This window comes from Gossypium hirsutum, chromosome D08 (genome assembly GCF_007990345.1).
Source record: "Gossypium hirsutum isolate 1008001.06 chromosome D08, Gossypium_hirsutum_v2.1, whole genome shotgun sequence".
In the NCBI taxonomy this organism is placed as follows: Eukaryota; Viridiplantae; Streptophyta; class Magnoliopsida; order Malvales; family Malvaceae; genus Gossypium; species Gossypium hirsutum.
The window spans coordinates 32,051,930-32,124,018 of NC_053444.1; the positions used below are offsets into that span (position 1 = coordinate 32,051,930).

General features: G+C 31.8%; 2 protein-coding genes and 1 long non-coding RNA gene across 19 annotated transcripts; all 3 read right to left on the reverse strand.

The window, feature by feature from the left end:
- Positions 1-5,129: 5,129 nt before the first annotated feature.
- On the reverse strand, positions 5,130-10,307 carry LOC107908990 (spermine synthase). 5 transcript variants are annotated; one of them, XM_016836329.2, is made up of 11 exons: positions 9,978-10,307; positions 8,797-9,017; positions 8,665-8,709; positions 8,267-8,343; positions 8,004-8,126; positions 7,484-7,588; positions 7,316-7,388; positions 7,135-7,206; positions 6,627-6,822; positions 6,344-6,473; positions 5,130-5,439 (listed from the first exon to the last, which is right to left on the reverse strand). In XM_016836329.2, the coding sequence occupies exons 2-11, from the start codon at positions 8,984-8,986 to the stop codon at positions 5,374-5,376; spliced, it is 1,077 nt and encodes a 358-aa protein (XP_016691818.1). In that variant the 5' UTR covers positions 8,987-9,017; positions 9,978-10,307; the 3' UTR covers positions 5,130-5,373. The 5 variants fall into 5 exon arrangements, with proteins under 5 accessions (XP_016691818.1, XP_016691828.1, XP_016691845.1 ...); XM_016836339.2 differs by lacking the exon at positions 9,978-10,307 and adding an exon at positions 9,613-9,832; XM_016836356.2 differs by lacking the exon at positions 8,004-8,126.
- A 1,993-nt stretch (positions 10,308-12,300) lies between these two features.
- Positions 12,301-16,186, reverse strand: LOC107908974 (uridine nucleosidase 1). Of its 13 annotated transcripts, none has more exons than XR_005917203.1 (8): positions 15,693-16,186; positions 15,384-15,486; positions 14,858-14,973; positions 14,743-14,788; positions 14,133-14,226; positions 13,839-13,908; positions 12,832-13,284; positions 12,301-12,437 (listed from the first exon to the last, which is right to left on the reverse strand). XR_005917203.1 is itself a non-coding variant. In XM_041099169.1 (5 exons), exons 1-4 carry the CDS (start codon positions 15,502-15,504, stop codon positions 14,181-14,183), a joined length of 309 nt encoding a protein of 102 aa, XP_040955103.1. In that variant the 5' UTR covers positions 15,505-15,635; the 3' UTR covers positions 12,301-13,908; positions 14,133-14,180. The 13 variants fall into 13 exon arrangements, 2 of the variants coding, with proteins under 2 accessions (XP_040955103.1, XP_040955104.1); XR_005917199.1 differs by having other exon boundaries at positions 14,743-14,768; positions 15,693-16,109; XR_005917204.1 differs by having other exon boundaries at positions 12,301-13,128; positions 13,227-13,284; positions 15,693-16,109.
- A 4,246-nt stretch (positions 16,187-20,432) lies between these two features.
- Positions 20,433-21,877, reverse strand: LOC121220047 (uncharacterized). The gene is made up of 2 exons (XR_005917207.1): positions 21,788-21,877; positions 20,433-20,507 (listed from the first exon to the last, which is right to left on the reverse strand). It is a non-coding gene; the product is annotated as an uncharacterized lncRNA (long non-coding RNA).
- Between the last annotated feature and the right edge of the window lie 50,212 nt (positions 21,878-72,089).

Genomic DNA, 72,089 nt, shown 5'->3' on the forward strand with positions numbered 1-72,089 from the left:
GGATAAGTATTAGTATTGTTTTATTACTTCCTATTAGTTATGGTTAATTGTTTTAGGTCTTTTGTTAGTACCAATTTAGGTGAATGCTTATAGATTGTTATGTTGGTTAATGAGTTTTTAGAAACAGTGGAATTGAGACGTTTTGATCGTTCGTTGGTGCTTGGAATCGCAATTTTAGGTGTGTTTCTGAAATTAAAATGGTTATGGGGTTGATTTGATGGTGAAATTCACGATTTTCATTAATTTCGGTGTGGTTTTGTGACCACACGAGTATCCACACGGGCGTGTGCCGCACACGAGCAGTCCACACGACCGTGTACCGCTGTGGAATTAGGGTATTCTTAAGTCACACAGCCTAGGGTATGCCACACGGGTTGGCCACACGGCCGCGTGATCACTATTTGGGGATTTTGTCATTTTTCACACGAGCATGTGCCTTAGACACACGATCGTGTTTCTCAACCACACGAGTGTGTGAGTTTGCCACATGGCCGTGTCTACTCTGCTTCTTTATTTTGCTAATTTTTGAACATTTGCACAGTGAGTTACACGAGCTACTCACACGGCCATGTAACTCTATCACACGGGCATGTGTCTCCGCCACACGGTCGTGTGCCTCTTTCACATAGGCGTGCCCCTCTTTCACACGGTCATGTAGACTCTTCACATGGCCTAGACTCTCCCACACAGCCGTGTGGGCTCTGTTTCGCAGATTTTTTGTTCTGTGCTGTAAACTAACTCGTTTTAATTCCTGTGTAGTCCAACATTCGTTGAGGCCTCTATAAATGTGTTTGGGACTCTGTTTTAGCCTAGACTCGTATGTGTATTTGCAATTATAGGATTAAAGCTAATTGTTTGTTTAAGCGTTTATGTGATGTGATAAATGAATTTGTGATATTACCTAGTAATGTAGTACAAGTAAAATTGGTTCTAAAATTGACCGACTGAATATGAGTTATTGTTTCTATGAGCCTGTTAGTGAACGGTGTGCATTCATACATTTGCATAAAATCGGGGTTTTTAGTTGCAAAGAGAAAGAAGACTAGTTTGGTAGTTTAACTGCAATATTTCTGTACAGCGGATTACCGTATAATTTAAACATATGACAACTCAACTGCATATTATTATTCGAGTGGCTTAGTTCCACATTTGTGGTGTGTAGGGTGGATGGACTACAGCCCAATTGTGGTGTGTAGAGTGGTCGGAGTGGCGTTTGGTTGGTTGGGCGGGATTTTAACTTGTTGCATTCGGTTTACATTAATGATTATGTGTTTGATTAAGTAATTTTCAAATTGGTTGTGAATTGAACAATATTTTGGTGTGTAAGTGCTTCTGTGTATGGAATGATGTATGTGTTACTTTGAATGGCTTATGGTAACGTATTCGTACTTTTGATTGTTGGTTCAAGATTTTCTTGCATTAATTGTGTACTCTTATTTGGGATATTTTCTTTGAAACCTCATCATTTGATATCATTTTTTATTTCGGACTCACATTGAGCTCGCGTAGCTCGCCCCCTCTTAGTTTCTTTTCTTTCAGGTAATGGTCATGGTTAAGCTCTGGATTCGGCACATCGGAAGTCTCAGGAAGTTTTGATGATAGTCGGTTTAATTAAAATTTTCATAAGTTTAATATGGTTGGTTTAAAAATTATTTGTAAGGCGATTATACAAATTGTGGTATGGGTTTGGGTTTGGACTTTTTGTTAAACTACGTGTTTCTGATTTTAAACAAGTTTTCTAAAAAATTTCGTGCATTGTTTTTACTAGTCTTTTTGTAACTATTCTAAAGTTCACACGATTTTTGAGAAATGACATGTAGTCTTATATTAAAAGGTAAACAACATATTTTTTGTTGTATTACTAGTTTTGAATTTTGGGTTAAACTATTCAAACAACACCAAATTGGTTTATTCTTGACTTAATTATTAACGTCAATCAAACATTTTTACAAAGCATAGGTTTAGTTTTGTTAAACAAACAAAGAGGTTGACTTTTGAAGAGAAATTTGGAATTCAATGATGTGACCTCTGAAATTCGGTCAAGACTTCTGGGTCGGGTTTTGGGGTGTTAAATAAACACCACACTTTATATATATAATTACATTATATTAACCCTCTGTGCACGTACACCTGGGCGTGGTCACCATTATAGGATATCCTTAATCTCTTTGGGATAAATTCGTTCTCCCAGTATGATCCTATTAATCTCATGGTAACCATTACATCTTCCTTTATAAAAAGTCAATTACTATCAAATAGTAATCAAGTCATTTATCACAAAGTCAAACGACCCCTGACCACGTTTACTTTTCATCTATCATGTAATGTCGATGAGAGGATATTATTTACCCTTTAGTCGAGCAATGAATTCCACTATTGTGAATAATGCTACATATTGTAGAAGTTGTATACCCAATGCACCAGCTTACGGTTCCTTATTCATTTGAACTCAGGTTTTTACTTACATCAAAGTATACAAGTCATGCATACATAGTCCATCATCTACTCAGGATTTAGGTATGCCACACTATGAACATCAAAAGTGAATAAATTCATAAACGAATCTAGGATATATTCTAATTGGGTCTTGTCTGATGTACTGTCAGTCCAGTCAGTCACATTTATGTCTCTATCTTCTGGGAGTCATCCGCTCCAATGCTCAAGCATCTTCCCAATTAGACTTGATAGACGGCATATTAGTCTTTCAATCGATTTGCTCATTTCCAATTACACTAAGGACATGTTTAAGTTCATCTACTAATACAAGTTGTGTTTCTATATTACAATCTAACCACGTAATACCACTTAGTATTAGTTAAACGTTAGATAACCAGTGAACAAATATTTGCTTCCATTTTGCTTTGTGTGCAAAAACATTAAGGAAAATATACAAAGGATATTAATGTAATTAATGGATGTTTTATTAAACAAATTTGTTCGAAAAATATAAATATACAAAACAAATATATTACACTTAGGGCACCAAATCCAACAGTTCAAAGTTCAAACCAAGGTGGGTCTTATGAGTGAGCAACCCTTACCCACCAGGCCAATCAAATAAGTTCAACCTTTAACAATTAAAACTATGCTTTAACCATCAAGGATAGTCTTCAACTTTAATTAAAGTTTACATAAACTAATAAATAACATATAAATATCAATATTTTTTCTAAAATTAAATATTTTAATTAATGTTAAAATTAATTATAATATATTTAAATATATTTTTAAAATTATCATAAAATATATCTTATTTAACATCTTATTCTCTTAAATCTCTTGTAGCGTCTCTTAGACATTATTCTTTTGTATCTGTAAACCTAACTGAAAAATGAAATGAAATCTTCAGAATTTCTAGATGTGTGATTATCCCTTTTATTATTTGATCTGGTCAACTATATTTATATAGTTAAAATAAATATTATAATATAAATTTATTTTATAATGTGACATAATTATCTTTAGTACATATTATATTATAAAAAATTGTATACATACACGTTTAAGGACATATAATATATCAATTGTTATATAATTAATTGTGAATGTATAATAACTATTATAATATTATTATATTAAATGTGCATTCTTCCATTAATGATGTGCAACCTAAACCTTGAACATGTAACTAGTTTTATCATATACTATAATATATATACAATTAGTACATATTATAATAACATAATTATATATAGGGTTACATATCAAATTTCATTTGGCATGTTGGTTGGAAATAACATCGTCATATGTTGAATTTTACCGGATTGGCCAAAAAGCTTTTTCGAGGATCCACTTCACTAATAAAGAAGGCAATAAAAGAGAAACAAACGAGGAAGAGTGATTTGTTTGACATTAAGATTGGTTGGTAAAAGAGCTCTTTTCTTTGAGAGTGAGTCTAGTTAATGTAACAGAGGAGCCTAACCTATATACAATTAATTACATATTTAATATTTAGGTTGCATATCATTAATATATTAATTATATAACAATTAATATATTGTGCCATTAAACATGTATGTATACTATTTTATTTAATATAATACAATATGCACTAAATATAATTATGTCACATTATAAATTAAATTGATATTGTTAAGATATCACAACCAAAACATATCTATACTGAATTAATCTTTCATTCATCAAAAACTTATCAGTACAATCTTCTATTTACTTATTTATAGAATCAAATAAGTAAATTGATCTAACAGCTTTCAACTAACACATTAAATTGCTTTCAACTGATACGTTTAACAGTTAGCTAACCAGCTAAATAACTAACTGCCTATCAATTACTTTAACCCATATCATAATATTTATTTTAATTATATAAATATTAACTAGTTTTTGGTTTAAAAAATTAACTAGTTGATTTATCAAATCTGTCTAGAAATCAGCTGCCATTCCTAATTAAGAGTAAGGGAAATTAAGCCTAAGTCCTCTCCAAAATCGCTTGTTCCAACCCAAATGCGTAAATTAACAACCATAAGCCTAAGCAAACAGAGGAGAAAATTAATTTTTGAAAACTGAATATCAACCATCTTTGAATGATTTTACTTAAATATTTTCTATTATTTGACCATTTTTAAAATCATTGTTTAAAACTATTTTTAATGAAATAAACACATAATAATCAATGCCTAATTAAATCAAAAATAAAAAAAATACAACACATTATATATTGTTTTCGATGACAAATTAGGGCCAAAATGAAGCTAGATAGAATTTAAACTCGTACTATTACTGATAAAAAATATTTATATTATTATAATATTCATATTTGTATTATAACTTTTATTATTAAATATTTACAAAAAATAATATATTTATTAAAATATTTTTAATAAAATATTATGAATACTATTTAATGTTAATATTTTAATTAGATCAATATTGTAATATTTTAAAAATAACAAAGTATTATTAATATAATAATATTTAACTCAATTCAAATTAATTTTTTTTACAAAAATCATGTAAGTCATTTTTCCCAAAATTATCTCAATAACTATGGCAAGGGAAAACAATTTCCAAAAGTAAAATATTTTGGCTGCTCAATAAATCATTTTACATAAAACAAAACACAATAAAATACTAAAAAGCATTTCCCATAAACAAACAAAACTACATCAAGAAAACAAACAACACTGTAATATCATTTTTATGCTACCAATAATATGAGCTGAAGACATGAAACACATGTATGTCATCAAGCAAACACACTGCAGCATATCAATAACAGAATACAACAAAGCCCTGCACTAAGTTTTCATTGTAATAAAACAAATCGCAGGCAAAACATTTTATTTACTCTACTGCCAAATGGGAGTTATCACTACATATTTTCTTAGGACTAGGAGACGCAGATTCCTGCTAGTCGCAAAGTAGCCTCACCTCCCTCTTCAGGAATGAAGGCAACGAAAAAGCAGCCTTATGCATCTGTCAGTACAACACAATAATTACATTTCTACATCATAATTCATAACGCTATCACACTACTAAAGTACTAATACATATCTCCATCTCACAACATAACTGCATCATGTGCATTTATAGAAGAAACATTCACGCATTACCCTACATCTGTTCTAACTTGTTAATAAATGAAAAACAATACATGAAGCTTCAATAAAAAGGCCTACTCTAAACCAGCAGAAGTAGGAATAGTAGTTGCAACTTTGGTTTTCAGAGAAAAGAATCATTGAAAAAACAATCCAGCAGACCAAGATGTTAATTCATCAAGAAATGAAGCAACGCCTAATCAGTATACCTGTCAATTGCATGGATCGAATTGGTTTTGGATCAAATAAATTCAGATCATGTTCGGGTTTTAAAATTTTTGAATTATTTCAGGTTCAAATCATTTGAGTTTTCATCTGTTGCAGGATTAGGCTGTTTTGGGTTCGGGCCATTTCAGGTTCAAGTCATTTTGGGTTCAAATAATTCGAGTTTTCCAGTCGGGTTTTTCGAATTTGATCATCTCAAGTTCAGATCACCCCGGGTTGCTTGTTCAATTTATTTTGAGTTCAAGTCATTTCGGGTTCAAGTCTGCCAGGTTTGGACAATTTCAAGTTTGAGTGATTTTGGGTCTGGGTCATTTCCGGTTTGGATCATTTTCAGGTTTGGGCTTGTTGCCTTTTTATGATCATATCAGATTTGGATTTGAGTTAATCAGGTTTGCATTTTCGGGTTCAGGTCAAAATTGACAGTCTACTCATTAGTTTAGGTTCATTTCAGCACAACGAGCAGATTATATTGTTTAAGGATTTAATGTCCCAGAGCAAACATAACTTAGCACCCTGCTAAAATGAATGAAAATGGGAACTTTAAGATGAGTTCTCACCTGAGAGTTGTAATATCTAAGTTCTCTCTTATGCTGATGAGCTCCTTCTAACTTTTCAATAGGGTTAATGGGATTCAGAAAATCAACTGCTGGCCCCTCTGTCGAGCATATCAGAAAACCAATCACACCACTGCATTAAAAAAAGAAACCAGAAGTCAGAAATGAGATTCATTTGACGCCTTACCAATTGGTAAATCATAACAGATAAATTTGCCACCAAAAAATGCATCATATAATTATCTAAAAGAGAAATAAGGTGAAAAACATAGCATAATTAAAATACCTTGGATATGTTGGAACACTCGCCCATGCATAATGAACAGAACCTTTGAATATTTCGCGGCAAATAGAGATCATATCATCAATTAGATGTGTATGAAGCCACATACTCTCTGCCATGTTACATAGGACACCACCAGGCCTTAAAGCTCTAGCTAACGTATCAAAAAATGGTTTCTCTACAAGCTCTTGAGCAGGACCTACATTGCAGGAAAAAAAGAAAATTTAAAGCTCGAATATTGTCCAGCCTTGAAACAAAAATCAATTTGCAAATACCATTGTTGTAAAATCCCCTAGAGCCCTTGAAAACTAAAAGAGATCCATAACAAAGCATCTAAGCAAAGATCACCACATATATTCTTTAAGACACGGTGAAAGCATTTTCAAACTTCTAACTCTAATGTTCCATTTTTTTTTCTCATGTTGGAAGAAACGATAGATTTTTCTACTGGTATATGCAGACCTCGTCAAATTAGAAAATAAAATTATAATGGACCAAAATTACAACATACCTACAGGATCTGATGAATCAACAATGATTACATCATACTTCCCTTCTGGAACATTACGAAGAAACTCAACAGCTGTTAAGATTATGCAAGAAAAATTATCAGCTCGGGAATTATAGCTATGCTGACCACCCACAGTAAAAAATTAATATAAATAAAATGAATAAATATTGTTTTAGCCTACCATCACCAACATGAAGACAAACACGGGGGTCTTCAAATCCAGCAGCCAGTTCTGGAAAGAACTTCTTAGAAACCTAGAATAAGAGAATGTGGTAAATGTCTACTAAGTTGCATTTTTAGATATAAATTAAAATGAAAATAAAACAAGAAGAGATGCTAAATAAAATACCTCTATAACCATCCTATCTATTTCACATATATCAATGAGCTCAACAGAGCTGTGCCGAGAAATCTCTGCAAGAACCCCACCATCACCACCTCCCACAACCAGAACCTGTATTCAGTATCTAGGTAAAGTTAACACAAAACCACTTTGAAGCTAAAGTAAAATCTTTCTAGAAGTTTGGAACTAAGGTCAGATAAATAAGGTTTTTGATAAAAGCGGAAATTTGTCGCCTAATCAGGGTTCAAGCACTTTAAATGAGCCAAATAGCTTAGGGGATGTATCTCATGATTTTCTTGACAGAAAAGACTATAACCATCTAACTGCCTTTCTAGCACAAAACTTCATACAGATTGCATGATTATGCAGTACTAAAGAAAAAAATTCAAATCGCAACTTAGAAATTGAAGAAAAGAAAAGTTCGAAAAGTCCAACAATATAAATGGTATTAGCAAAGATAAAAGGGAAACTACCGACTTCCACATGGAGTGAAAAAAAAATCTATGCTTAGATAAGATGAGATTACAGTTTTGGGAGATGGAATTGAGCAAAGGGGAAGATGAGTTATCATCTCCTGATATGCACATTCATCCTTCTCAGTCAGCTGAACTATACCATCAAGAACAAGCACTTTCCCGTAGCTTGATGACTGCAGAGGAAGTATCATCATTGGCAAGAATGTGCATAACAAGCAGTCAGGCAAAAAATAAATAAAGCAAAGGGAACAGAAAGACAGGAACTAGAGGTAAAAAATTACGGAAATCATAAAGTAGAGTTAAAATAACAAACCTCAAAAACAAGAACCTCTTGATAGTCTGAACTTGCTTTGTACAAAATGCTTTCAACTTTCAGAGAATGTGCTTCTCCTGCAACAAAAATTTGGAAGATTGTCAGTATCAGTAAAGGATATGATATGATCTAATGAATGAAAGGCTGCCCCTAGTTCAACTCGAGGCTGCTAACTAAGCTCTCATTTCAAAGAATAAGTTAACTTGATAAAGTTATCAAAAGTCCAGTGGAACTCTAGCATTGTGAGAAAGTTAAGAATTGTCACTAATTACCTTTTATCAGAGTTCTTCTGTTATGATTTAATATATATTAAATCAATTATTACATGGCATCGAGAAGATAAAAGACATTTTTAAAATCAAAACATAAATAAATTAAAGAGGAACCTTAAAGCTCACCGGGCCACATAGGATTGTTGAAGTAAACCATTTTACCGGCCTTATCTACAAGTGAGGATAAATGAATCAAACCATGAAATTCTGGCAAATAGTGAAAAAGAACAGGAAAGAAAAGAATTCAAAGATGATGACCAGAAGAAGACTGAGATTCTGAGAACCACCCAGAAACAACGGTAGAATGGCATTTAGCCTCAAGCTCAGGGGCTGAAGCCCTAGCCTTCAAGCAACAAGAAGGGATAGCCTTCTGTGAACTATTCCCATTATTCCCCTTCCCATCCATAATCTTCTGGCATTCCAAACCTCTTCCTGCGTCTTCCCCCATAGATTATCTTTTTCCTCTTCGGCTCCAGCCTCTACATGTCAAAACCAATTCATAAGTTCCCTACTTATAGAAACAGAACTAACATATGCATGCATGAGCAGATTAAATCTTGTTTTCAAAAAAAAAAAAACATTTAAAAAGTTTTTTTTTCACTGAAAGAAAGTTTGTTGTAGAATGTTCAAGATGAAAAAAGCACCAGCTTTCTTGTACATCTAGCAGTAGGTTCATACATTATTTATCATTTTTTAAAAATATAACAAGCCTCAAAGAGGAAAAAGATTAATAAAAGAAAAAGCAGAGGAAAGGAGTGTGAAATAGCAGAAGACTTTTGAAGTAGAATTTCCTGGCCAATAACGCTTTTTATTATAACAATTCAAAGCTATCATCAACATTGAAAGCTGTATAAAAATTTATCACAGAGGATTTTTATATTGATTATGATGAGAAAATTATATTATACAATTCAAAGCTATGATCAATATTGAAAGCTGTATAAATAAAAGGAATATGAACAAACATAAATGCCGCTTCTAGAAGATCAAAGTAAGAAGAAGAAAAAAAACAAGCTAATTTCCACTAAGTTAGGTAATAGAACTGAAAATTTCAAATCCAACTTAGAAACTTACAGTTAGCAATAAACTTTCTTTAAATAACAATTACAGCAACTTTAACCTCAGGTTTTTCGCTTTTATTACAGAAATAAACGGATTTTTTGAAATATATATAAAGGGAAAAACCAACGCAAAGCTCCAATTCTTTCCCGTGAAATTTTCTGAGTAGAAGAATTAGGGTTTAGAAAAGCGAATTCAAAAGCAACGACTCTCCTAAAACCGATAATAAACGTCTGCTTTTTGAATGAAATGAAATAAATAAACAAAAAATAAAAAGCAAAATGACAGAACTAACACAACGGCAGTGATAATAGTAAACAATAAAAAAGCAAGCCAATGAAAAATAAAGAAGAATATTAAAAGGAAGAAGAAAATCATGCCTGGTGTTAATGTAACTCTGAACAATCTGGAAAGTCTCAAATATCGAGCGTGAATGGGAAAGAAGAAGAAGGGAAAAAAAGATATATTGAAAATCTATTTCTGGCAGCTTTGTTTTGATGAAAATGGCATTTCCGAGCCCTTGTTTATATAACCACGCGCAGCGCAAGATTAACGAAATCTTTGAACTTGCCTACTTTATTCAAAAACAGTATTACTTTTTTCTTCAATTACTGCTACACCCTTATATAGAATATTAGAACGGGTCGAAAATAAATAAAAAAATAGGAAAGCAATTGCCATAAATAAGATTCTTTTTCTAAAGGAGGCACAGCGTGGAGTAGGAAAAGAATATTGCATATCTTATATTCCAACTTCGTATACCAAAAATTTTGGTATACCACTAATGGTATAAATTAAGTAAACTAAATTAGAAGTTCGTATATCAAGATTTGTTTGGTTAGTGAATAGAGTTTTGGTCTACCATGTTTGGATAGTGAATAGAGTTTTGGTCTACCATTTATATGCTATGGATTTAAACTTTGTAAACCAATATTATATTTGATAAAATTAAAACAAATAAATAGCAAGTTCAAAATAATTTTGATTAATAAAACTAAAATTATAATAACAACCACAAAATAAAATGGTTTATTTATATTATATATAAAGTTTATGGCTGAATTTGATATCCATTAGATTGCAGGTTCAATTAATTAAAAAGTTGGGAAAAATAAAATTATTATAAAAATTTCAACTAGACAAATTCAATTTTTGATGATACTATTTTTAAAACCTTACGTCTGATTTGGAAGACAATTGAATGCACGATGCTACATTAATAACAAGACAATTCGACTAAACTCACTTGCATACAATGCAATTAAATCACGTTTACAAAAATGTCATGTGTCATTAATAATTAAACAAAGTCCCAATAAAAATAGTCTTTAGAACAAAATTCGAGCTCAAAACATCAAAAACAAAGGATAAGTGCTGAAACCTAATTTTTATGTATCGATACATGTATCAGAAATTCAAAACAATTTTGGTTCCAGAGTCCATGTATTGATACAAAGACACAATGTACCAATATATGCATACATGGATCAATACTTAAAGCCATGTACTGAATTTAGGTATAAAGTCCCGATACCTAAACTTATAAGCCTAAAAATATGTAGAAATTTGACAATTTAAGGCTCCGTTTGTTTGCCAGTAAAATGTTTTCTGGAAAATGATTTCTAGAAAATGATTTACTTTTCTCGTGTTTGGATGAATCTGTGTAAAATATTTTCTGTTGTTTGGCAGATTTCCTGAAAATATTTTCCAGAAAAGCTGTTTTTAAATATATTAATAAATTTATATTTTAAATTGTTTTTACATATATTGCAATGATTTATTTATAAATAAATAGATAAAATTAAATATATAATAATACTCAATTATTAAGCTAGAATATTAACCGTCATAAATTGAAAACAGCCAAAGTCAAATAAATTATTTGTAATTGTGTTATAAAAAAATAAAAAACAGGGATTGAATAATTATAAATTAGCTTCCAAACCACAATTAATACTAAAAATTAATAATATTATCCAAATGCATAATTAGTAGTACACCACATAATAACAACAACATTCACTACACCAAAATAGGCTTTTAGCGACGCTTTTTTAGGCCTTTAGTGGCGTTTTTTAGCGCTGCTAAAAGCATTGAAGCGCCGCAAAAAATGCCGCTAATGACAACGTCGCTAACTTTAACAGCGTTTTTGGAAAGCGACGCTAAAGACCATGACCTATAGCGGGGCTTCTCTAACAAACGCCACTAAAGACATTGACCTTTAGCGGCGCTTTCCCAAAAACGCCGCTATATCTCAAGACCTTTAACGGCACTTTTCCCACAAACGCCACTATAGCTCAAGACATTTAGCGGCGCTTTTCTCACAAACGCCGCTATAGCTCACGACCTTTAGCGGTGCTTTTCCACAAACGCCGCTATAACTCGATACCTTTAGCGGTGCTTCTCACAAAAACGCTGCTAAAAATATAACATTTAAAAAGATTATTTTAATCAAATAATATTTATTTTTATGATAAATATTATATTATGTTTTATTTTTTAAATTTGAACTTTAAATATACTTTAAGGATAAAAAAATATTATTTAAATTAAATTTTCTATGAAAATTTTAACTTTAAAACTAAATATAAAAATTAATGAATTTAGTTTTAGAATTTAAAATAATAAGTTAATAACACAATTAAAATCCAAAAGTTAGAAAAGTTGTCGTAAATATTAAAGTAAAAATAAAAATTTAGAATCAAAACTAAAATAAATAATACATATGAGAAATAGACTGACTAGTTGAACTTGCCTATGACTATACACATTGCAAGGTAATAAAAAATACAATGCAAACTACATCTGCTACATTCCTGGTTATCCAATCTTCATGTACCCTGCAGAATTGGGAAGATAATTATAGTGCATTAAAACAAAAAATGATATTGACAAGTTAAATATGAATGGGAAATAACATGAATGCAAAAATTAATACTCGAGGAAATTGACAACTTAGCTATCTCAACCATGGAAATGAATTAGATACTGAATAAGAGAGATTACAGCAATGAAACCAATGAATTCCTAGTTTACATTTGCATGTGCCACTGGACTTGTTAAGTGAAGAATGAGAACCAAATTTTTTTCAATGACTACAGGACATAAGACCAAGAGCATCAAGAGTTTCCAAACATGAAACAACTAATCTATTAAGCAAGTCAGAAAATCAACGAGCTTATTGTTTTAGCTAATAGTGGAACAAGGAGACAATTGAGATCAATTGAGACTAACCTCGGCTGAGATGCAGAAGTTTCACGACAATCAGAAAAGATCACCTTGATATACTTATAATCTTCGCACCATAAATAATCAAAGTAATAATCATCGATATTATTCACCTTGTTGCCTAACCTCACATGATAATCAAAATAAATTTTGAAACCACTCAGAAATTTTAAATAGATTACATCAACATATATTGAGCATAGCAACCTTCTAAAGAGAAAATCGAACAAATCAACTAAACGAACATAGAAAAATTGATGCTTCAAACCAAACCACCAGAATTTAATAGACATTAGCATTAGTCTGCAAATCCATCAAGTAAAGACATTAGCACAATTTAATAGAACTTTAATCTAAAAAGCAAGTACATTAAGATTCTCTAGTCTTATTTCATAATATACCCAAATATAACAGCATTTCAAAGCATAATGTTGTTATCTTGAGGTGCACCACTAATTCCTGCACAAAATAAATGATAAAAAAGGCCACAGTTCTTTAGCATAAACAACAAACAAATTAGATGAAATACAAGAATGCTTAGATGGCAAATTACAGAGACTATAGCACATTTATTTATTTAATCTCACAAATAATTTTATTTAATTGACGGATTTGAAAGGTAATTTTTTCGGGGGAAATAGTTAAGTACAATTTTAAACTTGAAATTAGTACAATTTTAAACTAGGGGAAATACAAGAATGCTTAGACGTAACATAAAGAATAGTTAGTATAATTTTAAACTTGAAATTAGAAAGATGAATAAAAACTCCAGTAAAAAATAAGACCTCTTCAAAATAAGCAAATATTTTTCCTTCTCTTTGCTAAAATAAGTCATGGGCATGGTTAAATATTACCAATTGAATTAGTTTATTGCTAATTTATATACTAAAACATGCATAAAAAATAATACTCCCACCAAATGTAGCATAAATATTTTAATTTTATCTTCATAACTTCCTTGATAAAATAATTCCATTTCCAAATTATTTGAGTTTGATGATTTAAATTCTTACCAGTAGCGCCAAATGCCTCGTGAATCTCCAAGTGCAAGAAATGAACGATATCTACAAGCTTCTCCATGACCTATGAATACAAGGCATAAAACTTCCACTGATATATATCAACTAACTTCAAAATCAAGCAGCAAAAGACACTTGTAACATTACGTACAAAAGCTCGCATACCTTTAGACTTGGAGTTCACCGCAAAAGATAAAAAGAACACCACTTTTTTTTTTTTGGAGTTCATCATAAGTATATGAAAAATGATTTAACAAAAAAGAAAATTTCATAGAGCTTTACTAGTACCTCTTCCAAAATTCTAGACCAAAGAGATTTTTTCTTCAAATTTTTCACTTATTTTGACTCTTTAACTCTGCTCTCAATATTGCAAGGCTGTCTCCTACATGACAAAATCAAAACAATCTCAATAGGAAGGGCTTAGATGACATCAACTATATTACATATATTTTCAAAGGAAACAACAATGGGATACACAGAAAACTTCACAGCAACTTTGCAAACAAAATGTCATCAGAATGAGCACTAACATGCCTAAGAAGGGCCATGATAAAGCTTACAAGTTCCTTATAACCAAAATGGAATTGGCCACAGAGGGTTTTGACTAGAAACACATAAAAACTAGCTATTACTTCTACATATCAGCAGGTTTGGAGGAGATAGGAATATATTCCCCAGTCCATCAGAGCCATGAACAAAGTCGGCAACAATCCGCCTCCCACCCTTTTCCATACAAATCAACTACAATTAGGCTATGGTAAATAAAAGATATAGTAACCCCCCCCAAAAAAAGAAGAATATCAAGGCACAATAAAGCAAGTTAAAAATTGCAGCGAGGTCCATTAGTATTCCCATGGGATTACATTGTAATTTAGGAAAGGGAAAACTGAAGATTTACCGTAAGCGGCTCGGGGCTGCCTTGTGCTACAGGAACATCAGGACACCTTGAAAAGAGGATTAAATCATGAACGTATTCCAAATGCATATGAAAACCAGAAATGAGAAGCACGTACCAGAAGTAAGGCATTACGAGTGGCATCTTCGGTTTGGACATTGCCAAATATGGTGGTCAAACCTAAGATCTCATATTCTGGATTTTGAAATGCCATAAAGATCGCCATGCTATTATCTGTTAATAAAATCACAAACGCATTCATACATTGCTCAGGGTCAAACTCAAACAAAATCTCTACATATCTAATCCTGCCAATCAATCAATCCACTCCATATTGTTTTCACATCCTTGTATAATTTAATAAAAATTTTCTGGTTTCATTATATACATATCAAAACCCGAAACTTTCCTATATAGATCTCATCACACGCCCCTAGAATAAAACTTTTCTATATAGACAGAGAGAGTCAACGTAGCTTTTTAAATCAAACTTTATGGCTTATCCCAAAATAAAACTCCCAGGACAAATATAAATTGAAAAGGTAAAATTGTTTCCTATTTCATTATAATTCTAATTTATGCAACTAAATTGGTAGCCAACCAGAGAAAAAGTAAATAAATAAATAAAAAGGAGCGAAACTGACCAATCCCGAGATCGGTATCGATAATGAGCTTGTTGCTGTTGGCATGTGAGAGTAAAAGGCCATCACTTCCGCCATTAACGACAATTCCATCGTGACAATCTTTCTTTAATTCACAATCCATATTCAACGCAATTAGAAAAACACAAAGTGGTAATAATCTAATCTAAGATTTTAATGAATATGGATGTGAATAAAAAAACAAATATACATTTTGAGTAAGATGTAGCCTATTATCTATTCAAATTGCCAAACATTAGTTTGGCCTGCAATGAAATATTGTATTCATCAAAAGGAAAAATTATATACTACCTGCTGTTGAAGATCTGGAACAAAATCCGACTTAGCATCTCTTGTTAGACATTTTCAAAGAGGGTACAGACTACTGACATTTTCAATCTTGCTTGATGTTATCAAAGTCCCAGTGAGCGGGAAGACCAGAGGATTGATACCCGGAAGACAAAACCAGGATATCAACAAACCCTTCTATCAGTTTCATCATTTCTTCTAGCGATATGTCTAGGTGATTCCATCCCATCTTCTGGTTTTCTTCCTTGAAGTCTGTTGTTGGAAATGGGAAATTTGGGGGATTTCAGCTGAAGAAAAACAAACTTTTATTTGGGGGATTTAGGGCGCACGACGGAGATGAGAAGGAGGAGTAATGAGCGGGTAACCAAAAATTTTTTTTGGGAGTGAGCGGGATTTTGATTACCTTTTATTTGCTTCCATATTTGCGTCGTTTAAAAGAAAAATGCCACTACTTAAGTTGAAATAACACCGTATTGAGAAATTGCAACCCTTGCGGCGTTTTTCCTGAAAACGCCATCAAGAAATTTAAATTTTTCTATTGAAACAGCGCCGTTTTGGGAAATTTTAATATATATAGTAGTGGCGTTTTTTGCTAAAAAAGTCGCTAAACCTCGCATATTTTTTTATATTCAATTATTGTATCTTTCATATAAATTTTACATAAAGAATTATTAAAATTTTAAGTAAATTAGAAAAATTATAAATTTTAGTTTTTTTATTTCATTTTTATTTTTGTATTTTATTTTTTTCTTATAATTTGGTCCTATCCAAATTAAATAATTACCTATATATCCATATCAAATATATCAAATGGTTTAGATTAAATATTTTTAAATATAAAAGCATTAATTAATTGCATAAATTTGTATCATTTAATAAATCTCAAATAAACCTTAAACCCTAAATTAACCATTCAATATACATAAAGTTTATCTATTATATATCTCTTAAATAATATAAACTATACTCATAATTTCAATATATTAAATTTATTATTATATCATTTACAATTATATAAGAATATATTTAATATATAAATTAAAAAAACTAATTAATCTAAACCCTAAACCTTAACCCGACCCTTGAAACCTTAAATCCCTAACTCTTAACACTTAACCCCTAACTCCTAACCCCTAAACCTTAAATCCCAACCCTTAAACCATAATTCCTAATCCATAATCCCTAAATCCATATATAATCCCCAAACCTTAAAATAGTAACTCCTAAATTGGCCTTAAATCTTGAATTAACCATATACCGTAAACCATATAAACCTAAACTATAATGATAATTAATTAAATATTTTAAAATTAATACTATCTTATCTTTTTCAATTATATATGAAATTATTTAATATATAAATTAAAAACATATTTAAAATATAAATTAAAAAAATAATTAATCTAAACCCAAAACCCTAACTCGACCTATGAATCCTTAAACCCTAAATCTCTAACTCTTAACCTCTGAACCCCTAAACCCCTAACCCTAACCCCTAAACCTTAAATCCCAACCCTTAAACCATAATCCCTAATTCATAATCCCTAAATCCATACTCCCTAAACCTTAAAATAGTAACCCCTAAACCGGTCTTAAATCTTAAATAAATCATATACCTTAAACCAAAAATCATAAACTATAGTGATAATTAATTCAATATTTTAAAATTAATACTATCTCTTTTACGAGTATATAAAAAAAATTTTAATATATAAATTAAAAAATAATCAGTAATCATGTACCCAAAAAACTTTAAAATTATTTTAAATAATAGTATTTTAATTTTTCCATGTGTTTTATTTCAAATTATTTCCACATGTTATTATTTTTTTCTGAAGATTTTAAATATTCAATTAGAAATAAATTGAATTTTATTTAATTAATATAAATAAACCAATTAATATAAAATGTTTTTAGCGGCGCTTTTTCAAAAACGCCGCTAAAGCCCCTAACATTAGCGGTGCTTTCCCAAAAACGCCGCTAAAACCCATAGCATTAGCAGCGCTTTCCCAAAAACGCCGCTAAAGCCCCCAGCATTAATGACGCTTTTTCAAAAACGCCGCTAAAGCACCGAGCATTAGTAGTGCTTTTTCAAAAACGCCGCTAAAGCACCGAGCATTAGCGGCGTTTTTTCAGAAATGCCGCTAAAGCATCGAGTATTAGCTGCGTTTTTTCAAAAACGCCGCTAAAGCCCCAAATTTGTTAGAAAACGACGCAGTTGGGCTTTGGTTTTTTGTGGCATTTTTTGAAAAACGCCGCTAATGCTAGATCTTTAGTGGCGATTTCCATAAAGCGCCGCTAATGCTCGATTTTTACCGACGTTTTTTGTCCAAACGCCACTAAAAGTGCCGCTAAAAGCCTATTTTAGTGTAGTGATTGTCCAAGTGCATAACTAATATTACACCACATTAAAAGTATCAATATTTTCAACCCTGAGAAAATTTTTGAAGCTAAATTTTTTTATGCTTCTTACTTTAAACTAAAAAAGCTTTGGCCTTGGATTCATGACTCACTAGATAATCAAACATAGAACACAGGAAGTCATCACCAAATCCTTCTCCCTCCATCGATTTCACTTCTTTGTAAAGATGTGGTGTCTTATCCGCAGTAAATTGTTCCAAAGCATTAGCAATGTTGCCAAGTTGTTCACCCACAAATTTAATTTGTTCATCAACGACACTTTCTTGAACATTTTTCTTTTACGTTTGGATGTGCCAGATGAAGATACTTTTGTTCTTACCTCTTCAGTCTCTTCATTGTCGCAGTCTATAGGCACTGAATCTTGGTTACCATCATCCAAATCTATGTCAGCAAATGTTCTGGCAAAACTCCCTGTTGCCATATCTTTGGCAACAACCAAAGTCATTTCATCATAATGATCAATGCTTTTATTCAAAAATAGTTCATACTTCTTGTGTGCTTGTTGGATATTATACACAATTAGAATAACAAGTAAAAAACAATTGAAATATACTTAACATATATATACATATATTACCATCGTGCTGCATCATATGTCGCTCTATCACATGTGATCATTTTCATGTTATCATCCCATCCAAAACCACTTTCACCCCGAATTGTGCATATAACCTGCCACTAGTTTTTTACAATTCTCAAATGATTTTCCACATGCTTCGCATCGCATTGGACTTGAAATCTTTCAGAAATAGCTTTAGCAACTCAATTAATAGAAACTGCTTTAAAAGTATTAGAAGGCTTATTTCCTCTCTAGGCCTCCTCTGCTAGAATTTCAAGAAAAAGATGTTCCATCGGTTTTGTCCACCTAAATTACTTGGAGGTCCCTTCTTTGTTGCCCTTACCCATTCTACATTAATAATTGTCATTATCAATCATTTCAATATCCAACAAGCTTAAAACATAATAAATTCAATATCTAACAAGCTTAAAACATAATCAATATCTAACAAATTCAAGACATAATAATTTCAAAATCCAACAAACTAAAATTTCAATATCATTATCCAACCAACATTAAAAAAAAACAATTTTAATACTAAAACATATATAACATAGAAACAATTACCCTAAGCCTTAAACCTACCTAATATTTCTAACCATATAATTAGTCCACAAAGTTTGTGCAATTTCGTCTCTCTTAGCAGACCATTCTCTTGCTTCTTCTCTTTTTTCTCGCTCCGTAAGAGTTGGTATTATCAAATCAAACTCAGGCTCCTTGTATAATCTTTGACTAAGTAAATCACCAGGATCAACTCCTATTATATGATTATGAATGATACAACAAGCCAAAACTATATCTACTTGAGTTTGAAAATTCCAAAATGGTTCAGCATCTAATACATGAAACCGTTTCTTCAAAATCCCAAAAACACGTTCAATAGTGATTCGTAATGATGAATGACGAAGATTAAAGAGTTCCTTTGCATTTTCAGGCCCTCTGAGCACTAAACTCTTTTAAATGATATCGGACACCACGATATGGGTTAATATATCCATTTCGGATGCCATATCCAGCATCAGTAAGATAATATTTACCTACAATTTTACAAAATACAATTAATATTAATAAATTATGAGCTTACTAGAACTATTTTGTATTTAATGATAATTATTACCTTCCGAAATTCTTAATCCTCCTGGGCGTGAAAGTGCATCACTTAAAATACGAGAATCATGTGCACTACTTTCCCAACCAACTAGAACATAGGAAAATTTCAAATCAAATGTAATGGCAGCCAATACATTTTGTGTCGTCCCCCCTTTACGGCTACGAAATCTTCCTTGAATGCTAAGTGGAACGGATGCACGAACATGAGTTCTATCTAATGCTCCAATACAATCTTTAAAATAAGGATAAAACCTTGGATTGTTTCTGGTTTCACTAGGAGTTGACTCATCAAGTAATCTAATAACTAGTTTATACAATTTCAAAATAGCTCTCAATACAACTCTAAAGTAACGGTGAACTGTCTCAGTTGATCTATAATATCTAGATCCAATCACTCGAAACGTTACATTATGACCAATTATATGTAAAAATATAACTACTTGCTCCCTAATATTCACAGATTTAGTTGATTGTAACAAATTACTCCTACTAAGAATATCACACAAATTAAAAAATGTGATCGATCTCATCCTTATCACATCAATACAATGCAGGTCACCACTATATAAAATACTATTAATATAATTTCCTCTTTCATAATCTCAATTCACAAGAGGGTGAGAAGCAATTTCCTTCCTAGTTTTTAATTTTTGAATCCAAAGAGCCCCAAAAGCTAAAATTGAAGCCACGACTCCGACAATTGCATTTTGATCTTGATTACGATCCATCTACACAAAATAATGCCACACAAACATTTGATCACTACAAAAAAGATGTAATATTTTCATAAGATCACATATATGACTAAAAGTTACCATGACTAAAGTGCATACATACATGTCAAGCTAATTATAATTGCATTAATAATTTTTTGAGAAATTAAGCTACTTTCTTTGTACCAATACTTCAATAAATATTAATATATACAATACTTTAGATCGATTTAAAATTTTACATGCATGACAAGTACAAGTATATTGATGAATTCAATGGTTAGTTCGTTAAAATATTAATCATATCAGTATTAGTTTTTAAATATATTATTTTAATTATTTTTTGGTATCACGTAATCAAAATTTTTTTATTTAAAGATTGCATATTCTTGGGCATATATACTTAGCTGTCAAAACGGAACCCAATGGAACTGATTATAAAGTATATTTTTTTATTAAAAAGTTAGATACATAAAAACAGAGGTGGCGACAGAGGCTGTCAAGTATTTTTGCCTCCCTCACAAATAGAAAAAAAAATAATTATTCTTTAATTTATAAAAATTTGAAAGCTATAAAAGTAGTACAATAATAAAATTATATTATAATATTTGCAAAATTTTATAACTCAATTTTGGTCCCTCCATAAAAATTAAATAAGGTTTTTCTTTCTTCAGATTTCATAGTCTGAAAATTCATCAAAAAATATTTTTTCTTAGTAGATAAACATCCTACAAAACATTTCAGATAAATATTCATTAATAAAAATAACCCCTATGCAACGTTACTGGAGCTTATGGATATTCATGAGGCATGGTTAGATTCTTTTCAAAACATTGAATAGTCAATTTTTTATGTTGTATTCATCTATAACGGCTAGCAAGTGGCACATGTATACAATCAACTAGAAATTCTAAGCAATACCCAATGCTCTGAATCACACAATAACTTCACTAACTCAATAATCAAAAGCTACAGAGAACTAAGATCAATTGGATATTTACCCTCACACTCAGTAAATAATTCACGACAAACTAATATAACAAAAAATGCCTTGAATATAAATAGGGAACAAGTAAAAAGGTCCCCAAAGGACACGCTTCAATGTTATCATATTAACTTTCAAAAAATATGTTATCATATTATGTAATATTTTCTCCAATGCATCGGAATTCATTTCATTAATAGTCAACTACTACATTTAAAATAAATAATCCATTATCATAGTTTACTTAAGGCACTTGCCAGTAAAACCCATATGAATGTAAAATCATGATTGAACCACCAATTCAATTTACCTTTTATTTAAATAAGTTTCTAAACTGTATAACTCCTTTATGTAAATCACCTCTCATGCATCAAAACAAAAATTGCTACTAAGGTTATTTGCCCATCTCTACAGCACAAATTTAATAAAACAAACATATCAGAATCAGAATCATGAATCAGAGATTGATAAAGTTAGAAATCAGGGTTTATGTGTGGAAAAACCTTTTACAACCATATCATTAACACATTATGACTTATGATAGAATCATAGTTCAAAAAAGTTAGCCCAACAAATAAAGTTCAGCAAAATAATCAAACTCGAGCAGAAGAACACTGCCATTTATTTTACTATACTTCCAGCTGAGCAACAGACTAAAAAGATATATAATATATATCAATAAATTAAATATCAATCTCAGTGAGATTATAACTTAAGATAACCAAGACTACTTAACTGGCTGAATTCAATGTGATCTCAAATGGAGGATACTTATGGATCATAGTAGTCCGTAAGAAAGCATTCCCATTTGAATTATTCCCTAATCGTTGCTCTTGTGTTCCTAGCATTTTTTACCATGGCACAAGGATACGAATAATTGCCTTCAAATTCACTTTCCTTACTTCAATTATCATGTCTATTATATTTGGAACATATGTCCCAACTCCCAACAGTATATACATACATATACATGGCTCATATTATTACTGTAATAAAAAATTGAAAAACATATATGTGAATGTACGTATGTATGTATGTATGTATGTATGCTGCCTTTACACCACATAATATTCCCATCCATCTCATCCACAGTAACTTTCAAAATATTTCCCAATTTAACCTTGCTTTAAAGTTTGGCCACTTGTTTTTCTTAGATTCTTCAAGACTATCTCCAAAAGTAAATCCATGCACTCTCTCAAGGCCTAAACACAGAGATTGGAAATAGTACAATTAATATGCATAATATATATAATTAAAGCACTTCACGTCAAACTCATGCAATGAGGAAACAAGGTAGTGATAGTTGCCCAAGAACATCAAATAAAAAAAATGTGGAAGCAAATAGAGGGAACCTGGTTGAGTAACTTAGGAATGAAGCAAAAGTTTTAGCCAAATGAAGATGTGGAGGTCTACGCTGTACATAGTAGCAAACTAGCCTCACTCTGCTCTAGAAATATAAAGCATCGCTTGTAAGATAGAGCCATTATAGGGTGAAAGGCTCAAACTTAGTAAATAAAGGTGGATGTGGACTATAAACAACAGAATCAGTAAGCAAACGAAATTTAGTCTCACTCTCTTCTGGAACACCTAAACGAGGTTGTGAAGAGAACCATTTGAGGGTGAAGTGTTCAAACTTAGCAAACAATGGAGGAAAAAAAACTATAAATAATAGAATCTCATCGACGTAACAAAGCTCAATTACATATCTCTGTTTCAACAAAACATAAACATGTCTGAAATCGTATCACAAGGTCTTATAACACAATCTAGCTACTTGTAACATATTTTATTATCCAATTGACTGAAGTTAAATTTGTAAACGGATATACAGATATCAACTAATTATCCAATATAATGGTGCATAAGCACATAATTAGGTACATAATAATGAATCGCCAATGGGTGTTTAACATGACTTAATCCAACCAATTCTCAAGGTTGCAAAAAACAACACAAAAACAAATCTCTAAGAGCACAATAATAACCTATAACATAAGAACTCAAATCGTATTCTATGACGTGTCAACTACACCAGAAAACTATTCAAAATTGTTTAATAGACTAATTAACCTATTTAATATGTGTTAACATCAAGAATAAAGTAAACAACATTGCTTCAAAGATAAATTTGGCATTCAAGCACATGCATACTTCACATTCAACTAGCATAACCATGCATCATTTTATATTAATATAACTTTTTAGTATTTAATTTTATTAGTAATTATTTTAAATATGTTAATCATGATGCTTGTATATAATTTTTTTAATATAATTAAATTAACCAAAAAATAACAAAAAAAAACTTGATATTTGCCAAAAAAAAAATTTCTTTAAATCAATCTCTAAGAAATAAATGGATCCCGAGTTGAAATTTTTGAACTAAAATCTAAAACGTATTAGTGATTTAAATTATTCAATTTTAATTTAAGTATTTAGATATTGTCATTCAATTTGTAGTTAAAACAAAAAGTTTAAATTATTATTTTTCATCCAAACTTATTTAATTTTTTTATTATAATATTGTAATTATCAAATAGTTAAAATATTTTACCTATTTAGAGAGCATTCGTGATAATTTAAATTATTTAGAATATATATATTAACATTATTTAATGAACTAAAAACAAATACTTAAAAACATGTTAATAACTAGTATCTATAAAAACACAAGTTTAAAAAAACTTTTGAATTGATAAAAATACCTTTTATGATTTATTATATTAGTACATTAACATTTAAATGATATTTTATTTTTATTATTAAATTTTAAATATTATAAAAATATCTGCTAAGTATAAAAGTACATTTTCCCTACATTTACCCATAAGCTCTCCAAACTCTAAAATTGAAGGATCAATGCATTTTGCATTTCGCATTTCGATTATCATTTCTATCGAGAATTGTGAGTTATGAACCCACACTAAAACCTTTCAAACACAGTGTTCATTATCTCTCCAGTTTATGAGATAGTCACAATCGTCTCTTAAAGTTAATTCAATTTCAATTCAAAAAAGTGCGCGTTGGATTGGAGTTGTTTGGCATACAGTTGGGAAAACGAGTCGGTCATCTGCGGAGTACAAGTTCTCACGAACAAATTTACGTGTCCAGGTGGGTAAGGGCTAGTTGGACCTCCGTCAAGGGAGATAGTGATTGGATTTAAACGACCCATACGGTTGAGGCCGTTAATTTGAGTTGGGCTTTTCTAGATCGCAAGGCTGTCGAGATCTTAAATGGCGGACGTGTGTTACGTAGTTAGATAATCAGTACGGGTTGGTTTGCAGGTCGTACCGGAACCAACTACACAAGGAAAAGTTGGCAGTTGGGACGTCTTTGATCACTATAACTAACTTATCATTTAGAAAGGAAAATCTAATTTCAAGGATCGATTCGATTTCGAAATGTACTGGGGTTGAGGCTAAGCATTAATATATTTGATTCACCAATTTAATTTAATTTCCTTAATTTTATTTTGCAATCATAATTCTGTTGTTATTTTATTTTATTTTATATTTGTTTGTTTGTTTATTTTCTTTATCAACTAAAATTCCTCTTTTAATTTTTTTCCAACTCTGCAACACATAGGTTGTGGGCACGACAACTACCTAGACTTAGGAATCTAGTTACGTAAACAGGAAAATTAAGAGTTACAATCCTTGTGGGATCGACCCTACTACTTTATACTACTATTCAATTAAGTTAGAGAGTAGAAAATTATATTTGGTGGTTTCGACGCTCATCAAATTTTGGCGTTATTTTTGGGGATTGAAAATAATTCTAATTTTCATTTATTTTACTTATGACCAGGTTAGAATCGAGAACCTTAGAATTTGAATTGAAAATTAAGAAATTAGCTCGAACACTACGAAGAGAAGCTATTCGACGCAGAAAACAACTACAAGTGAGAGAATTTGAATAAGAAACATTGTCTTACATAGAAGACATTTACGATACATTCAGTAAACTAGAAGAAATGGTGAATCAAATCATTTGACAGCTTGCTGCAGCACCGGATAAGCAACAACCGTTATGCATAACTTATCCGATTAAAATCGAGATTAATTCATTTATTGCCCACTTTTTGCAGTTTGCAAAATGGAACCCCCAGACTCATCTTAATGTGTTCCACATGGTTTACTTAAGCATTAAACCTTAGGGAGTAACCGAAGATCAAATTAAACTTCGAGCTTTTCCTTTCTCGTTAGCCGACTTTGCTAGAGAATGACTATTTTATTTACCTCCAAGACCTGTTAATACATGGTCTGATATGTCTTGTTTGTTTCTTGATAAGTTCTTTCCAGCAGCTCGAGCAGCCAAATTAAGGAGAGATATTTTCAAAATATGACAAAATGAGACAAAGTCACTTTTTGACTATTGGGAATGATACAAGATGTTGTGTGCAAGTTTCCCACAACATGGCCTTACTAACTAATCACTTCTTCAATATTTTTATGAGGGGTTACTCCTTATGGAAATGAAGATGATTGACGTCACTAGTAGAGGGACACTTGTTAAATGACTCTTCAAAGAGTAAGGGAATTAATTTCGACCATGACTGTGAATTCTTAATAATTACTACCAACTACAGAACCCACAAGATGGGTTCAGTGGTTAAGTAATCCATCATTAGAAGATAAAATCGATAAGCTCATTAATGTAGTTCAAAATTTGCTTATAAGAAAAATGAACCTAGTTCGGTTATACAGGATTTGTGCCATGCTTGATCATCCGACAGATTCGTGTCCAATCTTACACAATGACACAACAACATAAATAGATGTCATTAGGAACTTCCCATGGCCAACTCAAATTCGTTATGATCCACATTCGAATACTTACAATGTAGGATGGAGGGATCACCCAAATCTGAGCTATGGATCAAACCCCTGATACAATCAACTGTATCAGCCAAGGCCACGTCCGTCTTAAAAATTTCAACCCCTAAAGTCTTCTCTTGAAACCATAGTAGAGAGGTTAGTCGTTAGCACCGAAAAGTTCCAACAAAAAATTGAAGCGCACCTACAAGAAATAGATCATCAAACAAGTAAGCTTTCACTTACGATCAATCGATTGGAGTCCCAAGGGAAATTGTCATCTCAAACTGAGCCAAATCCACGACAAAATGTAAGTGCTATGAACTTAAATAATGGAAAAGTTTTTGGGCCAACACCTACCACGAATTGTGACCAAGAAACTGTTGGATCGCCGGCACCGCTATGGCGCAGCGAAAAATAAAAATCCGGTGATCCTAACCAGGGATCCATGTGTGAGGAACGAATCGGGGTGAAAGAGGTTGCGAAATTACCTAATATTTATTCAAAGTAGACAGCAACACCTCAACAACGAGTAGTCTGATCTGCTGTCGAACCAAACCGCAATCTATCGTGATTCCGGCCTCTACGTAATCCACCCAGTTGACTATGAACGGAAGGAATCCCCAAAACAGTTTTGAGAGTTATTTTTCTTTGAAGGCTGCTAGACTCAAACAAAGAAAAACGGGATTATATATATCCTTTTGTTTTAGGGTTTTTTTAAGAATTAAATAAATATAATAATATTTTAATCCGAAAATTATAATTACATTAATTATAATATAAGTTCGGTAAACCATATATTTATTTGAATTCTTATGCTAACCAAATTCATGTCCTCACTATACGTACAACAACCTTGTACATAATGTGTTGGAAATTTGATTACCGAATTAAATTAATTCTATAATTAATTTAATTCAAGCGACCCCAAAAACAATACCAACTATGGTTTATTCAGTTCATTTCAACTATAGGGTGTGACCTTGTAGGTTCTTGTAACGTTAGCAGTAACACTAGAATGATTCTAATGCTACGAACAATAAGTGGCATCTAGCAATGCATCATTGCTACCTAAGTCACAAGAGATCATGATTCGACATAACCTTTTTATGATTAACCTTTTATACAATAATCCTTAAGTCCTTTATCTCTGGATTGGACACAAGTCATGGAATAGTCACACTTGTATTGTCCATTCCATGTTCCTTGATATCTTAAGCAGACTACGATATACAAATAAGTATGACATCTAATATCAACTTATTTGAGCATGGCCATGCATTTCTAGTCTCACTTAATCAAGTGGCCTAAGATATTACTCCTATTATGTAGGAGGGACTTATCCTATATCGACCAACCATATCCCTCTACATAGATTGTGGTATATCCAACATCAGTCTTTATAGAATAACCAGTTACGGTGTACGTTTGACTGTATCAAAATATACAACTCACGATGTTGGGATTATGATGGTCTCAAGTCTGAGGATCATATAAATATTAATCATTATGAGTAATGTCGTGACAATTACATAATAATCCAAGAAACATACTCATAACGGGTCAGTCCAATATGTTATTCTCTAACACACATATTCATGTAATGATTCTGACATTCCATATCAATGACAACTCTTTATCATCAATCAACTACACGTTAGTCTTAATGCATTATCGTTGTCCTATCCAACAATAATACTTGACTAAGGAACTTTTAAGAATAATCATATTATTCTCAGGACATTATTATAAAACAATTTATTTATATACACAGAAAAGAAACTGAAATAATAATGGTAACGCCTTATATTAATAAACATGATAAATCAAGTATGTTATTACAACCATCTCATGATTGATCTTTGGGCATACTCTAACAGAAACTAGATGGGAAAAACAAAAACATGATCCAACAGCTACTACGAAATCAGCACCACAAAAACCATTTGTGGTACCATCCCCATTCCCTAGAAGCTTGTCTAATGTAGAAAGGAGTGAGAAGAGAGAGAAATCCTAGAGACATTCTAAAAATTTAAAATTAACATACCCCTACTTGATATGAAAAAGTAAGTTCCACGTTATGCTAAATTTTTAAAAGAATTGTACACTAGCAAGAAGAAGCTCATGGGTAAGGAAATAGTAGGTGTAGGAGAAAACATCTTTTCGGTTTTACGAAGAAAAATTCTGCCTAAGTGTAAGGACCAAGATATGTTTGCTATATCTTGCAAAATAGGTAATGTTGGCATTAAAAAGGCCATGTGTGATTTAGGTGCATCTATTAACATTATGCCTTTATCTATTTTTAAATTACTAAATATGGGTCTTTTGAAAGAAATAGGGTGATCATCCAATTAGCAGATAGGTTAATTGTGTATCCGAAAGGGGTGTTGGAAAATATTCTCGTCAAGGTAAATGAACTAATATTTCTTACAGATTTTTACATCGTTGACATGGAGGATGACAAATTAAAAAATTCTTCTGATATTTTACTCGAGAGACCATTGTTAAGCACCACGCAAACGAAAATTGATGTTCAGAGTGGAACACTCACTATGGAATTCGATGGTGAAGTGGTTAAGTTTAATGTTTATGAGGACATGGGCCGCCCTTGTGCAAGGACGAATGTCTCTAGTATTCATATAGTGCCTAAGAAAATCGATGTGATTGTAATTAAAAAATTTGGAAATGAATATCAGAAATTACACATTCAAGAGTTCAAGGAAATTCGGCATAATGTGTATGAAAATGCTCAAATTTATAAAGACAAAATCAAAACATTTCATGATCAGAAGATATCCTTAAAAAATTTCCAATAGGACAAAAGGTGCTGCTTTATGATCCCACACTAAGGATCTTTCTAGGTAAACTTCGAACCAAATGGCTAGGTCTTTTCGTTATTGCTTAATTGTTTCCTCATGGTGCCGTCGAAATTAAGAACGAGGAATCCAGAAAGTGCTTCAAGGTCAATGGGCAAAGGTTGGATCCTTTTTACAAGAACTTCCAGCTGCACATGGTGGAAGAATTAATTCTCAAGGAACCAAACAAATAACACTCAGGTCATCGAGCTAACAACGTTAAACAAAAGCGCTTTTTGTGAGGCAACCCATAAATATTTATTTCAATTTATTTAATTTTGAATTCGATTTAGTTTATGTTGAAAATAAAAAAATAATAATAAGATTATTATTTAATTTATTTTAATGTGCTACTTTCTAGGAATAATGATGGAAGCTCAAATTTCAAATATCCTCGCTATATTGCAAATATGTCATTTCCACCTCCATTTGCTAAATTTAACATACACAGGGAGTACAATTTACCCTTCTCTTTCGCTATTCTTTTAATTTGCACATTGAAGGCAATGTGGGCTAAGTCGGAGGACATGTCATGTTATTTCTTCTTTACATGCGTTAATTCGTATATTAAGATTATTCCTTAATTCGTTTCAAAAATGAACATCTAATTCATATGCTTGGTTTATTTAAATAATTGGGTAATTCATGAATAACTATTTGTTACTTACTTTGATCAACAAGTATTTTGTAGAGTTAAAAATGTTATGGCTAAGTCAACATTTCATAAAAATTGTTGGCTCTTTAAACTTGCCTAATAAAAGTACTCAGTCTCATTTAAGTAAAAAAAAAAAGAGTAAAAAAATTTCGTTAATGACTTAGTTAAGAGTGAAGATTTCAGAAATGTGACCAAATTGAGTAATCGAGATAAGGTGTTTGGGTTGTCATCTCATTTTGCATATAAAATTTTGAGTGACGAACGGAAACTTGTAACACTCCGCTAACCGAGCTACCTTGAGTAAGGAGAAATAAACTAATTGAAGACGTGTCAAATTGAGTAATTGAAGTGAGGTGCTTGGGTTTTCATTTCATTTTGTGTAAAAAGATTCGACTACATCTCAAATTTGTGGAAAATTTTATTGAGTATGATTGTCTCGCAAGTTTGATTAAACCTAAATTTAGTGAATAAGTTGAATTTTGCATAATGTTAGAGATTTTATAAAATGCTTATTAGTTAAACCTAGAAATTACTTATTTTTTGATTCACCTAATTGTTTGCATTACGCTTAGCTATGGAAGGAGATTTGATTTCGAAAAATTTGACGAATGATTTCTAGTATAAGAATACACATCATGCTTGAGGACAAGCATCAACTAAGTAGGGGGAATTTGATAGCAAGTTAATTTTGTGCTTTTAATGTATTTATTTTTGGCTAATTTTTTAATAGAATACTACTGAACTTATGATTTCTTGCTTAAATCTCATCAGGGATGAATTGGAGTGTCAAAATTCAAAATCAAGCAAAATGGGCTAAATTGGAACGAGAAGCAAGAAAAGGGGCCGAATTAAAAACATTGTAGATTTAGTAGTTGATTAAATCAGATTTTTGAAGTTGTCAAATTCTATAAATAGAAAAAAAATCTAATTTTTAGTTGATATATTCCTAGGATGAATCATGCTAAATTTAGCATGTGGAAAGTATATAAATACATTGTATTGAGTGCATGAGCAGAACACACCTAAATGGAATTAAATACAATTACTTTCTTTTATTTTATCCAATGGTTGTAGCTTTTTAGCTTACTATTGATTTCTTTCTTTTTTCTTTCTTTTGGGTTCAATTGCTTTGTAAGCCCTTTCTCCTTTTCACCTATCACCATTACACTCAATCCACTTTTAAAGCCCAATTGAGTATGATTAATTTCATGCTCAACTAAAAACCTCATTTAGCCTTAGTCTGGTTATCATTCCTATCGAGAATCATGAGATATGAACCCACGCTAATCTGGTTATCATTCCTATCGAGAATCATGAGATATGAACCCACGCTAAAACCTTTCAAACACGGTGTTCATTATCTATTCGGTATATGAGATAGTCACAATCGTCCCTTAAAGTTAATTCAATTTCAATTCAGAAAACGTGTATTAGGTTGGAGTTGTTTGGCGTATAGTTGGGAAAATAAGTCGGTAGTCTGCCGAGTTCGAGTTCCTGCGAACAAATTGGTGTGTCCAGGTGGGTAAGGGCTAGTTGGACCTCTGTCAAGGGAGATAGTGATCGGATTTAAACGACCCACGTGGTTGAGGCCATTAGTTCAAGTTGGACTTTTCTAGATCGCAAGGCTATCGAGGTCTTAAATTGCAGACGTGTGTTACGTGGTAAGATAAATGGTAATGGTTGGTTTGCAGGTCGTACTAGAACCAACCACACAAGGAAAAGTAGGTCGTTGGGGCGACTTTGATCGCTATAACCAGCTTATCGTTTAGAAAGGAAAATCTACTTTTAATGATCGATTCGATTTCGAAGTGTACCGAGGTTGAGGCTAAGAATTAATATATTTGATTCATTGATTTAATTTAATTTCCTTAATTTTATTTTTCAATCATAATTATTCTATTATTTTGCTTTATTTTATATTTTTTTTTGTTTATTTTCTTTATCAACTAAAATCCTCCCTTTATTTTTTTTCAACTTTGCAACACACAGGTCATTGGCATGATAGTTGCCTAGACTTAGGAATCTAGTTACGTAAACAGGAAAATTAGGAGTTCCAGTCCCTGTGGGATCAACCCTACTACTTTATACTAATATTCAATTAAGTTAGAGCATAGGAAATTATATTTGGTGGTTTCGATGCCCATAAATGTATATAGTAATACAATCAAATTTTTTTTTATAAAATTTGTATTTTAAAAGCATTTTAGTAAAAATTGAATAAATCTTTATATCAAAATTTTCATATTTTAAAATACATCAATTTTTAGTACCTTACCAATGTTACTGGTAAAATGTTTATTTGACTCGGCTCTCTATTTAATGTCTAGTGTAAGGTTCTCTCATCCATCATTGTGGACATGTTCTTTTTATTTTGTACCAATATTCTTTAAAATGGTCAAACATGACAATAGTTCTTAAGATATTGGTTTAAAGACAAATAATTTATCTTAGGATAGCAAAAAGTATTTGAAATAATTAAAAATACTATTTAATGAAATAATATTATTTTTCAATATTTAAATAATTTGAAAAAAATTATCTAAATTCATCACATAAAAAAGATCTACTAATTGTAAATTATGATTGATTGAATTATAAAATAATTATCATAAGTGATATCATCATGTTCAAGCTCTAGTTAATATGATTTATAAAATTTTAAAAATATTAAAATTTCAAATATATATTTTTAAAATTTTTAGTAAATTTTAACTTTTTATATTGTTTTTGAATTTTTATAATTTTTCTATTTTTAATAATTTTTGTAAATTTTTTAAGGGTTTTCAAATGAAAATGTCACTGTGAAGTCATTGCATGACATATGTCAACATATGATTGAATGGATATTTCAACTATTATATTTTAACGTTTAAAGAACTAAGCTAAAAAAGTTTGATAATGTTAAGGATTAAAGTGAAAAAAGAAAAACTTTAAAGATGGAAGGGGTAAAAACAGTATACTTCAAAAGTGTACATTAAGCTTATCTAATATCCTTTTAACATAATGTTTGGATAAAAGAAATTAGAAAGAAAGAGCAATTAATAAAAGAAAAATATACTCATATATTTAATTTAAATAGTTAATATTAATAAAAATAATAAATAAATTTTCATTACCTTTATTTAGTGAAAATGAAAGGAAATCATTCATTAATATAATGACTTTTGCCGTTATATCATTTTAAAAAATAAATTAAATAAAAATTAAAAGGATAAAAAAACTATTTCACATTTTAGAAAAAATATTTTCCTTTCATTAGCTTAAGTGAAAATTGATTGTTGTAAGGGGAAATAAGGAACATTCGACTCCCTCCATTTTCTTTTGCTTAAATAAAATAATAATAATCCAAACAAGAAACTGTTATTACTTTTCTTTTTTTTAGTTCAATTTAAATATGAAGTTTAGATAAATTTAAATATTCAATTTTAAATAAAAATTATATAAATTAGATATCCATTTTACGATTCGAAATTAATCTTGTTCAAGCTAAGAGTAGATGCAGATAAAACTCTCTCAACAATATGACTCCAAATTTCAAACTTAGTTCAAATGCTTATGTAATAAGTTCTCTTCTATTTCTTCCAACCACTTGTTGGTAGGTAAGTGTTTCTTTGTAAGTTAAATTACGCATAACCTTCAAATTTTAACGTGGAGAATATTAAATGTTCAAACCTATGCCTTTAAATTGTTGTACTAATAAAACGTCTATCATACTAAAATTCATTCAACAAATTTAAGTAAATATACAAAATATATATAATACTAGATTATGATACATTTATACTGTGAATGAAGAAAAATTTATGTATACCATATATTTATAAAAAATAATGTGAGAAACAAATATGGCTTTATTGAAAAGATAGAATTAAAACTTTAAAATTTATGATTTTTATATGTCGTTTTTTAAAAACTTTACATAAAATATAATAATAACTGAAACGAACTTAAATAAAAGTTTGCATATAACATAGATAGGTATCTAAAGTCGTATCTGTGATGATAAAATAGAAGTTTAAATTTGGAACAAATTAAAGTTGAAGGGTGGGCCATAAATAAGCTTAACGTAAGACACGTTACGTATTCTTATTCCCACGTTTATTGATGATTCACGTTGTTGCCCTTATTTAAATATCCCACTAACAAATTCATTATTGCAATTAATGATTAACTTTCAAAGATTAGGCAATTCAATTAATGATTAACTATGTCATTATTTTATAATCATTATTTTGCTTTTTATATCAACTTTCAAAGATTAGGCAATTCAATTAATGATTAACTATGTCATTATTTTATAATCATTAGGTTATTAGAAAATAGTGAAATATTATATAAGTTACCACATACGATTTGTCATTTTTCACGTGATCATATCATCTATGTTCTTTGAAGCCTCATTTAGATTAGATTATTAGAAATATTTTATTCTCCTTATTTAAATTCATTATGAGATGAAAAAAATATGTACTTATTAAAATTTTAATAAAAAATTATTTAAAATGATAAAGTGAAAGATTTAAAATTATAATACTTTAAGTTAGGGGTGAGCATTCGATCGAATCGAATCGAATCGAATCAAAAATTTTCGAATTAATTGAGTTTTCAAATCTCATTTTATCATTCTAACTTTATTTGAAGTTTTCTCGAATCGAGTCGAGTGAGATGGAATTCGAATCGAATCGAATCGAATATATTTGTTCGAGTTAAATTTTAAAAAATAATTTTAGATTCTTGTAACCATTGTCACCTATCGTAATAAAATTTGTCCACCTTAATCAAAATTTTTATTAACTTTCATCACCTCATAATTTATTTATTAATTTTTTATATACTGGTTAGCTTCTTTGCTTGCTTAGTTGTTTCAATTATCTTCAGATTCTTGTCACTATGTATTTTGGAGTAAAAAATATATTAAATGTAAAAATATGATTTTTTAATAAAAGTTATTTTAAAAATAAAATGTGAAATTGATACCAATATAAAATTTTAACACGAATATTTTATGGCATAATTAATAATTCAATTTTAATATAAATATTCAATATGACTAAACAATTCAATAATATAAATAATATAAAATGTGAAATTTGATTTAATAATATAAATAGTAGATATAAATAAAATTATTACTATTTATATTTAGTGATTTTTTTTGGGATAATTTTGATTTTTTATTTGAGAGTAAAGGGTGATAAGTAAAAGTTTAAAGGAAAAATAAAAAGTTTTGGGGAATAAAAGTTTGAGAGAAAGTAAATAGGGGGAGTAAAATTTTGGAGGGAAAATATTTAAAAAAAATTGGAGGGGGAGGGTTTGGGATAGATGAGAGGTGTGATGGGAAAGGAATAAAAGTTTTAGGGGAAAAGTGAGAGGGAGTAAAAATTTGGGGGGAAAATAAAAGGTTTTGAGGGCTTTTGGGAGTAAAATTTTGAGAAAAAATAAATGTGAGAGTAAAATTTTGGTGGGAAATGGATTTTGGGTAGATTGGGGGGTTGGGAAGGGAGGGGAGTAAAAGTTTTAGGGGGAAAGTGGGAAGAAGTAAAAGTTTTGAAGGAAAAGTAAAAAGGTTTGGGAGTTTGGGGTAAAAATGTAAAATATTATCGTTTGATATTCGAATTATTCGAATTATTCGAATTCAAAAACTCAACTCGATTCGAACTCGAAATTCGAAAAAAAATTCGAGTTGATTCGAATAACTCGATTAACTCGAATAACTCGATTCGTTTAACTTGAAATTCGAATTTTTTTCGATTTTTTCGAGTCGAATCGAGTTTTGCTCACCCCTACTTTAAGTTTAAATTTCATCATGATTTTATATAAAATATAAAAAAAATGTTATCAAATAAGGAACAAATAAAGTAAAAGAACAAGAGATATGAGAATAAAGAAAGGAGGATATATTATTTACTCATCAAGATTTTTACAATGTTTTTCCATAATAACTATTAATGAAAATTAGAGTTCTAAAGTATATTAAATTTTTTGTCTTAATAGCCGATTAAATCTTAGTTCGATTGGCATTGACATTGTTACTAGTGCAAGAGAATATGGATTCGAGTGTGTTAAAATGCATTATTCTCCTGTTTAAGGGTTGAATGAAAAATTATACACATATTTAATACGCACAACACGCTACCTCATTAAAAACCTTACTAGAAAACTAGTGAGACAAAACCATATTTGGGGGGGAAAAGAGTAGGCCTTATCCACACAAGTAATGAAGAGCATACAAAAGCTTTAGAGCAAATACGCTAGTAAATAAACACGTTAGTAAATAAAATACTAGAAAAAAATAGGCTTTCTACATATTGCATTGTCCAAAAAACAATTTTTATCAATTGTAATAAAAAAATCATGACAACATTACATAATATTCCAAATTCTATGCATTTGAATCTTGAACATTAGCTGTACCAATGATCACCTAAATGAAACTAGTAAACGTTTATACCACCATTCTTTGATGATAATGAGTGGGAAATTTTTTGGGAAAATATATTTGATAACATGTTAAATGATGTTCCCTAACATCAAAGGCGAAAACAAGGGAGGAGTGTAGGGGCCTTCACCTTCATAGTAAAATCACACTTTGGTCCTTAAAAATAAAAATATTTTTTATTTAACCCCTTCAAAAATAATGAAATCATAAATTAATACATGATAAAATCATATTTTAATCTCTTAAAATTTTATAATTCAATTTTAGCCCCCTAAAAGAATTTTTGTATTCACACATCCTTGACATGATGACATTTTAATGTGTTATAGAAAAATAATAATACGAGCTAGAAAACAATTGGGGTGCATTTAATATTTTTAATCACATGTATTTACCTTTTTAAATTTTATAATCACAATTTAAACATATAAAAAACAACTTAAACTAATTTAGTTTATGTGTTTCATTATTTATTAGATGTTATTTTTAAATGTATGCTTATGTTCTAAATATATGGTTTCCGCACAGATATAAGTTTTTGTACAACTTCTTTTCATATTTAAAATATATGTGTTTTAAATAATCAGAAACGTAATTTAATTTCAAGTTGAAATTAATTTTTAAAGATATGCATGCATGTGAAAATTAAAATAATAAATAAAATAAAACACTATGGTTTAATTCTAATAGAAGTATGCCGTATGCACATGTCTAAAATTAGAATAAAATAAATTAGCTTAAATTGTGAGTTGAAAGAATTTATATTTATTATAAAGCATTTGACTGAGTTGTTACAAATACAAGTTTTTACGACTGCATCAACTATCATTATTGAATAAAATTTTAATGTTTTTTTTATCCGGATCGTGGGTGTGATGTAATCTAATATTGATAATGTCATTTATTGAGTTACAAGTTAGCTCGATATTAACTCAAGAAAAATGACAATACCATGATAAATAATTGAAGTGCATTTAATATTCTTAATCTGATTTATTTACCTATTTAAATTTCCTTTTAATAACAATTTAAATTATTTTTTCATTTTAATTTTGTACATATTGCATATGTGTTATTATTAGTTTCATATGTTTTATTATTTATTGTATGTTATTTTTAACACATATATATTGTAAATAAATGATTTCCACACACATACGTGTATGATAAAATTTCTAATACTATTTATAGTTTTCACAAATATATATCTAATATAAAAGTAATCATTAATTTCTTTGTTTAGATTTTTTATAATATATATTTTAAAATTTTAGATTTTTTTGTATTTTTATTTTTAAATTTTTAACAAAAGAGTTTTATAATTTTATTAGAATCAAAATTAGATTAAAATAATGTATAGATGTTGAGGATTTCTTTATAATAACGAACAAATTGATAAAATGTGTAAATTTTTTAGAGCTAAATTTATTATTATATTATTAAAAAATGAATTTATTATTATATCAATTTTAAAAGTGCGACATCGTCTCTTTATCTCGAAATTAACAATAGTTAACAAAATTGAATCAAAAGGAAAATATGACTTTTTTACCCAATAATATAAAAAATTTTATTATCTCAAATGGTATGCACATGAGATCATTTATCAAAATGGTGTGTTTGCAATAGTTACCATAGGTGGTGCCTTACAAGTTGGCACCACCATTTTTTTTTCTCGCAATCGTCAGGCCATCATGAGATCATAATTAGGGGTGAGCATTCGATCGAATCGAATCGAGTCGAAGCAAAAATTTTCGAATTAATCGAGTTTTCAAATCTCATTTTATCATTCTAACTTTATTTGAAGTTTTCTCGAATCGAGTCGAGTGAGATAAAGAATCGAATCGAATATATTTGTTCGAGTTAAATTTTAAAAAATAATTTTAGATTCTTGTAACCATTGTCACCCATCGTAATAAAATTTGTCCACCTTAATCAAAATTTTTATTAACTTTCATCACCTCATAATTTATTTATTAATTTTTTATATACTTGTTAGCTTCTTTGCTTGCTTAGTTTTTCAATTATCTTCAGATTCTTGTCAATATGTATTTTGGAATTAAAAAATATATTAAATGTAAAAATATGATTTTTTAATAAAAGTTATTTTAAAAATAAAATGTGAAATTGATACCAATATAAAATTTTAACACGAATATTTTATGGCATAATTAATAATTCAATTTTAATATAAATATTCAATATGACTAACCAATTCAATAATATAAATAATATAAAATGTGAAATTTGATTTAATAATATAAATAGTAGATATAAATAAAATTATTACTATTTATATTTAGTGATTTTTTTGGGATAATTTTGATTTTTTATTTGAGAGTAAAGGGTGAGAAGTAAAAGTTTAGAGGAAAAATAAAAAGTTTGGGGGAATAAAAGTTTGAGAGAAAGTAAATAGGGGGAGTAAAATTTTGGAGGGAAAATATTTAAAAGAAATTAGAGGAGGAGGGTTTGGGATAGATGAGAGGTGTGATGGGAAGGGAATAAAAGTTTTAGGGGAAAAGTGAGAGGGAGTAAAAATTTGGGGGGAAAATAAAAGGTTTTGAGGGTTTTTGGGAGTAAAATTTTGAGAAAAAGTAAATGGGAGAGTAAAATTTTGGTGGGAAATGGATTTTGGGTAGATTGGGGGGTTGGGAAGGGAGGGGAGTAAAAGTTTTAGGGGGAAAGTGGGAAGAAGGAAAAGTTTTGAAGGAAAAGTAAAAAGGTTTGGAGTTTGGGGTAAAAATGTAAAATATTATCGTTTGATATTCGAATTATTCGAATTCGAAAACTCAACTCGATTCGAACTCGAAATTCGAAAAAAAAATTCGAGTTGATTCGAATAACTCGATCAACTCGAATAACTCGATTCGTTTAACTTGAAATTCGAATTTTTTTTCGATTTTTTCGAGTCGAATCGAGTTTTGCTCACCCCTAATCATAATAGGGTTCAAAAATAAATTTTTATTGGTGGTGCTGACCTATACGGCGACACCAATATTACTTGCCAAAATATGGGTTGGAGGGGTGGAGGAAACTTGACAAGAACCACCCAAGTTGAGGGACGCTGTCAGGTGGCACCGGACCCTATTTAAACAAAGCCTTCTTGAACGGTTTAATAATTAACTGATAAGAAGAAAGAAAATTGTTTTTGTAGAATATGAGAAAATAAAGAAGAAAACAAAGAAGAATTTGTAAAGTTAGTACAATATTAATTTTATTTTATTATATTTTTTTACAATAGAATCTTGTTTTTCAAATAATTATTGGGAAATTTATTTTTTTTTACAGATTTAGTATTGAAGACGGATCATCAATTCTTCGTATGTGTTTATTTCGATGGAGTAATTTTACGAACAACAATTGGTTGCATTTTTTAATCTTGCCAACAAATAGTAATGATATTATATAGAAATGTGTCCGTTGATGATATGAAAGAAAGGACCAGTGCAAAAATTGTTAGACGTTGTGAGAGGAGGATGCCGAAACTATTCTACAAATTCCTAGTTTCGTTAAATCTCATCAAATTTACTGGGATGAAACTTTTAGACGATGAAGACGTGGAGACAATGGTCACTCTTTATTGTCGGATTGGGAGTGTCAACACTGAACAGATTCAGTTGGTTACTGAGTTAGTTGATGTGGAGCCAGCTGAAGATCTCGCTCCATTAAGTGAAGAATATGGAGTTCAAAATTCGTGTACGAAGGTTCCGAGAGCGTCTGTTGATAGGCGATCATCTGTATGCGGTTTTGACATCGATCTTAATGCTCCACTCGCGTCTGAGAACCTTAACTTGGGTCCCCATTTACAAATACATCCGGTGTTGTTAGAGGTCAATACGGATGGTGAAGATGAATACGATAATAATGGTCTTTCTAATCACGGGGTTGAAGATTATAGTGATCCTGATTTAGATGAGGTCTCAGATGATATCAATGATGAAGGCGCGAATGATGATAGAAATTTTTACGCGTTTTTAGTCAGGAACCTAACTCGAGGCATTCTCATACGCAATGATCTTAGGTACCACATGTCGATTGTAGATCCCGATACGGTGCATGCATTCAAGTTCCCTGAGTACCCCGATATACTATCTACTCGTTGATTGGCTGCAGATCCCGAACGTGAGGAGCTGTTCATGGGGCAAAAAATCGCGACCAAGAAAGACTGCATATTTGCCATTAAACGGTATAGGATAAATATGTCGATTGACTACAAAGTCATTGTGTCCAAACCGACAATATATATTGGAGAGTGTTGGAGGTCGGTAAAAGGGTGCAATTGGTGGTACAAGTTGCATTTATCCAAAGATCACAAACGTGGGAGATCAAAAACTTTGTTGAGCCTCATACATGCACTTCTACACTTATGACAGAATATTATCGCAAACTTGATGTGAAAACTATCTACAATTGATTATACCAATGGTGAAGGACATGCCGACCATTCCCATATCGGTACTGATTGCCACAATACAAGAATGATTTGTAACACCTCTAACCTGTATCCGTCGTCAGACTAGGGTTAAGAGGCATTATCGAACAATTCACATCATTATACAAACATTTCATATACATTGATCATGTATCATCATATCACATTCATTCATAATCACATTGTCCCTTAAATAGGTCTACGAGATCCAAAACATGCTTTTAAGAAAGTTGGGACTAAACTGGTTACACATAAAAATTTTCGAAGCTTTAAGAATTTTCTAAGTAATAGACGTCACACGGCCGTGTAAACAGCTGTGTGGACGAATACAGGCCTTTTACAAGGCTAATTCGCCACCCATAAGGGTCAACCCTACACAAGCACAAAATATACCATTTTTTTACACAATAGGTGGCTTAAACATTGTGAATTCATGCATCAATAACTTTACTAAAGCTTACCACATAACCGCAATCACATACCAATTATAAGGCCATCTACAAATCAAACCTCACATTATAAACAAGCCAAATCTCATGGCTCCATACATTTCAAACATATAGGCACCAATAGCCAAAATCACTTATACACTTAATAAACCAATTAGCCTATACATGCCACATAACCAAAATTACAAATCTTTTAAGTACTGAAACCATAGCTCGATAGTGTGATGGGATCTCCGACGACTTCCAACCCGAGCGAGCCTTCGAAATACTATAAACATAGAAAAAAATAACACAAAGTAAGTTATAAAGCTTAGTAAGTTCGTATGGATAATAAATTCATATTAGCAACTAAACATATTTTAAGTAATTACATAAATATAACTCAATTCATATGATCTCACAATTCAATCACATAATCACTCATATAGTTATCCTTAGCTTTCACAAGTTTAATCAATTTAATTCTCATATAACATTCAATTTATACTTCCATATAGCCAAATGAGCACATTTTGGTATACAACATATCTAAACACATATCTTTCTCATTTCATATACATGGTACGGTATGAACTCACCAATTCACTTTCATTCGATTCTCACATCGGTTCTGTACGTACCTGTTTTGCTTAACTCGATCATACTTTCATTCTTAACTTTCACTTACTTGTTGATTTCTGTCACGAATACCTTGCTTTCGTTGTACCATCACTTATAACCATGTTTCATCCACTTTTCCCGTTGAACCATTTAGAATACTAAAGGATACTCGGGGATCTCATACACAGTACCGTAACAATACCATATCCCAAATATGGTCTTACATGTAATCTCGTATCGATGCCAATAGCCCAGCCATGATCTTACACGAAATCACATATTGATGCCAATGTCCCAGACATGGTCTTACACGAAGTCTCATATCGATGCCATATCCCAGATATGGTCTTACACGTAATCCCGATAACCATAATGTCATGACATTTGTATCCTATTTATTCCTAAGGTTCAACCGGGACTTTTACTTTGTCCAATCTCCGTTGAACATTTCCAAAGCATTGTAATCACAATTGAATTCAATATTTAAGCATTCGCCATAATTATCTCAATTAAGCATTTAAACATGTATAATTTAATGCTTATTAAACATACGAACTTACCTCGTTCGTTGTAATGACGAATTAGGTCAACTAATTCGATATTTTATTTTCCCCTGTTCTAAATCCAAATCTCGTTTATCTTAATCTATATAATATCAAATTTTACTTATTTAATCATCATTTCATTCAATTTAGCACAATTTACACATTTTGGAAAAATTACATTTTTGCCCTTATTATTTCACATTTTTGCAATTTAGTCCTTATTAAAAATCACAAATTAATGAAATTCCCAATAGACCCATGCTAACTAAATTACCATAATTCCCCTAGTAGCCCATAATTTTTATTTATTTTACATTTTAACCACTAACTTTACACTTTTATCAATTTAATCCCTATTTTGCATTTTTACTAAAAATCACTTTATAAAACTTGTATAATTCATAACAAACTTTCATAATCTATCATCAAACATCAAAAATCATATGTATTCAACAATGGCAACATTCAAATACTTTAACAGTTTTGAAATCAGAGATACGGGCTAGCTAGATTAAGCTGCAACGATCTCAAAAACGTAGAAATTATTAAAAACCGAGTCAAATATGAACTTACAATTAAAACTTGAGATGGTCGAATATTAAAGCTCCCATGGTTGTTTTTCTTTAGCAACTTTTGGCTAAAAAAGATGAATGGAGAAGAAATTATTTTGTTTTATTTTATTTAGCCTTTATTTACCAATTTACAAAATTAACCTTTAATAACTTTTAATAACTACTCTAAATGCCATGCTACTAACTTCCACTATCTTATTAATGGACTAATTACCACTTAAGGGTCTTTAATTTAATAATCCATAGCTATTAAACACCTTTTTCTAATAGAATGCGAGTTTTACACTTTACGTGATTTAGTCTTTTTTACCGAATTAAGCCTTTAAACAGTAAAATTTCTTCACGAAAATTTCACACAATAATTATATCATGTTGTAAACCATAATAAAGTAATAAAATAAATATTTTGACTTCAGATTTGTGGTCCCAAAACCACTATTCTGATTAACCCTAAAAACGGGTTGTTACCAAGTGTCATACTGAAAAGCATGAATAGCTAAACAGGTGGTCTTGGAGTAGTTGTAAGGAGATTAAGATGCATCATACAATGAACTATATGGATGGATAGCCACTATATGAGAGTACGTGCCAGAGACTACCGTTGAGTTGTAGGCATGACCTTATTACGGCTCGGAGACCAACTACAATAGGGAAGAAGAATTTTCCATTGAATGTTTTGGACATTTGATCCATACAAGCAGGTCTTTCCCTACTGCAAGCTGCTTGTACAGGTTGATAGAACCTGATTATACAGAAAATAAATGCATATTCTACTTTTGCAATTGCTCAAAACGAGAATCAGAACTTGCTCTCGGTAGCGTTTGCCATTGTGGAGTCGGAAAACATGGAATCATGAGAATTCTTCCTAACAAACTTGTGGACATATGTTGTTAGAGAAGCAAATATTTGCATCATATCCGATAGATCGAAAAGATTAATTGCTGCGATTAGGCATTCTGGTGTTCTATGGAGATATGTTTACTGCATCTGCCACATCACCGCCAACTTTCACCAAGACTACAAGAATGTAGATTGGTGCAAACAAGTAGTGAACATGGGTTAATTTTAGTTTCAACATATTTTTTAAATATTCTTAATACTTTCACAAATTAATTCGAAAAGGTAACGTGTTTTTTTTTGGAATACATACATAGAGTACGAGCTGGAACAACACCGTTTCAGGCAAATGTTGACTAGGCTTGAGGGAAATATGCACTATGAAATGAATACTCATTTCCAAGAGTGGTTGGGTATCATGGAGCTATAGCAATGGGCTCAAAATTTTGATGACGGGCTCGATATGGCCATTTAACCACCAACCTAGTAAAGACGATTAAATTTGTCTTGAAGCGAACATGGCATCTTTCAATTCCATATGTTTTCTCAACTACGTTCTATAGGCTGGCAACCTTGATGCCAAGAATGGGGTTGAAACAAGTAAACCAAATGGAGACGGGACACATATCTGTCGAGGAGGTCAAAAAGGCAATGGATGCAAAAATCCAGAGAGCGAGGTTGATAAATGTAGAAATATATTCTCGATAGTTAGAAACTTTTCAATATATGGATTCCATCAGTCGTCGACATGGTATCCCACCTAAGTCCTACGAAGTTGATCTCCGAAACTGGCGGTGCGACTGCAGGAAGTTTTGGACACTTCGTTACCTTTGTACACACATCGTTGCAGCTTGTGCTCACACCTCAGTTTATGTTGAACAATATGTCGCTGAGGTGGACACTCTAGAATGCACATTGCGTATTTAGGGAAACGAGTTCCCCATCTTACATGATGTGTCAACATGAGAAGTACCACTGTCGACTTTTGAGCTTGTCTTAGATAATGGGTTACATAAGAAGCTGAAAGTTCACTTGCACGTCACCAGGATTCATGGTGAAATAGACTTGAGGGAGAAAATTGACCCTAAATGTAACAACCTATTTTTAGTAAAATCAGAATAGTGGTTTTGGGACCACAAATCTGACGAGTAAATATTTATTTTATTATTATTTTAGTTTATACAGGATATTACTAAGGTCGTATAAATTTTTTCTTAAGAAATTTTGACGTTTGCATGCTTAATTTAGTAAAAAGGACTAAATCATAAAAGATGAAAAAGTAGAGTTCTAGTAGCTAAAGGTATCAAATAGCTATGAACTTCAAATTAAGAGAACTTAGATGGTAAATAAACCAATTTATGTGGTAGTGGGCATTTATGGGTTTGGTTTTATTGAAATTATAAATAATTTTAAAGGATAAAATGGTAAATAAGTAATTAAAGTTCAAATAATATAAACAAAATGTGTCCATCTTCTTCATTTTGACATTCCTCAATGAAAATTATCAAAGAAGTCATAGCTAGGGTTCGTTCAAGCTAAGTTCAATTGCATGTAAGTAGTTTTGATATCGTTTTTAATGATTTTTTATGTTTTTAAAGTCGTTGTAGCTTAATCTAGCTAGCCCAGAGACTAATTTGGAAAATTGTTAAAGTTTTAGGGTTTTTCCATGAATTTTCTTGTATGATTTTTGAAGTTGATGAAAGATTATGAGTCTTTGTTGTTAAATAAACAATTTTTGTAAAGTGATTTTTGATGAAATTATCATTTAGGGACTTAGTTGTAAAAGTAGTAAAATGTCGTGATAAGTTTGTGAAATCTTGAGTTGTATGAGGTTGTATAAGTCCCTAGGTAATTCGGCTAGCATGAAATATGGATGAAATTGCATAAATTTCCATTTACGTGATTAATGACTAAATTGTAAAAAAAGTTAAAACATTAAGGGCAAAAATGTAAATTTACAAAAATATGAATTTTGGACTAAATTGAATAGCATGTGCATTAAATTAATTGAATTTTCTTATTTAGGTCAAGATAAACCTCGTACAGATCTAGATCGAGGAAAAGCTAAAGCCTCAGATTAGTGATCATATTTTGACATCCTTAAAATCGAGGTAAGTTTGTATGTTTAAATGACATTTTAATGTTATTTGATATATGCATGCTTGTGTTATTTATCATGTCATGAAACGATAGAGATCCAACGACATACGACATTTATCGGTCCCTGTTTGAACCTTAGGAATATATAGGATACAACAGACATGTCATTAGGGATACCATGTGTCGGGTGCTAGTCCTAAATGTCCTACCGATGGCTAAGTTTCAGCATTTGTTATGAATACTCATTAGCTTGTGTGAGCGGCCTCGTGTAGCTACATTTTGACCATCAGCTTGTGTGAGCAGACTCATTTATGGCTCGAGTGAGCAATGATGTAAAGGAAAAAGAAAAGGAATGGTTTCGACCATATGTTTAACACACTTTGTGTAAGCTTTCCGCGTATTCGATATTATTCTAAATGGTTCAACGGACATGAAAAGGGAAGGAACGATAAGTGTTTCTGGTCAACTATATTATGAACCTATGGAAAGGTATGAAATGTCAATGATCAATGTATGTATATTCATGATGATGGAAAGTATGAATTCAATGGTGATATGTTCATGTAAATTTACCTTACCATATGATAATTCAAGTGAATTATGTGTTAATGTACTAACAATTGTTGTTGATGATGCTTAGGCCTGTGCCAAGCTATTTGTTGGATTGTATCATGTTTAAATTTAAGGTTATGCATTTGAAATGGTAAGTTATGTTCATGTTATACGAACTTCCTAAGCATTATGTGCTTGCGTAGTTTTCTTTCCTATGTCTTATAGATTATCGGAAGCTTGATTGGTTTGGAAGCTCGTCGGAGACCTATCACACTATCTAGCAATTATATCGGTAGATTTTGATGTTTTGGTCAATGTTATAATGACATGTATAGGTGGACTTGTGCTTAATGATCTAGTTATTATGTTTGACATGTATATGTTATTATAGTTGATGTATTTATGGTCCTTGGATGCCTTGATGGTTGGTGTTATTATGGTTAAGTTGATGCATGTTTTCAATAACCAATTTGGTATGTGATGGTGTAGTTCATTATGGTCAATTATGGTATAATTTGCTATGGAATTGAGCTAGACATGTATGGATGAGTTATGGCCAAATATGTATAAGATTAGGTATATGTGCTTGTTTTTCATTGAGGTGCCCATATGACATATTGGTTGGATGGAATAATGACTTATTGAATTGGTCATATTATGCATGTTTTGGTATGTTTTGATGCGTTGGTTAAAGGTGCAAATGGCTTGTAGGTGTATACTTTGAATGGGTGAAGGAAATGACTTGATTTTGGCAAATTTCTTGTCCACACGGCCTAAGACACGGGTGTGTGTCTCAGCCATGTGTAACACATGGCCATACGACACGACCATGTGTCCCCTGTAGGTTTGAAAGGTTAGAAGTTAGATTGTTACACGGCCTAGCACAAGGGTGTGTGAGGCCAACTCGAAAGTTACACGGCCTGGCACACGGGTGTGTGACTTAGCCGTGTGACCTAAGACAGAGAGTTACATGGGCATGGACACGGGCTGGGATATGACCCTGTGTCCCTATTTCGATTGTTACACGGCCTGAGACACGGGCGTGTGTCTTAGCCGTGTGACCCCTATAGTTTGATTTTTTCTAACTTTTTCCTCTATGTTTCAAATGTTTTTGATTTGGTCTCGAATTGTTTCTAAAGTGTTTCTAAGGCCTCGAGGGCTCAATTAAGGGACAATATGCATGTTTATGAACGAATTATGCTATGTGTATATCAATGTTTGGTAATGTATGTTTTATGTTATGGTTTTACGGTAATGCTCTGTAACCCTATTCCGACAACAGATACGGGTTAGGGGTGTTACACTAAACGCTGTGGTGTGTATAGAACAGTTGGTCATAATTGGGAGAAATGCTTGCATCGAACCTACTATCTCGGACAATCGTCTCAATTGAGTGGAATATGAGTTAATGTACTCCACGTTCAAATGAATGTAAAATGTTGTTATCAATTGAAGTAATATTTCATTTTACGTCCTGATTTGTGTATACTTTTAGTTTTATTAAAATTTATTTGATTATGATGGAATTTTGATATTGTTTAAACATGTTCAACTATAAAATAAAAAGATTGCACTTCAGTGAATATTGCACTGAAATATAGAGAAAATGTCTAAACTATATAAATTATACAAACTTTAAAATTTGAATTACAATTATAAAATACATGCAATAAAGATAATGAGTGGTTCCTGACAAGTCTCCTCCACCCTTCCAACTCGATTCAAACCCGTATTTTAGCAGATAATACTGGTGCCGCCGTACGTCGTATAGGTTGGCACCACCAATAAAAAATGATTTTTTAAAATCCTATTATGCCCTCATAATGGCTTGATAATTGTGGAAAAAAAGTGGTGGTGCCAACTTTAAGACACCACCCATGGTAACTATTGCAAACATACCATTTTAGTAAAAGAATTTCATTTGCATACCATTCCAGATAACAATTTTTTTTTGTATTATTAAGATAAAAAAGCCCAAAAATAGGATTAATTGGGCAATGAAAAAGTTAAACATAGTGGGGTTCATCTAAAGTATATTTATCCTAAAAAGTACTTGTAACAGTAACTTTATTTTATAAAAAAACTGGTTTTCTAACGCCTGAATAAAGCCTCAATTTTCACGTGGTCTGGGTTTATGATGCACTTATATTTTGGCTTGTTTCCCTCTTGAATGTTTTGTACATGTCTTTTTCAGCAATGAAAGTTCCTACATCTCAAATTCACTAGGTTTCCAGCATTAAAAAAAAAAAATCTTATAATGGTCTCAATAAGCTTTCCCTCCGTGTCTTCTTATCTTTCGCACAGCTAAACATGACACAGCTCCTTCAAATCATCTAACAACAATTTTGTAAACAATTTGGTCCTTTTATGCAATGTAGTAGGGACATAGTCAGGGTTAAAGGTCTTAGCCCTCGGGTTAAATAAAAAAGTAGCACTTTTAATTCTTTAAAAATTTAATAATTTAATTTCATTCCTTTTAGTATTTTAGTTAAATAAAAAGTGACTCTTTAAAAATTAACAATTCAATTTAAATCCTTTTAGTACTTGCATTAAATGAATAATTTGCATATTTGATCTCTTCTAAAAATTATTAAATCAATTTAAATTAATTTAATACAAAATTTTTAACTATGATTTAGTTGATGTGTGAGATCAAGGAGGAGACACAAATGAGGATGTGGTGGTTTTGATGAAAACCACTTCACCCTGTCTAGGCGGAGAATCAAAAGTAAAGAAATGGTGGAGATGGTGGACGTGCTTGCTGGGAGTAGATTGGCAGAGTGTAGGCAAGTGTGTTGGAGAGTCAATCCTTTCTTCATCGTGTTAGGGGCTATTTTTAGGTGAAGTCCCATGTTGGGTTGTGTTAACGTATCAAATCTGCAATCAGGTCATCATTATGGGACGTGTAGGGCAGATGCCTTCGATGGGACAATGATATATGTGATGGGACGTGTTATGTCATTCTTTCTAATCTAAGGTACGTAGCAGTTGAACTTACGTAGAGTTTGGTGACTAAAAGGATCACGTTCTTAACAAAAGCAACTATCTTTTGCTTGACCAAGAGGAACAAGTGAGAGTTTCATTTTGGAAAGCTTGCTTGAGCAACTACCTTTCGCTTGACTAGATGGTTGAACTGAAAAGTGAAACTACCGATGACCTCTCAGTTTGTAGTGGACGAAGTATTGATTTCTTATACAATTAGGGTGATGTTTATAAGCAATATTAAAAACTAAAAGTGTTTTTATTATGTAATGTTATTTTTAAAAACTATAATTTTAAATGTTTTTATTGTATTTTACTAATACATGTATTATAATAAAATTTTAATAATTTATGGAATAGATTTTGTAATGAAATCAATCTAGCCGTCGATCCAATAACAAAAACATATTAAATTCTCTTCTTTCAACTTGATGTGAAAAAAAAAAGAAAAAAAGAAGAAGAGAGAATTCCAATGGATGAAAGTGAAGACAAGCCACAATGGCTACCGTACCACATTTTTAAGCACTTTTCTTTTTCATGGAGCCCACCAAAATGTAATTGATTGGCTCGAAAGCCTATCTACCTACATCAACACGCGCACCAGGCGTCACCCCCTCAATATGTAATGGGTTAATATCACAATTAATCCTTGAACTTTTATCTGATATGCAATGTGATACTTATACAAAGAAGATGTCCAATTTATACATGTACTACTCTACCATGTATCAATGTACCCCAAAGCTTTAATATTGTTTAATTTACAGCAACAATGAATAAATGAATACCATGTGTTAGATATTAGTTTTGGATTTTAAATATGATTTTTATAAGTTGATTAAATTATTTGATATTTTTATTTTATTTCTATTTTTAAGTAATAAAAAAATTAAAACTTATCCATTAAAAATTGGATAGCAAAAATATGTTTAAAATCCAAAACCAATCATATAACAACACGTGACATTTATTTATTTATTACTACCAAATCAATGTGTAAACTAAATGATGTTAAAATTTTAGGGTCAAATACCAAATTAGACATTTTCTTTATATAAGTACTTATTGATATAGTGTACAATAAGGGAGGGGATGAGGAGCATGTGGTGATGTTAAGGAGGCCAATTCACTTAAAGAGGTAGAGAGTCGAAAATGGACAAGAGGATAGAGTAATTGCTGGAAGAGAGAGTAATTGCTTAGAATATACCTAAGACTTAAGAGGTGGATCCTTTCTTCATCGTTGGAAAGGTATTTATAGGAGAGGCCGTCTTGTTCGTTAGTGTAACGTGACAAATTGTTACGAAGAAGGCTATCATCATGCAATACATAAAGGACATGCACATAGGATCCATTTTGTTATTCACTTGATCAGTACGAGATTGTTATGCTAGGTGGGTCTCAGTGACCTTGAAGGTGTCTATACACTTGAGGAATGTTTACACTTAATAAGTAGGAGCTTATCCCATTTTCTAGAAGTGGAGGGATTGGTTAGGAGGCTTATCAAGCGGCTGATTATGAGAATGGGAGGTCTGTACTCCCTTAGCTAGGGTGGGTGGCTAGGTATGTCGTACTTCCAAGCGATATCAAAGAGAAGGCCAAAGCCTTCTATTATGCCGACACGTGTACAAGTTGGGAAGGGATATAATAGTACTATATTACATATGAATGAAAGTTTAAGGGTTAAATGCCACATTAACCCATTTGTAATATATGCTAAAAAGAACTCATCCTTTTAAAGAAAAATTAATTCGTTAGATGAAAGTTCCTACAAAAGGAGTGGAGACGTTTCAAGACAACAAAATCTTGTAAGATGTAAAATGCTAGATTCTCTTGTTCTTACTTTAAAAAATAAAACAAGTCGCGTGTTTTTCTAAAATGGTTTTATTATCTAGGTATTATTTTTCACAATTAAATATTATAATAAAATCTATAGCCTGCTATAAAATGTGTCATTAAATTTTATAGGGGTTATTTTAGATATATTATGTTGTATAATATATAATACTAACTAATTTTTATACTAGTATGATATATATATTATAAATAAACTTATTATTCATAACAAACTAATAAACTTACTATTCAAGTATTTCTTTAAAATAATTTAGAATTTATATTTTAATATGTACATTTTTATTATTTTCAGATAGGAATATTAATTACTAATAAAATAAATCATTATATATATGATCAATAGTAAAGATCTTAAATTTTATAGATAAATAAAGCAGTAATAAAAAACAATTGAAATAGGGAAGTAATAAAAATATTTTGAAAAATAATATTAACTATTAATACAATAAATCAATATATGATAAATAGTGAAGATCTAAAATTTTATAGATAAATAAAGCAGTAATAAAAAATAATTGAAATAGGAAAGTAATAAAAATATTTTGAAAAATGATATTAACTATTAATAGAATAAATATATGATAAATAGTGAAGATATTAAAATTTATAAATAAACAAAGCAATAATAAAAGTTAATTGAAATAGGAAAATATAGCCCTTTTTTTATAAAACTAATATTAAAAATTAATTAATTACAAAAATAGGGTGGGGAATAAATTAATTACGAAAATGAAGTGTTTGCTACAGTATCTTTGGGTACCGTTTGACACATTGGTAGTATTGGTGAATTTAAAAAAAAAAGTCTGATAGGAAAAAAAGGCTGAAAAATTGAAAAAAAAAAGTTGGTTTGTGATTCCAACACCATAATAGCATTTTCTTTGCATTTAATGCCTTGTTCCTACATTTAATCCCTAAAACCACATTTTTTTATTCAAGAGGTGCGGCATGATACATTTGTAACACCCCTATACCCAACTCGATCGCCAAGTTAAGATATCGGGATGCTACATTTGTTGTCGAAGCAATGACAATCAAATTCGTTTCATTTTGAGTACTTATTTAATCACTTTGATTAATTTAAGCTTTTAATATGCCTTAGTATCAATTTTGAGTCTTATATGAGTTTATTACAACCTTTAAAATAATCTAAAGAGGAGCAGGGACTAGAGTGAAAGGTTTTCAAAATTTAGGAGTGATGTTGCGACATTGGGGATTCCTTGTCACGATGTCACAAATTGACTTATATCATCGCGACGTGGTTCCTTCGTCATTGCGTCAAGAATCTATTTCCCATGTTTTACTATATTTCAAGTTTTTAACATCCAAGTCCTTTTTTAGAGCTCAAAATTCAATCAGTTCAACTCATTTCACATAGCAAAATCATTCTCATTTAAGTATTTATGGTTTCAAGTCCACATAATATAACATGATATTCAATCAGAGATAGCAAGGATTATAAAATTGACATAATTATCAAATTTTTACAAATAAGTCCATTAGAGGACTCACACTTGCAAATACAATTTACTTTTTCTACATAGCATAACTAATGCCAATATATATACCTATTAATTTATCAATTAAGACTTCTTCAATTCATTTTTGACAATCACTTACTTAGTACCTCAACAAAGTATTTGAATTTCTTTTATGTATTTTCAAGTTCATTATTTGCAACAAATCCTTACCATTATCACTCTTCCATTATTTTGTCTCCTCCTCCTCTCCATTCTGCATCCTTAATATTTTTATATATATGTAAATCTTTTTATCTTAACATATCATGCCTAAATGTGACATTAATTAAGGTTTTTCTAATTACACAATACTTTTATCAAGACTTTCCATTTGAGTGACAGTCACTAAATTATTTATATCTCGCTTAAAAATTTGAAATTAGGATCCACCTTTTGTTCTTGAAACCAGACTCGATGAAATTTTACCATAAAAATTTCAGAATTTTTACTTAGTCCAATTAATACAGTAAATTCTTTAAATTCTTCCATGTCCTACTGCTAGACAGCTTTGACCCTTATTCACTAAAAATTAAATATCTTTTAGTAAAATTCTCTCTTTATGTTACCATTTGCTTCCCTTGAAAAAAATAGGCTCATTAATATTTTAAGAATACAAACTTTATCATCTAAACATTTTTTTTAAAATTTATAATAATTTTTCAAAGTCATAACACGGGAACTCGAAATCAGTCTGACATTGTCTCACAATAAATTCATATATCTCATAATATATATATTTTTTCTTATACCATTTGTTCTATATAAAACTAAACTGAATAGGCTTTAATTTAATACTTTAGTTAACCTCTAATTCAATTTTTACAGTTTTTGATGAATTTTCAAAACCAGACTATTGTTGCTGTCCAAAACCGTTTTAGTGCAAAAATATTGATAACCAAGTTTGTAAACACCCTACTTTCCTTTCTCTACAATATTTCCCATCACTTCCTCTTATTTCACTTCACTAATATATTAAGAACATATCACTTTATGTAAGAAAACTCTACTTTAACGTCATTTACATACTTTTTCAATAATATCAAACTTAAAAATATATTGAAATCTTGATGTTCTTATCTTCTCCTATTGATTTCAAACTTTAACTTGATTTTCTCTTTACTCCAACTTCTATTTTCTTGAATCCAAGGTAATATTCTTATTCTCCATAGTCTCCTTATCATTTTTCTCTCTTGGTGGTTATGGAAATTCCTTAAAATTCTAGGTGAAAATGGTGGATTTTTTGTGGAAGGACCAAATTATAAAGAAATCAAAATTTTCTTCTTCTCTCCCCCTCACTCACATTGGAAAGATGGGAGGATGATCCATTTTTTTTCATCTTCCTCTCCTTTTATACTAGCAATTTATAATAAAATATTAATAAAATATCTTATTAAAATTTTATTAAAATTTATCTAATTAAATAATTATAAAATATCATCAAATATCTCCAACGACATTATTGTCTTTTAGAATTCTCTCTCTTGTTAATTGACTATTTTGAGCATAATTATAATTTAATCCCTTTCTTAATTTAGTACATCATGCTTCTTGATTTAACTTTTTTTGATATATTGCAACTTTCACTTTCTTTGATCTTATACCTTATTTACTAAAATTTTATATTATATTATTTACGACCAAGGGGGTTTTGAGGATGTTATAACATTGGCGGCATCAATTATTATTTTTCACTTTTTTTAGCTTTTTTCCTGTCAAACTTAAAAAAAAAAAGGTTTGCCGGCGTCGCCAATGTGTCGGACGACATCCAAAGTTATTGTAGTAAACACCCCATTTTTATAATTAATTTGTTATAACACCTTTTTTGTAAATAGTTAAAATTTTAATATTATTTTTATAAAGAACTGGAAATATATTAAAATTTATATATATATAAAAGCAAGAATAAAAACATAATATTTAATTCGAATCCCATGTGATGGCCTGATGGTTAAGGGTATTCACCACTGTAAGTGTGGCTTGAATTTGAGTCGCACTAATTATCTTTGTTGTTTGGACTTTGCCTTATTATTGTAATTCACCGAAAAATAAAAATATTTAATACATGTCAAAGGAAGCAACATGAAAATAATATAATTTTCTTTTGAAAAATAACACATTACAAAAAGTATATAAAGTCGAACACATGACCAAACAAACCACACATAAACGCTCATAACCTAAAAAACTGCGGTTTATTTGTTGACCAACCCAAAACACTCTTGCACAGTATTGATGTTGAAAATAATTTTGTAAAGATTTGTAATTTATAAATCGTTAGTTTATTAACATTAATTTTTTTAAAAAATTGATTATAATTTATGTTTCCAAAATTCAAATAAACAAGTAAAATATGGAATGCAATAACAATAACGAGATGCAGTTGATATGTAATACCCAATTTATACATAACCTAAGTCAAAGGTTGAATAAATATGTTAAAAAAATGAATAAAAATACAAAATGGCAAATGAATAAAAATATGCAATATAGAAGAACCTGATTAGAAACATTATGTGTTAGAAACAAATCATGTAAGGTTATATTTTTATGGAAAAAGTTAATTTGGAAAAAAAATGTAACTTATAAGGGTTAATATCATAATATTATTATAAACTATCAAAAATTATAAAATACCAAAAATATGGGAAAATAGAAAATTTATAGAAAGGCCATACACACAAATTTCGAATCGAAAATTGACCCACAAATTCAGAGTCAAACTTAATTAATAACTTGAAAGAAAATTACAATTCATGAAAATTTCTACAAAGAAAATTCCTTTGATTCTTCTTTTTGTTTTGATTTCGATCTAAGGGCCGTTTGACTTGATCTTGGATAGACGTGGATTGCTTCAAGTGTCGTTTTAACTTGCTCTTGAAACATGTTTGAATCTCCTTTCTTTGGTTGATTTGGATCGAAAGGCGGCTTTCTTCAAAAATAGATTTTGGCTTGCTCTCCATAGTTGAATTGAATCGGAAGGCGATTTTTCTTCAAAATTAATACGGTATTCTTTAGAATTTCAAGTTCTTCGACTTTTTTAGAGATTTTTCTGGGCTTCTTAAACTTGTGAATGTAGAATGACTTAGGATAACCCCTTTTTTATAACGCCAATTACTTGAATAAAAAAGAGTTATTGTAGAATTTAATTGCTTCATTTGACTAGATTTGTTCATGAGCCGGGCTATCTGCTTAAGCCCGAAGGCCCGTCCGAATTTTAGGAGGGTTTGGAAAAAAAATATTAGGCTCGAAAAATGGACTTGGACAAAAAAGTAGGCCTTTTTAAAGTAAGGGCTAGGCTCGGGCTTGAACATTTAAGGTCCGAGCTCAGCTCGACCTGACCTGATCCATTTTTAAGTTACTAATGTTTTATGTTATGTTATTTTTATATATTATGTACTTTATAACACATAAAAATTAAATCTATAGTACTTTATAATACTACTACCACGATGTAAACATTAAAAATTGTTAAAGTGACTATATATAAAATTTTAATAAATAAAAATATATAAAATTCTAAAAAATTAAATTAAAAATAATATAAAAATATACTTTTAAAAAATAATATGAGTAGGCCTAAAATGAGCTTGGGTTAGTCATTTACCTATTCGGATGGGCTAGAGAAACATTTTAGGCCCATATTCTGGGCCGAGCCGAGCTTGAGGAAATATAAAGTATATTAATATCATGCATAGGTCCGGTCCGAACCCGATCCATGAACACCTTTCTATTTGACAGTTCTACAATAATTTAAACTCGTTTATTTATTATTTAATCTTTTTAATTTAATTAATTTAGAGATAAAATAAACATACAATATTATCACTTAATTATTTTTATTTTTAATTAGTGATAATGTAAAATTTTAATGCTTATCTCTTAGTTAATTTAAATTAATTAGAGAAAAATAAGTTTAGCTCAACATGTGGCGCATTATAATTAATCTGAAAATTTTCTTCATTTACAAATGTCTCCTCCAGACTTGATTACATACACAAATTTTGAAGTGTAGCAAGTGAGCTAGTCTTGAAATTTAATTTTGATATCCGACTTCATCAACATTTCGAGCTTGACTTGAAATGATTTGCAAAACTTTGTTGCTTCGTCATATTTTTTTTCTCTAAAAAAGAAACTATCAATTTTGATTTATTACTCATGCAAAATCAAACATAAGTAGCATTTGGTACAATGGAAAGTAATTACTTTTCTGGAAATTTAATTAGTTGGAAAGTAATTCTAATGTTTGGTATATAAAAACAAAATTAACCTTATTTTATATTGATTTAGGGTATTAATCTATTAATAAATGTAAAAAAGAAGGAGAAGTTATTGCCTTCTTCATTTACCATACTACTTGATTTTCTCTATTACTTTAAAGGATTCTTCGCAACTATTATATATATAATTTTTTTTAATTTAAGTTTATATATACATAATTTTTTATGTGCATTATTGTACTTAAAAAAATATATAGGATAAATTGGAAATAATTTTGATTTCAATTAACATTATAAATTAAAAAAATTAAACAATATCAATTAAAATTTATTATTAAATATTTAATCCAAATTTTTGTTAAGAATAAAATTTATTATAAAAATTAAATACATGAATAATATCTTTTATTTAATAAGAATAAATTTATAAATTATTTTTACATTCTTGAAAAAATACTTAGTGAACTAAACAAAATAATATAAATTTTTAAGAATTTTAATCAACACCTTCCAATACATACCAAATGTTGTAAAGTAATTTTTTTCAATAATTACATTCCACATTTCTAAAAATTAGATTCCATTAAAATCATAATAGGAAAAAAAACACCATGATCCTACTCCAATATGTCCATCATCATGGCCATATTTAGTTGGCGTATTTATCCAATGAAGATAATTTTGCCGCATGTTAATTCCACCGTGAACCCGACCCTTTTTTTTTTAATTCATTAGAGATAATCATCAACATAAAACTTCTAAGTGAACAAGGTTTGCTCAATCAAAATCCTTGTCTAATTAAAAATCACTCATCAAGTCGAATTAGAAAATTTTGGCGAATATGTCATAGTAAAAATATTAGGGATTTAGGTTGATTTTTCCAGAATTTAAGGAAATAAGCTGTTTTTTTTTAAAAAAGTGACAAAAACGCTCCGTTGGCAAAAATGGCTAGTTCCAGATGCAACTTGATTTTTTTCCAACGTTAACATTTTCTTTTCTCCAACGGTTACTTTTTTTTCTCTCTAGTGATTACTTTTTTTCCCTATATATAGCTTGCCTATTTTCACTATTTTTTCCATTCAATCCTATTCTCTCAATTCTTTTAATCTCAGTCAATCCTATTCTCTCAATTATTTTATTCTCAATATTTTTCATTCAATTCATCTCAAATTCTTCTTTCAATTTTTTATTTTTTAATTTATTTGATTTTCATAATTTTAAAAATTTTAAAAATGTCAATACCTCTAGTTCGTTTGGATCACAAACACATTTCCAATGTCCAATTACAAATGTTAAGAAAATATTGTTACATTTTTTATTTTAATTAATATAATTATTAAGTTGTTAATAATAATATTTTTAATTTTTTTTATGTTTATATAATCAGATAGAATATCGAATTATTCGAGACATATATACACAATTTAAGTACAAGGGCACTACGTGTTATTGAACAACACTTGAAAGAGGCAGAATTCTTACACATGTCCCATATGCTTGGCGGGACTAAATTGGAGCCCACACTTATCAACACTCTGTTGGAAAGATGGAGATTGGAGACATACACATTCCATTTTTTGTGTGGTGAGTGTATGATTACACTTGAGGATGTGGCATTACACTTGAGGATGGGGTAGTGTACGTTGGAGATTGGAGCGCAATTTGCTACCAACTTTTAGGCAAGGTGCCAGACAAGTTTAATGTTAGCTAGATGGTTAGAAGAAAATTTCTTACATCTCGACAACTCTTCTAGTGCAGTTGAAAGACAATAATTCGCTTGAGCATTCATACCGAGGTTGATCAGGGGTCTTCTAATGTTAGAACTCGAAGTTTGGTATATTTAAAGTAACTCTTAGAACTAATCGACTTAAAAGAAGTCGAACGACTCAATTGGGGATCAGCAGTCTTGGCTACATTGTATCAAGAGATGTGTCGGGTAACTGAAGCACAGAAAATTAAAATCTACGGTTGTATACTCTTTCTTCAGTCATGGGCTTGGTAACACTTTCCATTTTTACGTCCCCGAGTAAACTTCCCTTATCAATTCACACTTGTAATAATGCAGGATTCATTTAATAATATAGTTATCATATTATTTTTTTCATTGTTATATTTTTGAAATAACATATTATTTGAATAGGTGGAACAATGATGCGATCCATGTGGTTATACCGAACGAGCTCGAAGATATTTGGTTATTATTAGATTAATGGTCAGAAATCGAGGTTAGCTTTTCAATTTTTCAATTATATAATAATTATGTAAGGATTTGAAATTTAATATTAGGTATGTAATAAAATTTATAATGTTGTACTGTAGTTTGAATGTATGCTATACTTTGATTCGAGAATTCAAGAATGCATCCCAGTTGAATTTTTGATGAATTGCAATGTTGACATGTCAAGGTGCCATTGATAGTTTTTGCAATTGTTGAGATGCATGAATCTGATCGAGTGATACAGATAGTTTTTGTTTGAGCAAAATATTCTGCCCTTACCCTAGGAGCTCGATGAACTTCACAAGATTGACTTGCGAGGGATACCTGATGAAGATTAGCTTAGATTCCATGCAAATATATCTTCATATGGGAACATAGGTATGATATCATGTCTAGTGCAAACCAATTGTTCGACTAGATTTGACGACGTTTTTGGATTGCATGACATGGTTTAGACTTCACGATAAGCCATATCTATTTTTAGAGGAGGAAAAAAGTTGACACTTCATCATAGAAGGTCAACACGACCCCACATGAAGCCATGATTGGGAGTACATGCGTCGAGTTCATCATCATCAGCTCTAGCCCCAAGTTCTATATCAATGGGTGCACTACCTCTCGGTCAGTATGGTTCATATTTTTTTGGTGCTTTTACTAACCCATGTTTTTCACACAAGCACCACATTATGCACAATCGTACCATGCATCAACACATTTTACAATAATATTTTTTACACCACCTCCATCCTAAGAGCATATTACACGTCACTGTTATCAACAACACTAATGTATTCGCAATCGTCTACAATTCAAACATTCTATGCACAATTGAGTTATTCGACACCATATACTTCTTCGGCAATAGTGTCATAAAAACATCCATAATCACTGCTCTTTAGAGGTGGGTCAGCTTCGTAAACACCTATTAATACAATGACGATATACAATGGGAACCTAAGATGCAAATGTAGTCTACCATGGAAGAATAAGATGAAGATGAAGATAATGTTGGAGATAAAGATGAAGATCAAGATGGAGGTGGAGGTGGAGATGGAGATGGAGGTGGAGATAAAGGGCTAGTTTGGCAATGCTTTTGAAAAGTGTTACGGAAAAGTGCTGCGGAAAAGTGCTTTTAAGAAGTGCTTTTGAAAAGTTTGGTTTAAAATTTGAGTGTTTAGCATTGCTGTAAAAAAGTTCTTTTGAGAAATAAAATGCCCATTTTAGACATGTTATTATCAAGTAACAAATATGCATTTAAATAATATTTAAATTAGTTAATATTATTATATTTTAGTAAGAATATAAAAAATTATTATAACTTGTTGTTAATATTTTAATATATGAAATATAAATTTGAAATATTTTTAAGCAATAAATATTAATTATTTATAAAATTTAATTAGAATATATAAACTATATTTTAAATATTTAAATATAACCATAAAATATTTGTAATTAGTATTTTGAAAAATATTTTTTATTTTTAATTAATGATTTTAACACATTTGTAATTAAGCACCAAGAAAAAAAGGAAAGTACTATGTTATTGGAGGGGTGAAAAAATAATTAAGCACCAAAAGTGCTTTTGGGAGAGGAAAAGCTAAAATTTTTAGCTTCTCCTTTTCAGAAATGCTTTTGAAGCTAAAAATTTCAGCCAAAAGCAGCTTATTTTGCATAGCTTTTCTTCCAAAAGTGCTTTTGGAGTCAGAAGTGCTTTTTTTAAATAATGAAGAACTGGCCCAAAGATGAAGATAAAGATGATGAGCTGAAACCCCAACCATGATGAAATCCTCCTTGTAATTGACAACAAAGATGATTTTTTTTTATTTTAAATTTTTGTTATATACACCATCATTTAGTTTGTTAACTTTTAATTTGTATTGCATTCAATTTTTACATCCATAATATATTTATTTACAATTTACAAAAAAATAAAAAATTATTTGTATTATATTCTATGGTATTTTTACATAAATAATATACTTATTTACAATTTATCAAAAAAATTAAAAAAATTGTTTGTATGAATTCTATTGTATTTTTACATCAATAATATACTTGTTTACAATTTACCAAAAAAATGAAAAAATTGTTTGTATGTATTCTACTGTATGTTTTACATCAATAATATACTTATTTACAATTTACCTAAAAAAATGACAAAAATGAATTCTATTGTTTGTTTGTTTATAAAAAAATGAATAAAATTTTCAATCCGGTCCTCTCCTTATTGTTGCCTCCAAATGTGGACATGTTGTCTTACTATGTCCTGGGTTCCTACAATAACTGCATAACCTCAGTTGGTCTATCTTCTTCTGAATATCCATATTATTGTGTATCCGACTAGATTTTGGTCAACCTTTTGGCTTGCGACGCAATGTAATATTTGGTAGAACTTGAATGGAGCGCTTGAAATAGGAAACCACATACTTTCATTTGGGATTGGTGGAATTCAAACTTCCATGCTTTATATATATTTTTTAGTTTGTACACTTTATCAACATACCTCATGCAATTCAGATGTGCTGAGGCACAAGCAGCAATTGCATGTACACATGGAAAAAAAAATGTTTGAAATCTCCCACAGTCGTAAGTATTTTGTCTCAAGTATACATGGTATGATCCTCTGATAATACCCTTATCAGGTCTATGGAACTTCGTAACTCAAAATATTTCATTTGGATGCAAGTGACACACTACAAACATAGAGTTCACTCTTTCAGCATTTTTGTAATATCTTTCATCACTTTCTCGCACTAAATGCGGCTTCCCTTTATCTATCCAACATATTTTTCGCCCACTTTGGAAACAAGACTAATAAGAGGAAATATGTCTCTTTGATCACCAACGTTATCAACAAATGACATGTCCCATTCAATACAAAATTTATGCATTCTGCTAGGTTCGTTGTTTGATTTCCCAGAATTCGTTGTGGTAAATTAAGGTCTTTCTGGCACTTAACGAGCTTATTTTATAGCATTTTTATATGTTTTTATTTCATTTTTGGTTTTTATTGCTTTGTGTTTAATTTATGAAAAATAATCATTTTTATGCAATTTTGAGTTATGTAACGACCTAATGGGCCACTATGGGCCTAGGGATGATCTAACGACTCTATCTAGTGTGTAGGACACTATTTCTAGGTTATCAAAATAGTGGTTTCGTAACCACAAATCTGATTTAAAGAGAAAATTATTATTAATTTTTATGATTTATCAAGTGATTAGATATAAGTGTTAGAGTATTGATAAGAAATTTTATTGATTGCATGCCTAAATTGCAAAAGTGGGTAAATATGAGTTTTAGATGATAAATGATTTATTTGAAGTGCATAATCAAAGTAGAGGTCCTTAAATAATAATTAGACCATAAAATTTCCATGGACAAAAATAGGCATGCATAGATAAAAATAACTAAAGTTTTAATGAAGGGTATTTTAGTAAATGAATAATAAAAAGAATAAAAAGAGAAAAAGATGGCAAAAATATCATCTTCTCCATAGCTTGCTGCCGAAATTGGAAAGACACCATAGCTAGGGTTTTCACACTTTTTCAAGCTCATAGTAAGTGATTCTAAGCCCCGTTTTAAATATTTTTTTTACGTTTTTGAGATCCCGGTAGCTTAATTTAGCTTATTCTAGTAATAATTTAACCTAGGGTTTATATTTGGAAAAATACCCATAGGTTAAATGTAACACCCCGTACCCGAGACCGTTGCCGGAGTCGGACATGAGGGGTTCACAGACTAAATTCGCTTACTATCGCAGTCTATTTTAAAAATTTCCAGTCAGTTGGCTAACTGCGTCACTGTCACCTTAAAAATCATATCTTGAGTTTCACAACTTGAAAATCAGTTTCATAATTTTTCCCTGAAACTAGACTCATATCCCCATCTACATATTTTTTTCTAGAATTTTTGGTCGGGCCAATTAGTACATTTTATTAGTCAAAATCTCCCATGTTACAGGGATCGACTACACTGACCTTTGCGCATTACGACTTGGATATCTCCCTTCACAGAGCTTCAATACTGATGCCGTTTGTTTCTATAGAAACTAGACTCAGAGAGGAATCTATACATATATGGCATGACTCCTAATTATCTCTGGTTAATTTATAATGAATTTCCAAAGTTGGAACAGGGAATCCAGAAACCGTTCTGGCCCTGTCTCACGAGAACCTGAATATCTCCTAACATACTGTCCATATGATCGTTTCGTTACTTTCCTATGAAAATAGATTCATCAAGGTTCGTTTACATAATTTATTCACTATTTAATTCCATTCCTACTATTTTTAGTGATTTTCCAAATCTACATCACTGCTGCTGTCAGCATCTGCCTTTAAGGTAGACTTTACCTATTTCATAGTTTCCATGATTCAACTAGCCCTTTTAGCATAAATAGCACAAATTATGATAGTGATTAACCATTCCCATGACCAATCCTTGTTAAGCATATCCACACCTCTCAATAACCATATCCATACCAAATGATTATAACATTATGCTCAAACATATATAAGCCATTTTCGCATGGCTATCCAAAATTATACAAATCCAAAGGGTCCATGACCCACAACAAAAAGGGTAGTCCTATACATGCCATTTTCAGAGTTCAACCAAAAGTGTACCAAAAGGGCTTTGATAGTGTGGGAGACTTCGACTTCCAAAAATCCCGAGTCCGATAGCTGACGAGCCAAAATCTATAAAACAGAGAAACAAAGAAACGGAGTAAGCAATTTATGCTTAGTAAGTTTTGAGCAAGGGATTCCAGCACAACAAAAGTATAGCATTCATATAGCTAAACGGATAATTTCATATGCACAAATTTTCAATATCATACTTACTTCACATTACCAACCCTTATGTTCATACACAAAAGATCAACTTAGCCAAAGGCCGGTAGCTCATTTATCAACTGAGCGAATACTTATTTGTAAGGGCTCAACTAATTCAAAGCACATACGAAACATACCTCAATGTTGGGATGTTACAAGCGTATTAACTGAAATTTTTACAGCAAGATCATTCATTCCCAAATCACGTACCTTCGGAATTTAACCGGATATAGCTACTCGTTCAAATGCCTTCGGGACATAGCCCGGTTATAGTAACTCGCACAAATGCCTTCGGACTTAACCCGGATTTAGTAACTCGCACCAATGCCTTCGGGACTTAACCCGGATTTAGTAACTCGCACAAATGCCTTCGGGACTTAACCCGGATTTAGTAACTCGCACAAATGCCTTCGGATCTTAGTCCGGATATGGTCACTTAGCACAAAGCCTTCGGGACTTAGCCCGGACATCATTCGAATAACCATGCACATTTAACAATAAATCATGACACATTCGTATTTCATTTTCATTAGCAAAACTCAAACACAAGACACTTATCACACTTGCAATTTCGGCTCAATAGCCACACACAAAGAGCATGATTTTGATTTGCTTAAAACATGATCTAATCAAATCATAATTTAAGCTCTATTACTCAAGAACTTACCTCGGATGTTGTCGAACGATTCCGATGGCTATTCGACCACTTTTTCCTTTCCTTTATCGGATTTAGTTCCCCTTTGCTCTTGAGCTTAATTTAACAAATAAATTGATTTAATCATTTGAGCATCGAAAAGAGGAACTCAAGATACTTAGCCCATATATATATACATTAGACATTAAAGTCACATACATATGAAATCATGAATCAACTCAACATATTAACCCACACTTCCTTTTAGCCGATTGTCTAAGCCAAGATAAAAGCATCAATATGCTTGCCTCTAACCGAATACATGCAACACCAATCTTCTTCCTATGGCCGAATATGCAAGTCTATGTTGAGGCCGATTATATGCTTAATACTTCCTACAAGTATGGTTACTTGTATTGATTATATATCATCTTGTTTCAAGTTCAAAACTCGGCTAATACGCATATATACACTAGTAATCAAATACTAACATTTTGCACTTCACCTTACTACCATTTCACATCTATTTTCTACCATTGCCGAATGCATCAAGACACCATACCATTCAATTTTGGTCATGGGTTACACAAAGAACTTAATGTCTAACTCAAAAATGCCAAAAAGAAAATCCAAGAGTCATCAATCACCATCACATGTATCATTACAAAGCTTTACACTTAGCATGCAAATGACATCAACACAAATCCACCTTAGCCGAAACTTAACTCATCTTCATGCCTCATCACCACAACATCAAACATCAACCAAGAAGACAACACCCATGGCCGAATATCATCTCCATCTCATAGCAAAGATTTAAACCATGGGCTAGGTAGAACTCAAACTAACAACTAAAAACATGCATGAATCTCAAGGACAACATCAAACATACCTTAGTCTAGCAAACCACCATAGCCGATTTTCTCAAGCTCTTCCCCTTCCTTTCTTTCCTCTATTCGGCCAAAGATGTTCAAGAATGAACACTTTTTTTCTTTTTTTTTTGTTTTCTTTCTTCAATTCACGGCAATGGGGGGGGAACATGGATGAGACAATTTTTTTCATCATCATTTACCTTTCCATTATTATTTTTACCCATACTCCTTATTTTATTTTATTGTTTCCTCCCATGATGCACCAACACAACATGTCTATGACATGTTTTGCCCATCACCCTTTGTCCATCCTAATGTCATGGCCGGCCACTACTAGATGGGGGGAAAAATTGACATGCAAGTCCCCCCTTTTTCAACATGCACTAATAGGTCCTTATGTTTTGATCTATCACATTTCAAAAATGTCACACATAAGTCCTATTGACTAAATTCACATGCAATTTACTAAATCGAAGCTTAAAATTTTCACACATTTATTTTAGACAATAAATATCATATTCAAATAATTTGGTGACTCGGTTTAGCGGTCCCGAAACCGCTTTCCGACTAGGGTCACTTTAGGGCTGTCACAACTCTCCCCCACTTAAGAAATTTTCGTCCCCAAAAATCTTACCGGTAAATAGGTTTGGGTATCGTTCTTTCATCGAGCTCTCGGTTTCCCAAGTAGCTTCCTCGATCCCGTGTTTGAGCCATAACACCTTTACTAACGGAACCCTTTTGTTTCGCAACTCCTTCACTTCACGAGCTAGGATACGTATCGGTTCTTCTTCATAACTCATATCGGCTTGAATTTCAACCTCTGATGGGCTAATTATGTGCGATGGATCAGATTTATAGCGTCGAAGCATCGAAACATGAAAGACGTCGTGAATCTTTTCAAGTTCAGGGGGCAAAATCAATCGATACGCAACTGGACCAACTCGTTCGGAGATTTCGTACGGCCCAATGAATCTCGGACTCAACTTGCCCTTACGGCCAAATCTGAGTACCTTTTTCCAAGGTGAAACTTTAAGAAACACTTTATCTCCCACCTGATATTCAATGTCTTTTCGTTTCAAATCCGCATACAATTTCTGACGATCTGTGGCTGCCTTCAGACTTTCACGGATTACCTTTACTTTCTGTTCCGTATCTTTAATCAAATCAACTCTGAAAATTTTACTTTCACCGAGCTCGGTCCAAAACAATGGTGTATGGCATTTACGACCGTACAAAGCCTCGTAAGGTGCCATCTTAATACTTGATTGAAAACTATTGTTGTAAGCGAATTCAATCAAAGGTAAATACCGTTCCCATGAACTACTGAACTCGAGGATGCAACATCTCAACATATCCTCAAGTATCTGAATTATCTGCTCGGATTGACCATCGGTTTGGGGGTGAAAAGCAGTGCTAAAATGCAGCTTGGTACCCAAAGCTTCTTGCAATTTCTTCCAAAATCGTGAGGTGAATCTCGGATCTCTATCCGACACGATAGAAATAGGTACCCCGTGTAATCTCACAATCTGAGAAACGTACAATTCAGCTAGTTTATCCAATGAAAAATTTGTACGCACGGGGATAAAGTGAGCCGACTTAGTCAGTCTATCAACAACAACCCAAATCGCATCCTTCTTACTTGCTGACAATGGCAGTTCGGACAGAAAGTCCATTGTGACTCGATCCCATTTCCACTCGGGTATCATGATCGGCTGAAGTAATCCTGAAGGCACTTGATGTTCCGCTTTCACTTGTTGACATATTAAACATCTTGAAACAAAGTCGGAGATGTCTCGTTTCATACTATGCCACCAAAACCGACGTTTCAAATCGTTGTACATTTCGTACTCCCGGGTGAATTGACATTCGGCTACAATGGGCTTCGTTCAGAATCATCGAAATGAGTTTTGAATTTCTTGGAACACACAACCGACTTCTGAACCTCAAACAATCGTCATCATCAATTTGAAATTCGGATTCCATATTCGGAACACATTCAGCCCGTTTTGCAACCAATTCATCGTCGACTTTCTGAGCTTCACGAATTTGACGAATCAATAATGGTTTGGCCTTTAATTCAGCTACTAACACATTGTCGGGTAGAACAGACAAGTGCACATTCATCGCTCGTAAAGCAAACAGTGATTTCCGGCTTAAGGCGTCCGCAACCACATTAGCCTTTCCCGGGTGGTAATCAATGACAAGCTCGTAATCTTTCAAAAACTCAAGCCAACGTCTTTGTCGTAGATTTAAGTCTCTTTGAGTCATCAAATATTTGAGACTTTTGTGATCCGAAAATACATGGCACTTTTCACCAAATAAGTAATGTCGCCATATTTTTAAAGCGAATACGATGGCAGCTAGTTCGAGATCATGGGTCGGATAATTTTTCTCATGTGGCTTTAATTGTCTCGACGCATAGGCCACCACTCGACCTTCTTGCATCAATACGCAACCCAACCCAAGTAGGGATGCGTCACTATAAATGACAAACTCTTTGCCTGATTCGGGTTGCACTAAAATTGGAGCTTCAGTCAAATAAGTTTTCAGTTGATCGAAACTTTTCTGACATTTCTCCGTCCATTCGAACTTAACATCCTTTTGAAGTAGCTTCGTCATTGGTGTGGCTATCATCGAGAAACCTTTGACAAATCGTCGGTAATAACCGGCGAGCCCCAGGAAGCTCCGAACTTCGGTAATATTTCTTGGAGGCTTCCAGTTAAGTATGGCTAAAATTTTGCTCGGGTCAACTCGAATACCCGATGCGGATACCACATGACCCAAGAAGCTAACCTCTCTTAACCAGAACTCACACTTACTGAACTTAGCATATAACTGCTTATCCCGCAAAATTTGCAACACTAGTCTCAGGTGCTCAGCATGTTCGGTCTCATCTCTTGAATAGACCAAGATGTCATCAATGAACACAACTACGAACCGATCCAAATATGGTCTGAAGATCCGATTCATCAAATCCATAAATACCGCAGGGGCATTAGTGAGCCCAAACGGCATCACTAAGAACTCGTAGTGACCATATCTCGTTCTGAAGGCAGTTTTGGGTATGCCCGAATCTCGAATTCACAACTGATAATAGCCCGATCTCAAATCTATTTTTGAGAACACTGAGGCTCCCTTCAGTTGGTCGAACAAATCATCGATACGCGGTAACGAATATTTTTCTTTATTGTCACTTTATTCAGCTGACGATAGTCAATGCACAACCTCATGGTTCCGTCCTTCTTTTTCACGAACAATACTGGTGCACCCCAAGGTGAGAAACTTGGTCGAGCGAAACCTCTATCCGTCAATTCTTGCAACTGAGCTTTCAACTCTTTTAACTCGGTTGGTGCCATACGATACGGAGCTATCGAAATCGGCGTAGTCCCAGGTACAAGCTCAATACCAAACTCTATCTCCCGAACAGGTGGTAAACCCGGTAATTCTTCAGGAAAAACATCCGGGTATTCACAAACCACCGGCACAGATTCGGGTTTCTTTTCTAATTCTTTGTCATCAAGTACATACGCAAGGTATGCTTCGCACCCTTTTCTTACATATTTCTGGGCCAACATTGAGGATATTACAGCTGGCAACCCATCCAAGTCCGTAGACTCAACTCGGATTACTTCGTTATTTGTGCACCTCAAATCAATAGTCTTGCTTTTGCAATTCACAACCGCATCATGCACGGTCAACCAATCCAACCCGAGAATAACATCAAATTCATCAAACGGCAAAAGCATCAAGTCCGCCGAAAAACAGGAACCTCGAATTACTAGGGGACATTTCTTACACACTTTGTCGACAAGCACGTAACGACCTAAGGGATTTGACACCCGAATTACGAACTCAGTAGACTCAATAGGTAAAGTCTTACTGGATGCTAAGGTTTCACATATGTAAGAATGAGTAGAATCGGGGTCAATCAAAGCAATTACATTAGTATCAAAGAGAGTAAAAGTACCGGTAATAACATCAGGCGAAGAAGCATCCTCGCGGGCACGTATAGCATAAGCTCTAGCAGGCGCACGAGCCTCGGATCTGGTCGTAGCATCTCTAGATCCTCTCTGACCACCACTAGCATTGCCCGTATTTCTAGATGGTCTACCTCGAGCAGTGGTAGCACCCGATTTCCCACTCTGATTTACATTCTGTTCAGACAACCTCGGGCAATCTTTAATGAAGTGGTCAACTGATCCACACTTGTAACAGGAGCGGTCATGGAATCTACAACTCCCCGAATGCCATTTACCGCAATATCGACATTCCGTTCTGTCTCGACGTTCATTCCCAACACTGGCGACCGAAGTGCCTCGTGTACCCACAGGGGGTCGATCACGATCTCGTCTAAAAAGGCCCGAAGTGCCTCTAGACCGGCCCACATCATCTCGAAATTTCTTCGATGCCTGTTGAAGAGACTTTCCCGAGGATCTTTTACGAAACTCTCCAGTTCCCACATCAACTTTTTGTTTTTCTTTTCTAAGCTCTTCGGCTTTACAAGCTCGCTCGACAAGTACTACGAACTCTCGTATTTCAAGAATGCCAACGAACATTTTTATATCTTCATTCAGCCCATCCTCGAAGCGTTTACACATGATAGCCTCGGACGAAACACATTCCCGAGCGTATCTACTAAGTCTAACAAATTTTCGCTCGTAATCAGTAACTGACATAGAACCTTGCTTAAGCTCAAGAAATTCCTTCCGTTTTTGATCAACAAATCTCTGACTAATATACTTTTTCCGAAACTCAGTTTGGAAAAACTCCCAAGTTACTTGCTCTCGGGGCACAACAGAAGTCAGAGTACTCCACCAATAGTAGGCAGAATCACGTAGCAAGGAGATAGTACACTTTAGGCACTCATCGGGTGTGCAAGATAGCTCGTCGAGTACCCGGATAGTGTTGTCCAACCAAAATTTAGCTTGCTCGGCATCATCGCTGTCCGTAGCTTTAAATTCAATAGCCCCATGTTTTCGGATTCTGTCAACTGGGGGCTTATTTGACCTTATTTGGTCAGTTTCCGGAGGTGTTGTAGGTGCAGGGGTTGTATTAGTCGGGAATGGAGGTTGTGGAACAGCCGTATTAGTTCGAATGTATTGGTTGAACCAATCATTCATCACGCTATAGAAAGCTAGTCTAGCTTCATCATTCGGATTACTAGCATTAGGTTGAGAGTCCGCCGGCGCTGTCCCTTGTGCGGGAGCAGGCGCTACACTCTCAAGATCATCAGCTACCGCTCGGTCGGGAAAGGGATCCATTACTATAAATAAACACATTTGCAAATGTCAGAAATCACCACACTATCAAATAATCACATAAAATGGCATTTATAGCTAGACCCAACGCATTACGGTAGTCCTAGAATCGACTAAACCGTAGCTCTGATACCAATAAAATTGTAACACCCCGTACCCGAGACCGTTGCCGGAGTCGGACATGAGGGGTTCACAGACTAAATTCGCTTACTATCGCAGTCCATTTTAAAAATTTCTAGGCAGTTGGCTAACTGCGTCACTGTCACCTTAAAAATCATATCTTGAGTTTCACAACTCGAAAATCAGTTTCGTAATTTTTCCCTGAAACTAGACTCATATTCCCATCTACATATTTTTTTCTAGAATTTTTGGTTGGGAAAATTAGTACAGTTTATTAGTCAAAGTCTCCCATGTTACAGGGACCGACTACACTGACCTTTGCGCATTACGACTTGGATATCTCCCTGCACAGAGCTTCAATACTGATGCCGTTTGTTTATATAGAAACTAGACTCAGAGAGGAATCTATACATCTATGGCATGACTCCTAATTATCTCTGGTTAATTTATAATGAATTTCCAAAGTCGGAACAGGGAATCCAGAAACCGTTCTGGCCATGTCTCACGAGAACCTGAATATCTCTTAACATACTGTCCATATGATCGTTTCGTTACTTTCCTATGAAAATAGATTCATCAAGGTTCGTTTACATAATTTATTCACTATTTAATTCCATTTCTACTATTTTTAGTGATTTTCCAAATCTACATCACTGCTGCTGTCAGCATCTGCCTTTAAGGTAGACTTTACCTATTTCATAGTTTCCATGATTCAACTAGCCCTTTTAGCATAAATAGCACAAATTATGATAGTGATTAACCATTCCCATGGCCAATCCTTGTTAAGCATATGCACACCTCTCAATAACCATATCCATACCAAATGATTATAACATTATGCTCAAACATATATAAGCCATTTTCGCATGGCTATCCAAAATTATACAAATCCAAAGGGTCCATGACCCACAACAAAAAGGGTAGTCCTATACATGCCATTTTCAGAGTTCAACCAAAAGTGTACCAAAAGGGCTTTGATAGTGTGGGAGACTTCGACTTCCAAAAATCCCGAGTCCGATAGCTGACGAGCCAAAATCTATAAAACAGAGAAACAAAGAAACGGAGTAAGCAATTTATGCTTAGTAAGTTTTGAGCAAGGGATTCCAGCACAACAAAAGTATAGCATTCATATAGCTAAACGGATAATTTCATATGCACAAATTTTCAATATCATACTTACTTCACATTACCAACCCTTATGTTCATACACAAAAGATCAACTTAGCTAAAGGCCGGTAGCTCATTTATCAAC

Bases quoted from the DNA above. Each gene is read 5' to 3' on its own strand.
- LOC107908974 (XM_041099169.1), bottom strand. From the start codon at position 15,504: ATGGATTGTGAATTAAAGAAAGATTGTCACGATGGAATTGTCGTTAAT. The intron at 14,974-15,383 runs GTCAGTTTCGCT...TTTTATTAACAG, and splicing joins CGATACCGATCTCGGGATTG to ATAATAGCATGGCGATCTTT. The intron at 14,227-14,742 runs GTAAATCTTCAG...TTTGTCATGTAG, and splicing joins GCAGCCCCGAGCCGCTTACG to GAGACAGCCTTGCAATATTG.
- LOC107908990 (XM_016836329.2), bottom strand. From the start codon at position 8,986: ATGGGGGAAGACGCAGGAAGAGGTTTGGAATGCCAGAAGATTATGGAT. The intron at 6,823-7,134 runs GTATGTTGTAAT...CCTGCAATGTAG, and splicing joins TGATTCATCAGATCCTGTAG to GTCCTGCTCAAGAGCTTGTA. The intron at 5,440-6,343 runs GTGAGAACTCAT...TTGTACTGACAG, and splicing joins TTAGATATTACAACTCTCAG to ATGCATAAGGCTGCTTTTTC.